The following is a 72089-nucleotide window of genomic DNA, read 5'->3' as shown; positions in this document are numbered from 1 at the left end:
GGGGATGTCTTCTATCTTCATCTCGGCGGCACGAGTGGAGCCATCCTGGAAGCCGGAAGTGCAAATGAGTTGATATCTAGCAGCGCCACAATAAATACCATACAAGCCGTACCAAATATAGGCGGAATCTCCCAACCAGATTCCGAGGGTACAGTAAAAAATAGAATGCCAAGGTACAGCGCTACACTGCCCCAGTAGGGGATTGTGTGGCTTAAGATGGTGTCCACGATCAATATAGTAAAAGATATAATCTCAAAGTCTAAAACTTTAAAATGTCTATATGTAAATGCGTATATAGAATGTATAATAAAAGTGTGTAATAAAAATGTGCATTGTAAAAGATAATATATGGTAATAACAATATTTAATTCAAAATACAATATAAAAATACAATATAAAAAACAATATAAAAACAATACATCCAAGTACACCCTGTATGCAGAGTTGCGCAACAATCTATGTTTATGTTTGAGTAAATACCCAGTCTTGTAGATCCTATTATATGTCCAGGTTGAAATATAAGGTTAGAGTTCAAATGCAAAAGTTCATTAAAGCAATTGTCCAGAAAGGCCTATTTCATCCAAAAGATACAAATGTCCTGAAAAAAAGGGGGGGTTATCGAAATGCTCCAATGTTATCTTAAAAGTCTAATATTACAAGTGAAACTGTGACTGTGAAAAAGAACATAAAAAATCATCCAATAATCATGCAAAAAATATCCAAAAGAAAATATGTCCAAAATTCATCCAAAAATCCAAAAATCAAAATAAAAATCAAAATACAAATACAAAATCGTAGTGTTGAAAATATATATATATATATATATATATATATATATATATATATATATATATATATATATATATATATGTGTGTTACTTTGAAAAATATATATATATTGATGTGAAAAAACTAATTGAGGTGTACACCTAAAAAAAAAAAAAAAAAATTAAAATGGTGTCAAAAGCGATAAATTCCTGTGTCAAAAATAGTCCTTAATGAAAAATCGTCCTAAGTAAAGGAAATAAGGTGAATCCTCTGTGTTGTAAATAATTGTCAATGGTGTAGGTGCTGATAAAATAATATTTATCTTCTCAAATGTTGTATCAATGTTTAGGAAATCCTCTTGTACCTAACACATATGAGTTCATGCTGATAACAGGTTCCAATGTCTGTGCTCAGGAAGAAGGTTCCCTTATTCACTCCAGTTACATCAATACCTGATATCTCTCAGTGCTCTGGCCGTGTTATGAATTTAAAAAGAGCAGTAGATTGTTTTCTGATAAATGTAGTTCTGCACCTGTACCATGGAAGCCGAACACATCCTGCTCGGAGCGTGGATGAATGCCCTTTTAAGGGCAATGCCCATACAAATGCCCCTTTAGGGTAGCTTAGGTTTTTTTGGAGTTAGGTTTTTTATTTTGGGGGGTTTGTTAGGTGGTGGGTTTTACTGTTGGGGGACTTTGTATTTTTTTACAGGTAAAAGAGCTGTTTAACTTTGGGCAATACCCTTTTAGGGGCTATTGGTAATTTATTATAGGCTAGTGGGTGTTTTTATTTTGGGGGGCTTTTTTATGACTATTAGATTAGGTGTAATTGTTTTTATTTTGATCATTTCGTTTATCATTTTTTGTAAGCTTAGTGTTTTTTATTTTTTGTAATTTAGTGTTTATTATGTTTTGCAAATTTAGATTTTTTAATTTTTTTTTGTAGTGTTAGGTTTTTTAAATTTGTAGTTTAGTTTTTTTAATGGTAGTTTTTTTTATTTTATTAGAATAGTTATGTAAGGTTAATTTTCTAGTTTAAACTTAGTTTTTTTTTTTATTTCACAGGTAAGTTTTTATTTATTTTAAGATAGTTATATTGTAATTTTAAATTAAAGTTAGAGGGGTGTTTTGGGGTTTATAGTTTAGTGTTTTTTGATGTGGGGGGGCTGGCGGTTTAGGGGTTAATAGGTTTATTTAGTAGCGGCGATGTGGGGGGCCGGAGGTTTAGGGGTTAATAGGTTTATTTAGTGGCGGCGATGTGGGAGGCCGGAGGATTAGGGGTTAACAACTTTATTATAGTGTCGGTGATGTTGGGGAGCGGCAGAATTGGGGTTAATAACTTTAGGTGTCAGCGATGTCGGGAGTGGCGGAATAAGGGTTAATAACTTTTATTAGTGTTAGCGATGTCGGGGGCAGCAGAATAGGGGTGTTTAGACTAGAGGTTTATGTTAGGGTGTTAGGTTTAAACGTAACTTTTTTTCCCTGTAGACATCAATGGGGCTGCGTTACAGAGAGTTTTCATTCCGCACTTCTAGCACGTCAAAGCAGCCCTTGGATTTTGTGCATTATATCGCACGCACCATATCGCACGCACAAGGAGGCTTTTCATTAACTTGTAAAGGCATTGCTATGGAGAGTGAAATAACACAACTTTTTTGCCATTAGTTTCGCACCCTGTTTAGCGCAGAACTCGTAATCTACCCGTCTGTTAGTAATATGCGCCTAAGAGTGATAGAGCTTTTAGTTCCGGCTTAATATAGTGACATGGTGACAGTGAAGTAGATACATTTCAAGTCAAAGGTGACCCCCTAAGGGATGAGCTTTGGCAATAGAAGGAACTGTCAAGATAACAGAAGGTGACAGTGAGGAAAAAATAAGACATCTAGATGAGTTTTAGACACACTATGTTTATCAGCTGACACTATGATCAGAGCATCAAGATACAGGGTGATATTTTACACATCTAAAGGTTAACGAGTTATCGTGCGAAAACATTATAGCACTCATATGAGAAAGCATCATTTAAATGGGTTGCATTCTTTTTTTTTTTTTACTTGAAATAAATGTGAATCTGAAACAGTAGAATTAGTTGTCTTGTTCCAGCTAAAGCTAATTGGTAGACATGCACATTTTTGTCACAGGTGATTGGCCCACAGATATGTCCTGCTAATTCCCATTAGCCAATAAGCATTAATAGGGTAAACATGAATATTAGTAAATAGTAAACAGCTAATATTGCTGTATACGTTTCAGTGTAAAATATAAACAAATCTCCCTTTTATTTGTTTTGTTCAGTCTTATTGTAGATATTTATAAGAATACTGATTTATGTTAAGGTAAAGTTAAAATAAAATTACATGCAATAAATAGATTAATTAGGACAAGAATACGTAATGCTGATTACACGTTCTCAATAAGGTATGAGTGGCTATCCTTCTCAACAAAATAAATTGTACTAATCAACACAAAATATAAGGTATAAAGTCAAACTTCAAATAAATGGGGCTTTAGCATCATATATGTTTGTGTAAGGGTCTGCATATAAACATGGGTACATTTATATATAAGTATATACAGTAGGAAGGTGCACTCTCACGAACAGGTTCCCAATGACAGGGTGCTGAATGTAGGGTACATTATAGAAGATAGAAGACAGCACTCACTTGTCTTAAATAATGCAATAAATGCTTTTAATTAAGTTTACTTAATTAAAAGCATGTATGTATATATATATATATATATATATATATATATATATATATATATATATTTATGTAGAGAAAATAACTCATTGTGTAAACCATTTACAAATCTAGACAAGTCAGAAGACTTGCTTTTACCCCAGAAACTCTCTGATTACACTGTTTCCAATGCAGCAAAGGATTCTGGGTGAGATATGCAAATGAGGTTCACAATGACCCACTTTTTTACTTCTAGTCTGCTTTTTAAGGCAGACTTCCCTTTATTCCATAGCATCGCCGCATTACAGAGCTTCGAAGATTAGCTAGGAGTAGTACAGTGATTCAGACCAATCCAAGGAGAGCTGTTTTGTGGTTATTGACACTCATCAGCTGGGAGTAGGTTGAATTACTGCTTGATAAAGTTGTTTTCTGGGGGAAATACAACAGCAATTTAAAATATGGGGAGGCAAAAAGTGAGTTTAAAATCCTCCACTAAATCCAAAATGTAGAGAAAATAACTCATTGTGTAAACCATTTACAAATCTAGACAAGTCAGAAGACTTGCTTTTACCCCAGAAACTCTCTGATTACACTGTTTCCAATGCAGCAAAGGATTCTGGGTGAGATATGCAAATGAGGTTCACAATTGCTTAATTTTTAATTGCTAAAGTTTAAATTGCTGTTATATATATACAGTACACTACATCCTCTCAGAAAAGGCACCTTCTATTATGATTGACAAGATCATTTTATTCATTCTAGCTATTGCTAATGTAACTTTGCAGTCCCCTGGAACATTCTGCTGTGGCAAACACAAACATTATGTTAAAGGAATGAGCAGTAGAAGAACTACTCAATAGAGGGCCCTGGTGCAAAAAATGTTTGGGGCCCCCAAAGGTAACTCAGTAGTAAGCAATAGCAATAATATAGATAGATAAAAAGTCAGACGGACGGGCGGAAGGACAGACAGACGAGTAGATAGATGGATAGATGGATGGATGGATGGATAGATAGATAGATAGATAGATAGATAGATAGATAGATAGATAGATCTGCAACCTCCACTAATAAAAGGCTCCTCTGCATTAGGGTTGTACACATTCTGCACATTTATATACCAGGCCTGATGCACCAATAGTAGTTCAGCACCTGGGGGTGAGTAGGGGAGCCATATATAAAAAGTATAGGGGGGCTGAATTGTAGCACCCAAGTTTTGGGTTGGATACAGTGGGGGAACTTATAAAAGTCCCCTAGTGTAAGAGAAAATTCTGGGCTTCCACCATATGTACTGACTTGCATCTAAAATATGTAAAAGTTGAAACATTGATTGATATTAAATTGATAACATATTTATTTATTAAATATATTGAGATTTGCAAGCTCTATGTATAAGATCATATAAGTTCATATTATTGTCCCAACAGCATCCTAAATGTCCTTTATGCTAGCTATTCAAAGTCAGCTAAAATGTATTGCTACTGCAGCTAACTATAAGCCCAAAGTAGATCTCAAACCAGATGTTTGGCGTCTGTAGCTCTTTGTGCCAACAATATGCCAAAATTTGCCTAACTTAGACCTCAAATCATATACATGGAACCCCTATTCGTATTCCATCTGTGTGACAAGAGCAGATATCAGATAATATGGATGTCAGATCATATACATGGACTCTATAAACTGTATTCCATTATTTTGTAACCAGGGCAGACATCAGGTCATATACTTGGACCCTGTAGTCTTATTATATCTATGTGATCAGAGAAGATGTCAGATCATATGCATGGACCCTGTAATCCCCTATTCTATCTTTGTGACCAAAACAGAACTCAAAACATACTCATGGACCATTTAATCTACTATTTGATCTGGGTGACTAGAACATACCTCAGATCATACACATGAACCCTGTAATCCCCAAATTCCATCTATGCAACCAAAGCAAATCTCAGATTATCTGCATTGACTCTAGAATTTGTATTCCATATTTGTGACCAGAACAGACTTTAGATCTTATGCATGGACCTTGTAATCATGATTCCATCTATGTACTCAGAGCATACATTAGATCATAAGCATATCCTGCAATCCTCTACTCCATTTATGTGACCAGAGAAGACCACAGATTATATGCATAGCCCTTGCAGCCTTCTCAAGCCAGCTTTATGCCCAAATTGGATCTTGAATCATATGCATCGGGCCAACAAGCTGTCATGGCAGATATATGCCTAAACTAGGCATCAAAGCATGTGCATTACCAGGAGGCAGAGTGGTCTGAAAGCAGAGGCAGGGTGGTTTGGGCAAGTGGCTGGGTGATTTGTTTTTTTGCAATCTGACATTTCTCAAAGAGTAGGGAAAGTGGGGTTGGGGGAAGACAAGAGCTACCAGATCCTGATAAATATGCAAAATGCTTAATGGTTGGGAACTCTATAAACTGTTATTTCAATAAAAAGCATTAATAATATTATAACTATATTTAAAGGAATATATAAATGTGAAAAGAAAATGTTTTAATATGTTAGACCATTTTATTATTGCTTGTATATAACTGTGTGTTTAACCCTCATAAAATGATTAAACACATAGTTAAAGTCAACTACACAGAAGCAATGTCCTATTGGGAGCTCACATAAAACAACTGGTTAGCCAATGGCAAGAGACAAATGTGTGTAGTCACCAATCAACTGGTAGCTCCCAATAGTATAGGATATGTACATATTATTTTTCAACAAAGGATACCTACAGAACAAAGTATTTTGGAAAATAGAAGTTAATTTGAAAAGTGTGCTAAAATTACATGCTCTATCTGAATCATACAAGTTGAATTTTGACTTTCCAATCCCTTTAATATGAAGTATTGTTTTCAGCACTGTCAGAGATTGCACTAATGGACCGAACTGGGGACCTCTGTCCACCAGACCAACCTATCTTGCACTTTTGTTTTTATTCATTCTCATAGACAGCCTGAAACATTGAAAATCATCCCAGACTCACTGGTTTATGTGTTCCCAAATCCTGCCTCAAGTTATCCAATTTCTTCCCATCGAACACCCAATGTCAAAACACAAAAACTCTTTCTCCGTGTATTGATTTTTTTTTTTTAAGAGGACATTTCTGTAATACGGTTGAAAGCCTATTGATGAATAATAGGGTTGCCAGCGGGGACAGAATAGTTAGAGTGCAGGTTTATATAAATCATCCCGACAGTCTAAGATTGTCATGGGTAGGGTAGTCTACCTGCTGTCTATTTTAAACTCCAAGAATCAGGGCAATTTACTTGTTTATAGGGGCTGCCCCATCCCTGTTTATGATGTACTCTGACTTTGCCCAACACCTCCCATGTCTGACCCCACATACAGAACTACTGTGGCCCCAACCCTCCTGCTGTGTTTCTGACAACCAAACATCAGTTGACCAGTGCCCCTTACCTTTCAGTCCCTAAAAGTGTCCAGAAAATGTAAATATGGAGTCATTTTAGTAAAAATCACACCAGCAACCAAAGGATTACTCAATTAGCATTACAATTCTCTATTCTACCAGAATAGCTATCAGAGGCTTCTAAAATAAACTTAGTGTCCACCAAGCTGGAATAGAACAAGTATTGAACCAATGACCTAAGGATTACCACATTAGCACTACAGTACTCCAATCTTCCAGCTGAGCTATCAATGCCTTTGATAGCTGAGCTGGTGTATCAGAATTGGTTCAATTCTTGCTCAAACTCAAAGTTTAACTTAGTAAAAAAAAAAAAGGTGATACTTCTATTAAAGGGACAGTAATCAACTTGTCATTTTAATGTAAAAGTTTTATTATGCATAGTATAACCACTTTAAAATATAATATAATTATTTATTTAATTTGCCCCTTTATCCTGCAATTTAAGTCTTTAAATGGTGAGTTCTCATGGCAGATCTAATTCTACCACATATCTGTCCGTAATTGGCTTCAGCAGAGATGGTAAGATTATTAAATGACTGGGGCAGCTGTGTGTACTCCAGTAGCAAGTCTTGGCTGAATCCTACAAACAGGCAAATAATTGGTGCAAAACAACATTTTCACACTCACTTAATATTTGAATTTATTGTACGACTTCAGAAACATATTTTAATTATTTACAAGGTGTTTACTAAAATCTAATTTTAAATAAATTATCATGTGAAATTAGTCCTTGCAGATTTTTTTCTGTTAATTAGCATGGTTACCGTTTTTTCATAACAAAGGCGGGGACCCTAGTGACTAGGCGTGTGCATTGGGATCATTTTGAAGCCAGAAATTTGCTTGTGAAAGTGCAACAAACTAAGATCTAATTTTGCCCAGATCTTAGTGTGTTGCACTTTTACAAAAAGGAATCTGGCTCCAGAAAGAGCCAAATAGTGCGAGCGGCCGCCTTCCTCTGCATTCGGATAATGGTGAATGATACAAACGCACATGCCTACTAGTCACCTACCATTATTATTATAATTATTATAATTTATTTGTAGAGTGCCAAAAGGTTCCACAGTGCCAACCATCTATAGCACACATCATCTTTACCCAGGATATGCCTTATATATCTATTTAGAGGCCCAATTAAGGGCTAGATTACAAATGACACACTAAAGTTAGCGTGATTTGCGATAAGCACACTAACTTGTGCACTTATTACAAGTTGAACGTTAACGGGTGCAATTGAGCACAAACATAATTTGTGCTCATCAGGTTAGCGCAACTGAATACCTAGCGTAAAGTGTAAGGGGTTAAAAGAAATGTGCACAAAACACAAGTACATTAAAATAAAGTGTTACACTCATATATACAGTTTCTGATAAAAAATATATATTCATATATATATTATTAATAAAGAAAATGTATAAGGGTTAAACGGTATATGGTATATGGCAAGGTGTAGTGACTGAAAGGAGCTATAATTAATATTTATATTTTTAAATATGTGTATGGGTGTATATATATATATATATATATATATATATATATATATATGCATATATAATTGAAACAGCGGGTGTTCCAGCACTCCAACCTTGGTAAATCTCATGTACCTGGTTGCAATCCTCAAAAGAACATACAAAACTGGTTTTGGGAATGAAGGGCACTCTCAGGATTTGTGATAATTGCGTGTCAGCAAAACTTTTTTATTATTCTTAATAACAACATTTGTTAATAGTCAATATGCATATATACGTATATACATGTGTATAAATACATATAAATACACATAGGCTAAAAGGGATATCCGAATAAATGCACCAGCAAAATTTAAAGTAAACCAAAAAAGAAGGACGAAATTCGTCAGTATTTATTTGTATTCTTTAAATTACTTTTTACCTTAATGCGCTCTGTAGAGCGGGCTAACCCGATTCTCTTCTTGCAAGGTCCCTGCCCATGCTAACTTTAGTGCAGGTCCTGGAGCTGAACAGCTAAGCCTTCTGTTAGTGCGGCAAGACGAGTATGTGGTTAGAGCGCTCTCCAGAGCGAGCTAGGGTAAGTATTGTAGCTACAGTTGAACTTGTCACCTGTAGCTTTGAAACATTTACATTACATTTGTTTAATCAAAACTAATGTAAATGTTTAACAGAAATTCAATTTTTGTTTTGTTTTAAACTAAACAAAAATCAAATAGTGCAGCCAACAAATATTTGGGGAAACAAATTTACTCAAATATCCCTGAATGAAAATTTCACCTGAAACTAAATTTTCTTCCCTGCGCATCTCTAGTGTTTTATATGTATATCAATACCATAATCGCATTTGTAACGCGTCCGTCAGTGTCGCCAGTTGTCCACGCATCCTCAAAGGAATGTTGACAGCGCCAGGCAGCCAACAGAACGTTGGCTGTGCATGCAGTTAAAATAATTTACCTGGATGCAGCGTAAGCTGCATCCCGGTGAATTCCGAAAATGGGAGGGTGGTGAAAGATCCACCCTGCAATTTTCGGAATCCACCGGGATGCAGCGAAGGCAATGGAGCATTACAAAGCGCCCGCAATAAGTATTTAAAAAAAAAAATAACCGCATGTACTAAGGGGCCGAATTATCAAGCTCCGAATGGAGCTTGATGCCCTGTGTTTCTGGCGAAACACAAGTCATGGTCGCTAACCTGTCCGCTTGCTCTGAGGAGGCGGACAGCGATCGCCAGAAATTAACCCGATCGAATATGATCGAGTTGATTGACACCCCCTGCTAGTGGCTGCGAATCTGCAGGGGGCGGCATTGCACCAGCAGTTCACAAGAACTGCTGGTGCAATGATAAATGCCGAGAGAGTATGCTGTTGGCATTTATCGATGTGGAGCAGGCATGAGCCGCAATATTGGATCATGTCAGCTCGCACAATCATAAATAGGCCCCTAAATATTAAGAAAAAAAATTAACTAACCGCCCGCACAAAGTATTAACAAAAAAATAAACTAACCGCCCGCACAAAGTATTAAAAAAAAAAACCCAACTACCTAATAAAATTACTAACCCCTTAATCCGCAAAACCAAACATCGCAGACTACCTAATACATCTATTAACCCCTAATCCGCCAACACCCCACAACGCATTAAACCTAAATGACCTATTAACTCCTACACCGCCAACCCCCACAACGCAAATAACAAATTTAATGACTAAGCCCCCTAACCTAACACCCCCTAAATAAACCCCTTAATTACAATTAAAAAAATTACTACATTACAATAGAAAATAAAAAAAATATTACATTACATTAATCTAATTACAGAAAATAAAAAAAGCTAACATTAAAAAAAAAATAAACAACACTATCCAAAATAAAAAAATTAAACTTAATCCCTAGGACAATAAAAAAGCCCCCCAAAATATAAAGAAACCTAATCTAATGCTAAACTACCAATAGCCCTTAAAAGGGCTTTTTGTAGGGCATTACCCTAAAGAAATCAGCTCTTTTACATTACAAATAGACCAAGTCCCCCCTAACAGTAAAAAACCCCAACCACCAAACCCCCCAAAATAAAAAACTAACACTAATAAACCTAAACTACCCATTGCCCCTAAAGGGGCATTTGTATGGGCATTGCTCTTAAAAGGGCATTCAGCTCTTTTTCACTGCCCTTAAAAGGGCATTCAGCTCTTTTGCAATTTGCCCCCCAAAAAAACCTAATATAAAAAACAAAACCCTCCAAAAATTAAAAAAAAAACCTAACACTAAAGCCGCAAATAGGTACTCACAGTTTCAGAAGTCCGGCGGGTCTTCCAGGCGGGTCCATCATCTTCATCCACAGCAAAGGCGGCACGGAGTGGTCTTCTCTGAAGTGGCGATCCTCTGTGGCAGTCCTCGGCGAAGGCGTGGAGGTTCCTCTTCATGCGTTTGTCCACCGCATACTGAGGATTGAATTCAAGGTACCCCATATTTATTGGGGTATCTTGAATTCCTATTGGCTGAAATTTTCAAAATCAGCCAATAGGATGAGAGCTACTAAAATCTTATTGGCTGATTTGAACAGCCAATAGGATTTTAGTAGCTCTAATCCTATTTGCTGTTTTGAAAAATTCAGCCAATAGGAATGCAAGGTACCCCAAATTGATTGCGGTACCTTGCATTCAATATTTAGTATCGGATGAGCCTCCATGCCGCCAAGGACCACGCCGCCACTGAGGACCGCCGCCACAGATGACCACCGCCGAGGATCGCTACATCTGGAAAGACCACTCCGGTCCTCTGCGCCACCTTTGCTGTGGATGAAGATAATGGACCCGCCTGGAAGAAGACCTCCACCGGACTTCTGAAACCGTGAGTACCTATTTGGGGCCTTAGTGTTAGTTTTTTTTTTTTGGGGGGGGGGGGTTTGTTTTTTTTAGATTAGGTTTTTTTTGGGCAAATTGCAAAAGATCTGAATACCATTTTAAGGGCAGAGAAAAAGAGCTGAATGCCTTTTTAAGGGCAATGCTCATACAAATGCCCCTTTGGGGGGTTTTACTGTTAGGGGGGACTATGTTTATTTTTAATGTAAAAGAGCTGATTTCTTTAGGGCAATACCCTACAAAAAGTCCTTTTAAGGGCTATTGGTAGTTTAGTATTAGATTAGGGGGGTTTATTTTGGGGGGAAATTCAGAATTCAGTAATTCGTCAGTATTTATTTGTATTCTTTAAATTACTTTTTACCTTAATGCGCTCTGTAGAGCGGGCTAACCTGATTCTCTTCTTGCAACGTCCCTGGCCATGCTAACTTTAGTGCAGGTCCTGGAGCTGAACAGCTAAGCCTTCTGTTAGTGCGGCAAGAAGAGTATGTGGTTAGAGCGCTCTCCAGAGCGAGCTAGGGTAAGTATTGTAGCTACAGTTGAACTTGTCACCTGTAGCTTTGAAACATTTACATTACATTTGTTTAATCAAAACTAATGTAAATGTTTAACAGAAATTACATTTTTGTTTTGTTTTAAACTAAACAAAAATCAAATAGTGCAGCCAACAAATATTTGGGGAAACAATTACTCAAATATCCCTGAATGAAAATTTCACCTGAAACTAAATTTTCTTCCCTGCACATCTCTAGTGTTTTATATGTATATCAATACCATAATCGCATTTGTAACGCGTCCGTCAGTGTCGCCAGTTTTCCATGCATCCTCAAAGGAATGTATATATACTGTATAAATATTTAAAAATAAAAATATTTTTTTTCTATTTCAAAACATTAGAATGTAAAATAAAATATAACTACCTTTGGCTTTTGCACAGTGTCGGGATAGCGCAGAAGCAGTAACTGTTAGTTTTTTTTTTCGAAAGCACGCTCCATTGATGTCAATGGGAAAAAGAAGTTAATGCGCTCCCGATATCAGAAGCCCTGAAGCTAGCGTGCATCAGGTTTTGCTCACACACAATTTATTTTTAATTTTACGTAATACATGCGCTTACCTGTCCGCATTAATAGTTTACTTTAGCGCACAACTTGTAATTGAATTTAAAAGTTACATTTTGCCGCCATTTTAATCTGACCCTAAATGTTCTTATGTCGCATAAATTTATCAAAAATCTCTTTTTCAGGTGTGAAAGCTTGCAAGTCTGGAAATAATAAAAGACAACAAAAAGAAACTGCCAGATATATGAGAAAGAGCCTTAAAATAGGTGATTAATGTGTCTGGAAATGTTTGAAAATCTCCACCTTTGTTTGTCACACAATAAATGACTTCTTACTAGAGTGAGAAGTATAGAATTCAAAGCTCCATAAGTGGGTGTTGTTACTAGAAAAGTGATAAGTAATTTCCTGATTAAACATTGAATTACAAACAGCTGCATATACTATTATGATTAATACGTAGCCTACAGTTACCTTTGCAATAGCTGCTGTTTCATGTCTCAAAATCAAACAAATGACACAATTTAACACTAATAAGTAATTTGACTTTATTTTGAAATACATTTATTGATGCTGTTTCAAATATTCAGATTGATATTATATTATATTAGATATTATATTGTTACATTAGATTCTTATTATTATGTGATTTTAAGGGACAGTCAAGTCAAATTAATAACAGTGCTGTTTAGCCTGGCCAGACACTAATCAGGAGTTTGAGATTTGTATATAATGGGCCAGATTATAAGTGGAGTGCAAAATATCACTTCTGTGAAAGCTATATTTGCACTCCACTTTGTAATACGAGCACACACAAATGTGCGCTGGTATTACAAGTGAGGTGCAATGTGAATGCGACCTTGTGTTTGTGTCGCACTGAAGCTTTGCACTCACGAGAGCGCACTTCAATCGGCTCCAATGAAAGCCTTGTTCTCATGCCGTCAGGCATGGCATGAGAACTAGCGCAGCAAAGGGGGTAAATCGCACAGCGATGAGCAGCAAATATAAAGATATATGAATATATATATATATATATATATATATATATATATATATATATATATATATATATATGTATATGTTAATAAGTGTATACTGTATACACACAGGGAACACACATTCCCCATAGACCGCTATGTAAAGGCTCCTTCAAATTAGGCAAATTGTGGTGGAGTATGGCTATTGTAAAATACTTGAAGTAAAAAGGATGTTAAAAGGATGTGAAACCCAAAATCTTTCTTTCATGATTCAGATAGAGCATATAATTTTAAACAGCTTTCTAATTTACTTATATTATCAATTTTTCTTCATTCTCTTGGTATCTTTTATTGAGAAGCAGGGAAGTGTGCTTAGGAGCTGGCTTAGGAGTCCAGCACTCACTTACAAACTCTCAGCTAAGATAAAAGTAAAAATATATGGGTTAGTTACTTCATCTGGCCAAATGGGACAAGCCCAGCCTGTGCACCCTTCATTTGTTCCCAGTTTGTTGGATTGAGAGCTTGCATTGTGTGGCTGTTTAGGGACCCAGGTTTTGGAAGGGACCTTGACGTTGTACCTGGGCTTGTCCCATTTGGCCAGATGCGGTAAGTTACGTAATTAAACCTTCCAATTTTGCTTTTATCTTAGCTGAGAGCTTGTAAGTGAGTGCTAGACTTTCTCTGTGTGTTGTATTAATTTATTTTGTAATTTTCCCTATGGGCCATGCACCCAGACTTGTCTGGGGTTAACTGTCTGTGACTCTGGGGACAGCACAGCTTTCTGTGAGTGCCCGTGAGCACCCAGGGCTGAGCATGTTGCAGGGTCATGGGATGTGTACCCAGTCCAGTCGGAGAGTGCAGTCCCTTTCTGTGTTTTGTATATGTATGTATGTGTGTGTGTGTATATATATATATATATATATATATATATATGTAGTCTTATATGCTGATGGCTGTCACATGATACAAGGGGCAGGGAAATGGAAGACATTTTTAAAATTTGTCAGAAAATAATCTACTGATCATTTGAAATTCTGTGAAAATGCTATTACATTATCTTTTTATTATACATGTGTTGGTTAAGCATTTTATGTGGAAATACATTTTAAGATAAATGTCACTTTAACTAAGTGAATTCTGCAATTTTAAGCAACTTTCTAAGTTATACTCCTATTATCAAATTGTCTTTGTTCTTTTTGTATCTTTATTGGAAAAGCAGGAATTTAAGCTTGCTGATTGGTGGCTACATTTCCTTAGCTTACATTCCTGCTTTTCAACTAAAGATACTAAGAGAATGGAGAAAAATGAATAATAGGAGCAAATTAGAGCATGCAATTTTAAGCAACTTTCTATCTGAATCATGAAAGGAAAAATGTGGGTTTCATATCCCTTTAATGTCACTTTAAAGAATGCCACCGGTGAAATAGAAGTACTGGCAAGCATTCTTAAATAATCTTGTCAGCCCAAAGCCCTTAAGATCATCGGGTCCTTAGTTACCAGCTTTCTGGGAGTGGTATGTTTGTCACCCCAACATTTTATTTTCCAACCACCAACACTGCTGCAAAAAGGTTAAATTCATAATCAAAGCTATGCTTCTGTGTAACTCCAATTGAGCATACAACTTCTTAACAAATAAGGAACAATTACTGGCCATTTTCTTTATATGGAGCAGAGTGGCATTATGCCTGAACTTCAACTTTGACTATGTGTTTAACCAATTTTGTAAGAAAAATACATTTAAAAGAATAAATATAAAATAATAATGCCTCGAAGAATTATTAGCTTTAAATATTTTACTGTATTAGATTATACATACACACACATACACAAACACACACACATATATATATATATATATATATATATATATATATATATATATATATATAATTAAGAGCCTTGTGCAATGATGCAGGTAATGTATGCATTTTATAAGGACTAATAATATGGTGAATTAAAATGAATTGAATACATTATTTGCCAATTATAAAGAATATACAAGGAATTTTTCTTGGTGTAAAAAAGGTGTGGAAAGGTAAAACTACTAGTAAAATGTGATGATTATAGCAGTGACAGTAATAATAATAATATTATGCACAATTCCATTTACAGCTTCACACATGAATTTATAGCTGCAGTACAAAGTTTGAAACTTTTCTTTACAGCAAGACCTAAATGCTTGTAAAGAAAAAGGGTATGGTTTGTAAAACAAAAAGCCAGCCAATCATCAACCTATGAGTCCATGAGCTAAGAACAATCCCTTCCAGGGACAGAATTCTGATTTTTCACTGAAGCTGTTTGTTCTGGGCCAGTAGTCTGTAGGTGGGGGGGATGTCACGTGACTGCTGGGGAGAGCAGGAGTTTCCCTGTGAGTTACTGAGTTGCAGTGCACAGAAGTTGTCAGACCCCAGCAGATAGGGCTTAGAGTCAGGCACCTGTACCCAGCAGCCAGGGGCATGAGTCCCACAGCAACTTAGATATATGGGGAAAGGCATCCTGAGGTTTCTTATGGGGAATCAGGGAAAAGCTTTTGACTTGTGAAGATACAAAAAAGCAGATACAAGTTAGTTTTGTTTGCCTGCAACAAGTTATGTGAGGAGTTATGATACTGCTCCCTCCCTGCTGACAGCTCTGCATGAGATTTCAGAAGTTGCTGCTAAAGACTCTCGGTGGGAGCTTCTGGTAAGTTAAGTATTTGTCTTTACTGAGCAGACTTGCAGAGTGTGTATCTAACTAGTAGAAAATATATCCATGTGTAATATAAAAGCTAAGCTTCACTCATGATACTGGCAGCTGTGTATTCTGTATGTGCCCTATACTGTGTGCAATCATAAAATACTGGGGCCAATGCTTTTAGGGCAGTATATTAAACCCAGCAGTTGATATAAGTGTGATGCCACTGTTTTCCTTTTATTCAAAAACCCTAAAAATCCATTAATAAACTAAAATATGAATAGAAGCACAGCAATTCTAGCACTGTGTATGAACAACATTTTTCACAATTTACCTTAGGGAATAAATCCTTTCTAGATAAAGGACATTATCTATACAGTATGGAAATATCTAACTGAATACTAAAATATATGTGCAACACAGTATCTGCATTACAAAATGTAATGGTAAATATTTATGTGTTTATTCCTATTCCTGAAACAAATATTGCTTCTATCATGGGGTGTTATTCCTAGTAGTTTATCTAAAATATGATGTCCCACCATTTCTTTACCCAGTGTATTTCACTGTTTCCACCAAATTATCTGGGAAACCCCAGGGTTTCCCAAATTCACTTCACCATGTGTGTTTTAAAGTGCAGAAATGCATGTGATGTATATAGAGTGTAGTTAATAATATTTCAGAGCCTGACACATCCTGGGAACCAGGGAGTCCAGCTTTTTAAATTCCTACTGGCTTCTTCATATCTGTAATATACAAACATCCTTCTCTGATGCCTAAAAAAAAGTTTATAGTTGGCTTCTCAAATTTCTGGCTGGCTCCTAAATTTCAAATCATTTTGTCCCCAGCTGTATTATTTATTATTGGTGTTTGGGTATCTCTGAGGTTATATAGAGATGACACTGGAACTGCACCAGATTTCCCTGACTGTTACTTGGATCATCCTCTTGTATTCTTGGATCAAACTGAGGCTTCTGGAGATTGGAGTCTGTCTCTGCAGTATCAGATATTATCTGACTCATGCTCCCCAGGCTAAAATATATTCTCTTCTGAATTAAAATATTCTCTCCACAAGGCTTAGTTTTCCCATCATCAGTGTATGACAGTGTTCTCCCCAGGACCTAATTAATGGGCACACCACCTGGCTCATTTAAATGACTACCTAGCTAAAATTTAAACCAATAGTAAAGGGACAGTCAACACCAGAATTTTTGTTGTTTTTAAAGATAAATAAATCCCTTAATTACCCATTCCCCAGTTTTGCATAACCAACACTGTTATAATAAGACACTATTACCTCTGTGATTATCTTGTATCTAAGCCTCTGCAAACTGCCCCCTTATTTCAGTTCTTTTGACAGACTTGCATTTTAGCCAACCAGTGTTCACTCCTCTGTAAATTCACGTGCATGAGCTCATTGTTATCTATATGAAACACATGAACTAATGCCCTCTAGTGGTCAAAATGCATTCATCTTAGAGGCAGCATTCAAGATCTAAGAAATTAGCATATGAACCTCCCAGGTTTAGCTTTCAACTAAGAATACTAAGAGAACAAAGCAAAATTGGTGATAAAAGTAAATTGGAAAGCTGTTTGAAATTACACTCTCTATTTGAATCACGAAAGTTTATTTTGGACTTCACTGTCCCTTTAAGCAAAAAAGTGATATAATTCAAGCAAAGTATTACACTACTGCCACTCAGCTACTTCATATTGCCACCCAGCTGGCAAAATGTTCTGTGGAGAACACTGGTACGGCATACCTGGATCAGACCCAGGGTTCTGACTCAAGCTTCCACAAATGAGTCATTGCTATCCTGGATCAGATTTATGTTCCCAGACAAGGTTTTTTCATACCCAGATTAGATTTGGGCTGCAGGATTTTACTTAAGGATTAGTGGGTCTAAGAACTACTTACTGGCACTTGTCAACAGCTTTCATAAATGCACTACCTTCTCTACTGAAGATAATAGTAACTGCACATGCTAGACCTTCACTTGAATACCAGAGACACAGGGGCATGCTGCTATTAGTGCAGGTGGTTATCTAGCACTTAAAGGGACAGTCAAGTCAAAATTAAACTTTTATGATTCAAATAGAGCATGCAATTTTAAACAACTTTCCAATTTACTTCTGTTATGATGTTTGCTTTGTTCTCTTGGTAACTTTTTATTGAAGAGTAAATCTAGGTAGGTTCATAAGAGCTCAGGAGTGTGCACGTGACTTTAGTACTCTATGGCAGCAGTGTTTTGCAACATTATTTGTAGCTTTGTTATACAATGTTGCAAAACACTGCTTCCATTGAGTACTAAAGACACGTGCACACTCTTATGAGCCTACCTAGTTTTACTCTGCAATAAATGATACCAAGAGAACAAAGCAAATCTGATAACATAAGTAAATTGGAAATTTGTTTAAAATAGCATGTTCTGTCTGAATCATGAAAGTTTAATTTTGACTTTACTGTGCCTTTAACAAAAACAGTAACGAAAACAAACAAACTTGATAATAGTTTACTGTTATTTTACCTCTGATTTTTTTTTTTTTTTTTTTTGCTTGAATGCCTCCTGCATGGTCCAGAATCATATCTGCCATTTGCTTCACAGTGATTGTTTGAGCAGTAAAAGAGCATATATACATATGTCCTTAATTGGACAGAACACGAGATAAGATAGACATACTCAAGAGGTTTTTCCCTGGGGTGCAAAACAATGCAAGTTCACAAAGCAGTATATCATTTTTGATATATAATATGCATATCATAAAATGTCAATATCCCTTTAATGTTGCCAACTTAAGGTTATTTGCAGCTTGCTTTCCCAGGAACAGTTAAGTTATCAGTATTATGTTCTGAAACCTGAAAAGCAACTTTGCAAGCAATACCTTAAGCAATTAAGATAAACCATTATATAGAGTTGCATATCTTTACATCTTATGTACCATTTATAATAAAGAGTTTGGTTTAACCCTCTGTCTGCCTGAGAAGACTGTAGCACAGTATGTAGACATGTATCCCTCACTGGCAGTTAAAGGGTTAATAAATATTTGTAATGAGAATTTCCACTTGAATTCATGCACTCTTGTATACTGACACATTATATTGGCATTGAATTTCCCATGTTAAGTCTTATTATTTTGCCTGTGTACCTTTCATGAAAAGCTCTATCAGTTTGTATAAAATTACTGGCTTGTGTATTTGCTAATGGAAGGTGGGAAATAGTCCCTTTCATAAGATAACGCACCTGTGCTGCATTTATTGAATGACATGTAAACATATTTATTGCTGGAAGAAATAACAGCACACAAATAATACAAAAATAAATAAATCACAGTTTTGCATTTACTAGCTGTAATCCTATTTGCATATTTGACATACCGGGGGCTACTTATCAAGCCGTCTACTTTTCTGGCTTCGCCGGTCCAATACGTCCGCCTAAGCTCGCCTACCTTCGCCGCCGCGGACCTTGAATACGTTCGCCTAAGTTATCAAATAAAGCTGTCAAAAAGCCGCGGGGCGATGAGCAGCGGACTGTGACAGTTATCACTCATCCGATCTCGCTGCCCTTCGGCTTTTTCCCAGCTTTATTGCTAGCCTGTCACTAAGCACTCACACTAAACTACACTGTTCTACCCCCTATACCGGCGCCCCCGGAGGCCCCCGCAACTAAATAAAGTTACTAACCCCTAAACCGCCGCTCCTAGACCCCGCCGCAAGTCTTATAAATGTATTAACCCCTAAACCGCCGCTCCTAGACCCCGCCGCAAGTCTTATAAATGTATTAACCCCTAAACCGCCGCTCCCGGACACCGCTGCCACCTACATTATACCTAGTAACCCCTATCCTGCCCCCCCTACACCGTCGCCCTCTATTATAAAATTATTAACCCCTATCCTGCTGATCCCGCACCTCTCCGCAACTAAATAAATAGTTTAACCCCTAAACCGCCGCTCCATGAACCCGCCGCAACCTATAATAAATTTATTAACCCCTATCCTGCCCCCCACTACGCCGCCGCCACTGTAATAAAATGATTAACCCCTAAACCTAAGTCTAACCCTAACGCCCCCCTAACTTAAATATTAATTAAATAAATCTAAATAAATTAACTCTTATTAACTAAATGAATCCTATTTAAAACTAAATACTTACCTTTAAAATAAACCCTAATATAGCTACAATATAAATAATAATTATATTCTAGCTATCTTAGGATTTATATTTATTTTACAGGTACCTTTCAATTTATTTTAACCATGTACAATAGCTATTAAATAGTTATTAACTATTTAATAGCTTACCTAGCTAAAATAAAGAGAAATGTACCTGTGAAATAAATCCTAACCTAAGTTACAATTACACCTAACACTACACTATACTTTAATAAATTATTCCTATTTAAAAATAAATACTTACCTGTAAAATAAACCCTAAGATAGCTACAATATAATTAATAATTATATTATAGCTATCTTAGGATTTATATTTATTTTACAGGTAACTTTGTATTTATTTTAGCTAGTTAGAATAGTTATTAAATAGTTATTAACTATTTAATAACTACCTAGCTAAAAGAAATACAAAATTACCTGTAAAATAAATCCTAGCTTAAGTTACAATTAAACCTAATACTACACTATCATTACATTAATTAAATAAATTAACTACAAATAACTACAATGAAATACAATTACATAAACTAACTAAAGTACAAAAAATAAAAAAAGCTAAGTTACAAAAAATAAAAAATTAAGTTACAAACATGTTAAAAATATTACTACAATTTTAAGCTACTTACACCTAATCTAAGCCCCCTAATAAAATAACAAACCCCCCCAAAATAAAAAAAATCCCTACCCTATTCTAAATTACATAAATTTCAAAGCTCTTTTACCTTACCAGCCCTTAAAAGGGCCATTTGTGGGGGCATGCCCCAAAAAGTTCAGCTCTTTTGCCTGTAAAATAAAAATACAACCCCCCCCCCCAACATTAAAACCCACCACCCACATACCCCTAATCTAACCCAAACCCCCCTTACAAAAACCTAACACTAATCCCCTGAAGATCATCCTACCTTGAGTCGTCTTCACTCAGCCGAGCCACCGATGGAACTGAAGAGGACATCCGGAGCGGAAGAAGTTAATCCTCCAAGCGGCGCTGAAGAAATCTTCCATCCGATGAAGTCATCATCCAGGCGGCGCTGAAGAAGTCTTCGATCCGGCCGATGTCATCTTCAAAGAGGCGCTGAAGAGGTCTTCTATCCGGGCGAAGTCATCTTCCAAGCCGGGTCTTCAATCTTCCTTCCGCCGACGCGGAACCACCTTCTTCACCGACGGACTACGACGAATGACGGCTCCTTTAAGGGACGTCATCCAAGATGGCGTCCCCTCAATTCCGATTGGCTGATAGGATTCTATCAGCCAATCGGAATTAAGGTAGGAAAATCTGATTGGCTGATGGAATCAGCCAATCAGATTGAGCTCGCATTCTATTGGCTGTTCCGATCAGCCAATAGAATGCGAGCTCAATCTGATTGGCTGATTGGATCAGCCAATCGGATTGAACTTGAATCTGATTGGCTGATTCCATCAGCCAATCAGATTTTCCTACCTTAATTCCGATTGGCTGATAGAATCCTATCAGCCAATCGGAATTGAGGGGACGCCATCTTGGATGACGTCCCTTAAAGGAGCCGTCATTCGTCGTAGTCCGTCGGTGAAGAAGGTGGTTCCGCGTCGGCGGAAGGAAGATTGAAGACCCGGCTTGGAAGATGACTTCGCCCGGATAGAAGACCTCTTCAGCGCCTCTTTGAAGATGACATCGGCCGGATCGAAGACTTCTTCAGCGCCGCCTGGATGATGACTTCATCGGATGGAAGATTTCTTCAGCGCCGCTTGGAGGATTAACTTCTTCCGCTCCGGATGTCCTCTTCAGTTCCATCGGTGGCTCGGCTGAGTGAAGACGACTCAAGGTAGGATGATCTTCAGGGGATTATTGTTAGGTTTTTGTAAGGGGGGTTTGGGTTAGATTAGGGGTATGTGGGTGGTGGGTTTTAATGTTGGGGGGGGGGTTGTATTTTTCTTTTACAGGCAAAAGAGCTGAACTTTTTGGGGCATGCCCCCACAAATGGCCCTTTTAAGGGCTGGTAAGGTAAAAGAGCTTTGAAATTTATGTAATTTAGAATAGGGTAGGGATTTTTTTTATTTTGGGGGGGTTTGTTATTTTATTAGGGGGCTTAGATTAGGTGTAAGTAGCTTAAAATTGTTGTAATATTTTTAACATGTTTGTAACTTAATTTTTTATTTTTTGTAACTTAGCTTTTTTTATTTTTTGTACTTTAGTTAGTTTATGTAATTGTATTTCATTGTAGTTCTTTGTAGGTAGTTTATTTAGTTAATTTAATGATAGTGTAGTATTAGGTTTAATTGTAACTTAAGTTAGGATTTATTTTACAGGTAATTTTGTATTTCTTTTAGCTAGGTAGTTATTAAATAGTTAATAACTATTTAATAACTATTCTAACTAGCTAAAATAAATACAAAGTTACCTGTAAAATAAATATAAATCCTAAGATAGCTATAATATAATTATTAATTACATTGTAGCTATCTTAGGGTTTATTTTACAGGTAAGTATTTATTTTTAAATAGGAATAATTTATTAAAGTATAGTGTAGTGTTAGGTGTAATTGTAACTTAGGTTAGGATTTATTTCACAGGTACATTTCTCTTTATTTTAGCTAGGTAAGCTATTAAATAGTTAATAACTATTTAATAGCTATTGTACATGGTTAAAATAAATTGAAAGGTACCTGTAAAATAAAAAAAAATCCTAAGATAGCTAGAATATAATTATTATTTATATTGTAGCTATATTAGGGTTTATTTTAAAGGTAAGTATTTAGTTTTAAATAGGATTCATTTAGTTAATAAGAGTTAATTTATTTAGATTTATTTAATTAATATTTAAGTTAGGGGGCGTTAGGGTTAGGGTTAGGTTTAGGGGTTAATCATTTTATTACAGTGGCGGCGGCATAGTGGGGGGCAGGATAGGGGTTAATAAATTTATTATAGGTGGCGACGGTGTAGGGGGGGCAGGATAGGGGTTAATAAATGTATTATAGGTGGCGACGGTGTAGGGGGGGCAGGATAGGGGTTAATACATTTAATATAGGTTGCGGCGGGTTCAGGGAGCGGCGGGTTAGGGGTTAATACATTTATTATAGTTGCGGTGGGCTCCGGGAGCGGCGGTTTAGGGGTTAATATGTATAGAGTAGCTTGCGGTGGGCTCCGGGAGCGGCGGTTTAGGGGGTAATAACTTTATTTAGTTGCGGCGGTGTAGGGGGGGTCAGATTAGTGGTGTTTAGACTCGGGGTACATGTTAGGGTGTTAGGTGTAGACAGCTCCCATAGGAATCAATGGGATGTCTGTCAGCAGCGAACTTGTACTTTCGCTATGGTCAGACTCCCATTGATTCCTATGGGATCCGCCGCCTCCAGGCTGGCGCTTTGAAAACCAGGTACGCTGGGCCGTAAAACTGCTGATCGTACCTGCTAGTTTTTTGATAGCTAGCAAAAGTAGTGAGAATGTGCCGCACTTGTGTGCGGAACATCTGGAGTGACGTAAGAATCGATCTGTGTCGGACTGAGTCCGGCGGATCGAAGCTGACGTCACAAAATTCTACTTTTGCCGGTCTCGAGCCTTTGATAACTAAGGCGTATCAGCCTCGCCACAAATACGCTGCGGAATACGCAGCGTATTTGAGGTTGACGGCTTGATAACTACCCCCCACCATGTCATTCTTTATTACTGTAATTATTGTATTACAATAATTGAAACAGAATCATAACACTTATTTAAAATGTTATACTTTTTGTTTAGCATTGAGTGTTATTTTGTATTTGTTATGCTTGCATTGTTTAAAATTATTTAAAGGGACATGAAACGCCAAATTTTTATTTCATGATTAAGACAGAGCATACAAATTTAAACAGCTTTTCAATTTACTTCTAATAACACATTTGCATCATTCTTGGTATCCTTTGTTGAAGGAACAGCAATGCACTACTGGGGAGCTAGTTGAACACTTTGGGTGAGCCAATAACAAGAGGCATATATATATGCAGCCACCGATCACCATCTAGCTCCCAGTATTGCATAGCTGCTCATGAGCCTACTTACATATGCTTTTAAAACAAAGAATACTAAGAGAACATAGCAAATTAAATAATAGAAATAAATTGGAAAGTTGTATAAGTGCATTTTATATCTGAATCATGAATATTTAATTTTACGTTTACTGTCCATTTAAGAGGCTAAAATTTCTTGTCAACATTAATTACATTTTGTCTCTTTGTAAACAAACTCACTAAAATCACTTTAAAGGATATGAAACCCAAAATGTTTCTTTCATAGTTCACGTAATTTTAAACAACATTCTAATTTACTTCTATTATTATCATCATCAATTGTCTTTGTTCTCTTGTTATCTTTTGTTGAAAAGCAGGGGCGTAGGCTCAGGAGCCTGCCCATTTATGGAGCACTATATGGCAGCAGTTTTGCAAGATTGTTATCCATTTGCAAAAGCACAAGACGGCAGCACAATTTCCTGCCTTGTAGAGCTCCAGATGCCTACCTAGATATCTCTTCAACACAGAATATCATGGAGCCTAAGCTAATTTGATAATAGAAGTAAATTGGAAACTTATTTTAAATTGTATGATCTGTCTGGATCTTGTATGATCTGTCTGGATCTTGTATGATCTGTCTGGATCGTGTATGATCTGTCTGGATCTTGTATGATCTGTCTGGATCGTGTATGATCTGTCTGGATCTTGTATGATCTGTCTGGATCGTGTATGATCTGTCTGGATCGTGTATGATCTGTCTGGATCTTGTATGATCTGTCTGGATCGTGTATGATCTGTCTGGATCTTGTATGATCTGTCTGGATCTTGTATGATCTGTCTGGATCACAGAATAACATTTTTGCGTTTCATATCTCTTTAAAGGGAATTACACTAGCTTCATCTGTTGTCATAACATAAGTAAATACTTTACAGTAGAGCAAGAATATTTTTTATGAATGTACAAATCTTTACATATGTTTAAACTAAACTTGATCATTTCCCCCCATATGGCACAGTGTACTTGTGTGTTTCATTAGTATAAGTGAAAACACAGAACTGCAAAAAAAAAAAAAATGAATGACTCAGGGAAAGTTCATTTTTGGCCACAGAGTTTAAAGACAAGTGTGGCAGAAATTTAGAAAATGCACTATATGTAGATATGTAGACAATGATAGATAATTATCTTGTTCAGAAAACTGTTTCTATAGTTCATGTTCATTTGCTTTTTGTCTCATTTCACAAAAAAACCCAAAACAATATAATTTGAAAATCCACAGTAACCTTATGACAATATGTAGCAAACCTTGCTGGGAACCAAAGGGTTAATAATATTAACTGATTCTAGAATTCTCTATGTCATGTAAACTGTGCAGTGAGATGGTGGCATTAGTGGTTAACCGAGATCAGGATCAAATGACCTATTGTATTGCATTTCTTTTTTAAACCCTTCATCAAAACATATTTGAAACTTCTAAAAGTGGTTGCTTTAGGGCTAGGTGTGACTTCAGAGTTACACCTTTGACATTGTCACTTTTCAAAGGCTAGCTGGGAAATGCCTGGACTGAGCAAAAAAAGCTGTTGTAATCCATGTGTCTTGTTTTTCTGACTTCATGGCTACCAATTTTACCGGATAATTGTTTTCCATCCAATTCCACCCGTATTTTATCCCCTTAATGGGCAACACTGAAGCTGCATTTGGCCAGACTGTGTTTAATGTCATTCACAGACTAATGCACTAAAACTTTATTTGGACTGTATTTGGGGATTGCAACTATTTAGCTATTGTGAGGTTGCCTCTGTTACACTTGAACAGTTTTGATACCAAGAAAGGGAAAAGCTGAGGCATTTCATCCTTTGTGCTCAAAAGTCTTTTGTTCTTTTCCCTTGTTTATTCAAGTCAGTTGCATTTCTTTTATGGAGTGTCACTCAATCGTCCCACAAGCGCTGGCATTCCATTTATATTTTAATTTACATAATCAATCTTAAAGGGACATCAAACTCATGTATTATAGATGTGTAGTATATATTGACCTTTAAATACTGCATTGCAAAAAATCTGCATACAAAAGAAAGGATGTAAACATTTTAAACTGTAATTTTGCATTGTTGGGCAGTCCAGGAACATACCATTCGAGAAGACTTTACAGTATTTCTATCTTATCTCTTCTGCTGTTACCAGTTACAGACAGAAATGAATGAGCTCCTGCACTGATCTAGCTATTGCTGCATACAATGTTGTAGAAGTGTTTTTTACTGAGCTTACTGGGTAATAGAAAAAAACTATTTTTAGAATTAAAGGGACATTGTACAGTATTATTGTACCCTTTATTGTGTTCCCAATAATCAATTTTACCTGCTAGAGTTAACAAATAGCTACTTTGACTTTATTTGTATGTAAGCAATAGACATCAGCAGAAATCAAACTCTCAGTAAGGGTGGGAGAGAGGCAGCCCAGCCAATTTGAAAGGGTGTTCCTGCAGCTGCATTGAATACAATGAACTATTAGCAGCTGTTTGCCTGAGAAAAAAAATGAAGTAAATAATGAAAGCACATTACAAAGATATTTTTTACTGTGCTTTATTAAACATGTTATGATAAATTAATTATTTAATTATGTGTCCCTTTAAGCTGAATAAGAGCCTTATTTTAGAATATTTCCCATTTATAGTTACAATATAGTAATTATGTTTACAAGGCACAATTAAGTAAGGAATTTGTTGAATATTATACTATGGAAGTAGGTCAGAAGGTACAAGAACACCTTATCAGTATATGATATATGTCTCTAAAGCTGAGACACGCTTAAAGGGACATGCACGGTCACTAAGAACATGCTCTACTGTGTTAGCACATTTTATTATTGCATTGTAACTTCCATACAAGTAGCAATGCACTACTGGGACCAATCTGAAAACACCTGACTTAACTCCAGTCACCAGCTAGCTCCCAGTAGAATTGCACTTGCACATACCTAGGTATGCTTTTCAACAAAGTATACCAAGAGAAAAAAGTTAGTTATATAATAGAAGTAAATTGAAAACTCATCACATTTTCCTTCACCTTTTAATAATGCATTCTTCTTTCTCATGTAAAAATAAATTGCTCTCTGTTGTTAGAGCATTTTATTTTAAAACAAATTCCCTTCTTTTACTATGTGTTTATCTCATTCAACGTTAGTCAAAGTTCCTGTAGCACGTAATCCAGAGTGGCACAAGAACACAACATTGTCTGTACAGTTAACCCCTTTGCAGTTGTTAAACAGATAGAAATAGAAAGGTTTTGTCTAAAAAATTAAATTCTCTAATGACATAGAGCATTTTATTTTCAGACTAGAATGTCCCTTTAAGAACATTTCACTGATCCAAAATAACTGAATGTGGATGCAATTAGAAAGTATAATTGGTTGTTAGACCTTAGAAATAAAACTTTTTTATTCACAAATTAGCAGTGATTTTCCTCCCTTGGCTACCAGTAATACACAGGACAGTTATTGTAACACCAATGGATTTCCGTAGCAAGCACAAAAACACCGGCCGACTACCGGAAACACAGAGATTAGAAATGTTTACATATCCTATGCGAATAACTGACAACACATTTATTTTTACACCTCTTACATATCAGAAACACAAGCAGTGGTGATTTAAAGGGACATGAAACCCAAACAATTCTTTCATGATTCAGATAGAGAATACAATTTTGAGACAGTTTCCAATTTACTTTTAGTATTAAATTTGTGTTGTTCTCATGTTATTCTTTGTTAAAGAGATATCTAGACAGGTAGTGTGCACATGTCTGCTGCATTACATGACAAGAGTATTACATTGTTGCAAAACTGCTGATATATAGTGCTGCAGACACGTGCACACTCCTAAACTTACCTTCCTGGTTTTCAACAAAGAATAACAAGAAAACGAAGAAAATTTGAAATGATATAATCTACCTTAATCATGCAAGAAATGTTTTGGGTTTTATGTCCCTTTAACCATTTATGCAAATAACATACCCACTCCTATTAGACCAATCATTTGTTATGCCCTGTGTGCCACTGACACATGTAACTGTCATTTTTACCTATGCCACATAGACCGTTGATTTTTTTATCCACTTGGGGCTATTAAAGGGACAGTAGAGTTACAGTTAAACTTAAGCTGATTGGATAGAGAATAACATTTTAAACAACTTTCCAATTATTAGCTCAGGAGTGTGCACGTGTCTTTAGCCATGTGTTAGCAGTGTTTGCAACATTGTTTATAACAATCTTATACATAGTTACAAACACTGCTGCCATAGACTGCTATAGACACATTTCTAAGCTCCTATCAGCCTACCTTGGTTTAGTCTTCAACAAAGGATTCCAATAGAACAAAGCAAATTTGATAATAGAAGTCAATTGGAAAGTTGTTTAAAATTGCATGCTCTATCTGAACCATGAAAGTTTAATTTCAAATTTGCTGTCTGTTTAAAACAAAGAGCAACGGAGGTTCTTTTATTATTTCTTCATTTCAAGCTTCTAACAAACAGACTTTAAGTAGAAAAACTGGAGTTTGTGGCAACCATACAGTACAGTGCTTCTATGTGACATCTTCATCTGGGACATTGCTATATAGCTCCCAGTCATAAAGTCATAATTAGACATTAGTGATTTAGAGAGAACATACAATTTTAAAAATTTTCCAAAGTACCAGTAAATGCAGTAGATTTGCATAATCAATAAATGCACGATAAAAAGACAATGCAATAGCACTTAGGGCTAGATTTATTAAAGCCCTACGGCTGCAAGTTCTCACAAGAACTTGCTCGCCGTAATTTATCAAGCAGTGGTCACCAAACCGCCACTTACCTAACCTCTTTGCCACCTCTAAGGTGGCGAAATTCAATCTCCTCGGTCTAGTCAGACCAAGGAGATTGACAGCTCCTGCCCGCACTTGATTGGCTGTGCGCGGGCAGGGGGCAGGATTGCATGCAAGTGCAAAATTGCGCTCGTGTGCAATGGCGAATACCTGCGGGTAATTTCGCCTCAGCTTTAATAAATCTAGCCCTTAGTCTGAACTTCAAATGAGTAGTAGATTTTTTTTCTAACAAATTTCAAAGTGATGTATATTTCCACTCCCCCTGTACCATGTGACAGCCATCAGCCAATCAGAAATGCATATATATATTCAGTGAATTTTTGCACATGCTCAGTAGGAGCTGGTGACTCAAAAAGTATAAATATAATAAGACTGTGCACATTTTGTTAATGGAAGCATATTTGAAAGTTGTTTAAAATTGCTGCTCTATCTGAATCATAAAAGTTTAATTTGACCTGAGTCTCTCTTTAATTTGCTAACTTCTCTTGTTATCCTTTGCTGATAAGTTTATCTAGGTATGCTCAGGAGCAGCAAATAACCTAGGTTCTAGCTGCTGATTGGTGGCTGCATACAAATATCAATTGTCATTAGCTCATCCATGTGTTCAGTTAGAAACCAGTATTGCATTGCTGCTCCTTCAACAAATGATACTAAGAGAATGAAACTAATTTGATTATTCAAGTAAACTGGAAAGTTGTTTAAAATGGTATATTCTACCTAAGTCATGAAAGAAACATGTTGTGTTTCATGTCCCTTTAAGGGAAGGGGTCCTTTTGTAAACTATACAACAATGAGAAATGTCTTTGATGTTCAGGAAGGAGTAGATCCAGTGAGTAGTGATATTAAAAAAATGGAGAATTGATCCAATGACTACAAAAATTCAACATCATTATGTTTTAAGGAAGCAAAAACCTGAGGTAATACACTTAAAGGGACAGTGTACTTTAAAATTATTTTTTTACCTAATGCGTTTCTAATGACTTGTTCTACCAGCTACAGAGTATAAAATGTATGAGGAATAGCTTCTTTACATTTATTTTGGTTTTGTTCTTTGAAATTACAACCATTTAAATGTGTTGAGCTTGCAGGAAGATCAGATCTCCTTATGTTATCACATTCTGGCTACACACACGCTTCTTTATATTATCTCTGTCTGTATACCAGAGCACAATACTTAGAGAGAACTATTGTAATTTATTCTGCTGGCTCTGTTTACACAGCTTTTCTATAGGCAATACTTAAAGGGACATGAGACACACAATTTTTTTCTTTCATAATTCAGATAGAGCTTGATATTTTAAACAACTTTCCAATTTACTTCTATTAGCTAATTTGTTTTGTTCTCTTGGTATCCTTTGTTGAAAAGGATACCTAAGTAGACTCAGGAGCTGCTGATAGGTGACTGCACATATATGCCTCATGTTATTAGCTCACCCAGTGCATTAACTAGCTCCCAGTAGGGCTTTGCTGCCTTTTCAACAAAGGATACAAAAAGAATGAAGCAAATTATATAATAGTTGTAAACTTAGAGAATGCAGTTTTAACCCTTTAAGGACACAGCTTTCAATTTGCTCAATTGTTTTATGACGGAAAAATTCCGTCATATGTCCTTAAGAGGTTAAGCAACTTTCATCTGAATTGTGAAAGAAACATTTTGGGTTTCATGTACCTTTAAGTATAAAACACAGGCAAAATCAGCTGTTTAAATGGTGATATAAAAGTAGAGGAGCTATTTGTAAACAATTAAATATGCTCCAGCAGGTAAAATGGATTATTGGGAACAAATGAAAAGGGAGAAATATTTAGGGTAAAAGCATATTTGTTTAGTAAAGAAAATATCTAAACAAGGAGGGTCAGGGTCTCAGAGAGTGTGGCAGGTTCGGTAGTAATTTGGGTTAGTGCTTAGAAAGTGTAGTTGATTCATGGAACAGGCTTCCTGTAACAGAATTTAGTAATGCTTGGAATTTGCAATAAGGCTGTCACGAGAATGAATTTAAAGGGACATTAAACACTAAATGCATTTCATATACCTACCTCTAATTATGGGTGCAATTTTGGAACCTAAGCTACACTGCAGGGGCGAGATTACATATGCGGCGTTGCACGCAAAACCCGGTGTTGCCAGTTTTTAGTCCGGTATTGCAATCACATATACGGTGCCGCATATAAATGCGGTGTGTATATTTCACCCGTCGCCCGCTAATTTTACTTCCATAAACTAACATAGAACCTTATGGCAAATCGGTATCACATATTCAGCGCAAGGATTTACGCAGCGAAAATGGAGACATTTTACTCCATTTTCACTTTGCCACACATAGGCAGGCGCAGCAAGCCTTGCGCTGAATAAATAAGTACCGTAACTCCCTGGCAGTTCTAACTAACACTTAATGCATGCGCAATATCCACCTGTCAACCGTCATCCCCCCACCACAATAACTAAATAAAATCTATTAACCCCTAATCCGCCAACCCCCACATAGCAATCTACCTAATAAATGTATTAACCCCTAATCCGCCATCCCCCCACAAGCAATAAACCTAATTAACCTATTAACCCCTAAACCGTCAACCCCCCACAATGCAACAAACTAATTTAATCACTAAGCCCCCTAACCTAACACCCCCTAAATTAACCCCAATTACATAAAATAATAAAATACTAAGTTAAAATAAAATACAAAATCCTAACAGTACTTAATATAAAAAAAACTAAGATTACATTAAAATAAAAAAGTCTAAAATTACATTAAAAAAAATGAACCAAATTATCAAAAATAAAAAAATGAAACCTAATCTAATACCCCTATGAAAATAAAAAAGGGCCTTTTGTAGGGCCCTTTTTAAATTTAGATTAGGGGTTAATAGGTTAATTAGGTTTATTGCTTTGTGGGGGGATGGCGGTTTAGGGGTTAATCACTTTATTAGGCAGTTTGCAATGTGGGGGGATGGCAGATTAGGGGTTAATACATTTATTAGTTAGATTGCGATGTGGGTGAATGGTGGATTAGGGGTTAATAGTTTAATTAGGTATATTGTGTTGTGGGGGGTTGGCGGTTTAGGGGTTAAAACTCTTATTATTAGTTGTGATGTTGGGTGATGGCGGATATAGGGGTTTTGACGTGTCAGGTTTATTTTTGGGAGGCGGGTTAGTGTTTTTTCCAGCGATTTTAACTTTTTTTTTTTTTATTATGTGCCGGCAGTTTCTAAAGTCACTGGCGACTCCAGAAATCTGTATTTACTCACATTTCTGGACATCACCAGTTTATCCGACTTACGGCAGTATATGAACTGCTGGCACGGTTTATGTGATTCCCCGATGTGCAAGGTGAAATTACGGGCGACGCGGGTTTCAGCAGTTGCACTGAAGCCTGGGCCGCATATGTAATCTCACCCCTGGTATCTGAAGGTGATTTGTTGTGCATGTGCAAACATATCAGCACTGAAATGTAGTTAAAGCTAGATTTCGACATGGCGGAACCCGTGATTAGAGAAAAGTAGGGGATAACCTCAATACGAAGGATATAAAATCATGTATTTAGTGTTTAAAGAAACAAAGTAAAAATTAAACATTCAGGATTCCAATAGACCATTCAATTTTAAACACCTTTCCAATTTACTTATATTGTTTAATTTCACTAAGAAGAGTTACACCTAGCGCCTGTTAGTTACGGACCCTTAGGCTCTTGGATGGATGACACCTAGCTGTCAAAGGGTAGTATTCTAATGGCGATAGTGTAGCCAAAAGCGCCTGCCTGACAGCGGCTGGGTCTGAGTGAGTGAACTAGTGAACAACTTTTTAAACTAGAATATTTATTAAACAATTTCTTTGATTCACAATATATACAGTGGCTTATTAAAAATAGTAGTTTAAAAACAGTGGTTTAAAAACATAAATACATGGATCCATGCATTAGCAAATTTACATAAAAATACAGTTAATATATATGAATTGTCTTGCTTATAACAATCAGAGGTTAAAAAACTCTCCAACATATGATGAAGGTATTGACAAGAGTACAAGAAATGTAACAATCACTTGTGTTTATATCGAGTTATCAACAAAACATAGGTATAATAAAAGGAGTTAGTTGGTAATATATTAAACTAGATAATGGGAAATGAATATCAAATGTATAATTTCTAACTATATGTTCATGTTTTCAATATAGTATCAGTATTCACTTTTGCAAAGGCCTTGTTACAAAGTGATTGTTAATCGTTTCCAAATCTCTGTCTTGCAACTATGTGCTTAATGTGTATGATATATAGTATTTGATATTAACTTCAGCCAGAGACCTAATCACAAAGTGTCTGAAGTGATTGTTAACAATTCTATGTGAAGTGTATCAAAACAATATTGTGAAGCTAAAAATGTGAAGCTAGAAATGTGACAAACAGTCAAATGTACAATTATGAATAAAATAAAATAATGAAATCCAATGTGAAAAATAAAAACTGGAAGAAAAATCCGATGTGAAAAAAGAGTGTGTCCAATACAAAATGCAAAAATAAGTATCCAAAGTAATAGCAAACTCCAATTGGTCTAAACAATATCCGTTAAGGTGAAATAAAGTGTCAGTTATAGCAAAAGTATCTGATGTGTTAAGGTGGAATGTCAGTTGCTAGTTGCTCCCCAAAAAATTTCAAATTATATTAAAATGGTGTGATCCAATAGGGGAGGACTGGATTATCCAAAGAACTTCCTTAATGAATATTTGCTTAGTCCTTCTGTAAAGAAAGAAAAATAATGATGTAGACCGTTATCACAGAAGGACTAAACAAACATTCATTAAGGGAGTTCTTTGGATAATCCAGTCCTCCCCTATTGGAGCACACCATTTTAATATAATTTGCAATTTTTTGGGAGCAACTAGCAACTGACATTCCACCTTAAAGGGCCAGTAAACATAGAAAATAATGTTATATAATTTTGCACATAGTGCAGAATTATATAACATTAACCCCTTAATGACCGGACCATTTTTCAATTTTCTTACCCTTAATGACAATGGCTATTTTTACATTTCTGCAGTGTTTGTGTTTAGCTGTAATTTTCCTCTTACTCATTTACTGTACCCACACATATTATATACCGTTTTTCTCGCCATTAAATGGACTTTCTAAAGATACCATTATTTTCATCATATCTTATAATTTACTATAAAAAAAATTATAAAATATGAGGAAAAAATTGAAAAAAACACACTTTTTTTTAACTTTGACCCCAAAAATCTGTTACACATCTACGACCACCAAAAAACACCCATGCTAAATAGTTTCTAAATTTTGTCCTGAGTTTAGAAATACCCAATGTTTACATGATCTTTGCTTTTTTTGCAAGTTATAGGGCAATAAATACAAGTAGCACTTTGCTATTTCCAAACCACTTTTTTTTTCAAAATTAGCGCTAGTTACATTGGAACACTGATATCTGTCCGGAATCTCTGAATATCCCTTGACATGTGTATATTTTTTTTTTAGAAGACAACCCAAAGTATTGATTTATGCCCATTTTGGTATATTTCATGCCACCATTTCACTGCCAAATGCGAGCAAATAAAAAAAAATCGTTCACTTTTTCACAAATTTTGTCACAAACTTTAGGTTTCTCACTGAAATTATTTACAAACAGTTTGTGCAATTATGGCACAAATGGTTTTAAATGCTTCTCTGGGATCCTCTTTGTTCAGAAATAGCAGACATATATGGCTTTGGCATTGCTTTTTGGTAATTAGAAGGCCACTAAATGCCGCCGTGCACCACACGTGTATTATGCCCAGCAGTGAAGGGGTTAATTAGGGAGCTTGTAGAGACCTTGAAGGGTTAATTTTAGCTTTAGTGTAGTGTAGTAGACAACCCAAAGTATTGACCTAGGCCCATTTTGGTACATTTAATGCCACCATTTCACCGCCAAATGCAAGCAAATAAAAAAAAAAAGTAAAATTTTTCACAATTTTAGGTTTTGTCACTGAAATTATTTACAAACAGCTTGTGCAATTATGTCACAAATGGTTGTAAATGCTTCTCTGGGATCTCCTTTGTTCAGAAATAGCAGACATATATGGCTTTGGCGTTGCTTTTTGGCAATTAGGAGGCCACTAAATGCTGCTGCGCACCACACTTGTATTATGCCCAGCAGTTAAGGGGTTAATTAGGTAGCTTGTAGAGAGCTTGCAGGCTTAATTTTAGCTTTATTGTAGAGATCAGCCTCCCACCTGACACATCCCACCCCCTGATCCCTCCCAAACAGCTCTCTTCCCTCCCCCACCCCACAATTGTCCCCGCCATCTTAAGTACTGGCAGAAAGTCTGCCAGTACTAAAATAAAAGGTGTTTTTTTTTTTTTTTTTTTTTAAATTATTCATCTGTGATGGACCCCTGCCTTAGCCCCCAACCTCCCTTATCCCCCCCCAAACAGCTCTCTAACCCTCCCAACCTACCTATTTGCCACCATCTTGGGTACTGGCAGCTGTCTGCCAGTACCCAGTTTTCCCCAAAAAAGTAAGGTTGGTTTTTTTTTGGTTTTTTTTCTTAAACATCGGTTTTCTGTAGTGTAGCTTCCCCCCCACCTAACCCCATCCCCCTACCCTAGCAGATCCTATTTTTTTTAAAAAAAAAAAAACGTTTTCTGCCCCCCTCTCTCTTTGATGATCATTGGTGGTAGTGGTTGCTGCGCGCACACACACATGCACTCGCGCGCGCCCGCAGGCCCCCCCCTTTGCACGCTCCCAGCATCCGGCGTGCACAAAGCACTTGAAGGAACCGGATGCCGGGGAGCGATGGGCCGATCACCCGCCTCCATTGTAAGCTCCCACCCACCAACGGCACCATCGCTACCGGTGCAGAGAGGGCCACAGAGTGGCTCTCTCTGCATCGGATGCTTTTTAAAAGGTATTGCAGGATGCCTCAATATCGAGGCATCACTGCAATACCCTGAGAGCTGCTGGAAGCGATTGCGATCGCTTCCAGCACTCTCTTAGACAACTGACGTACCAGGTACGTCCATTGTCACTAACTGAAAGTTTTTGCAGGACGTACCTGGTACGTCAGTTGTCATTAAGGGGTTATATTAGTGCTAGATTTATATAACCTAATATTGCCGGTGAATTGTTATAAAAAAAGAGGGTTTTCCAGACATGTTCTCTGTGCTCTACTGAGCGGGTCTGTTTTTTACACTCAGCACATCAGGCCAACTGTCTAGTCACAGCCCGGCCCGACTGCGCCATTACTCTCAGTGCAGCTTGCTCCTGCTCTGTCTGACAGCGGGAGCGAGCTGCACTGAGAGTAATGGAGTGCTCGGGCCAGGCTGTGACTAGACAGCTGGCCAGATGCGCTCTGTGATAAAAACAGACCCGCTCAGTAGAGCACAGAGAACGTGCCTGGAAAACTCTCTTTTTTTTATAACAATTCACCGGCAATATTAGGTATATAAATCTAGCACTAATATAATGTTATATAATTCTGCACTATGTGCAGAATTATATAACATTATTTTCTATGTTTAGTGGCCCTTTAACACATCAGATACTTTTGCTATAACTGACACTTTATTTCACCTTAACGGATATTGTTTGGACCAATTGGAGTTTGCTATTACTTTGGATACTTATTTTTGCATTTTGTATTGGACACTCTCTTTTTTTCACATCAGATTTTTCTTCCAGTTTTTATTTTTCACATTGGATTTCATTATTTTATTTTATTTATAATTGTACATCTGATTGTTTGTCACATTTCTAGCTTCACATTTTTAGCTTCACAATATTGTTTTGATACACTTCACATAGAATTGTGATTTAACAATCACTTCAGACACTTTGTGATTAGGTCTCTGGCTGAAGTTAATATCAAATACTATATATCATACACATTAAGCACATAGTTGCAAGACAGAGATTTGGAAACGATTAACAATCACTTTGTAACAAGGCCTTTGCAAAAGTGAATACCGATACTATATTGAAAACATGAACATATAGTTAGAAATTATACATTTGAGATTAATTTCCCATTATCTAGTTTAATATATTACCAACTAACTAACCCCTTTGATTATACCTGTGTTTTGTTAATAACTCACTTGTCAATACCTTCATCATATGTTGGAGAGTTTTTTAACCTCTGTTTTGAAACATTGTTATAAGCAAGACAATTCATATATATTAACTGTATTTTTATGTAAATTTGCTAATGTATGGATCCATGTATTTATGTTTTTAAACTACTGTTTTTATTAAGCCACTGTATATATTGTGAATCAAATAAATTGTTTAATAAATATTCCAGCTTAAAAAGTTGTTCACTCACTCAGACCCAGCCGCTATCAGGCAGGCGCTTTTGGCTACACTATCACCATTGTTTAATTTTACTACTTTGTTTTCGTGGTATCCTTTATTGAAAATTATAACTATTTAAGCTCAGAAGCAGCAATGTACTACTGCTGATTGGTGGCTGCACATGTGTGCCTCTTGTCATTGGCTTACCCTATGTGTTCAGCTAGCTCCCAGTAGTGCATTTCTGCTTATTCAACAAAAATTACCAAGAGAATAAAGCAAATCATATAACAGAAGTAAATTGAAAGTTTAAATAGTATGCTCTACCTTTAAAGGGACAGTAAAGTCATAATTAGACATTCATGATTTAGATAGAGAATATAATTTGAAACAACTTTCCTATTTACTTCTATTATTTAATTTATTTCCTTTTCTTGTTATCCTTTGCAGAAAGGTTTATCTAGGAAAGCTCTGGAGCAGCAAAGAACCTAGGTTCTAGCTGCTGATTGGTGGCTGGCTATATATACCAATTGTCATTGGCTCACCCATTTGTTCAGTTAGAAACCAGTAGTGTATTGCTGCTCCTTCAACAAATGATGCCAAGGACATTTGATAATAGAAGTAGAACTAGAAAGTTGATTAAAATTGTATTTTCTACCTAAATTGTGTAAAAAGTTGAGTTTCATGTTCCTTTAAGCTTACAATTCAGAATGAAACATGATTAGACTCTCTATGACTTTTCATTTTTAAGCCAGCAATATATACATTTCTTAGAATTGATATATTTCTTGTTTTCTTGTACTTATTTGTATAAGCTTTTTGCATAATAAAAGCAAACTGGAAATGTTAGCAATCATTCAGACATTTGATCATTTAAAATTTACAAAATTTCCCTATGTCACACAACATTCCATTTAAACAAAAAAAAATGAAATAGTGAAATTTTATACGTGGTTGTTTATTCTCGTAGTTATTAATAGACATTTGAATTTAGACGGATGTAAAAATACGCTGACGTTTCTATATTTGTTGCATTCACCTGAGAATGATTAACGAATGGTCCGTTAATGAAAAAACGAACAAATGAATGCATGTGGCAAAAATGTAGTTAAACTGTTCATGCAGTAAAAAACAACATTCTATTGGTGAGAGAGGTTTTAAATGTACAGTTTTACATTATTCAATAGGGATCCAGCATTGTTCTTGTAAGGTGATTGAGTTCTGCATCCACTAATAAGTATGTAAGCTCCACTTTTGTTCTTGACAATCCTGCCACATAAAAAATAAACTCTCTCTTTGTGCTGCTGCTGGCTTGTAGCAATAGCACTAGCTTATACTTTAACTTTGTTAATGAGGGCATTAATCTTAATTTTGTATTTAGATAACAGGAATTATTTGCTGCATTGCAAAATAAATGTTTTAAAAAAATTTAAAACTGTCATTTTTGTTATAAAACTATGCATTTTTCTGGAGTCCCCAAACACACCTTTTAATAAAGATGCTTGAGTTAGGGAGACATATAAACAAGTCCTTCACATATCAACCAATCAGTGTGCAACATGTAAGAGTTACAGGATTCTGCATTCCACAGCATACACTCCAGCTTCTCTGGTGGCAGTGGAAACACTATAAAGATAAATTACAGTAGATGCAGAAAAAAATAAATAATGAAAATGTATTGTAAAGGGGCTTAATTTTAGGTATATTTAATTTTTCTATTTATTGTCCCTGTGAATACATTCCCCATAGGAACACAAAAATTAACTGGATAGTAAACACCAAAATGTTGTTGTTTAAAAAGATAGATAATCCCTTTATTTACCATTCCCCAGTTTTGCAAAACCGACACTGTTATAGACATATAATTTTTACCCCTGTAATTACCTTGTATCTAAGCTTCTGCAGACTGCCTCCTTATCTCAGATCTCTTGACAGACTTGCATTTCAGGCAATTAGTGTGGACTCTCAAATAACTCCACGTGCATGAACACAATGTTATTTGTATGAAACACATGAATTAACGTCCTCTAGCAGTGAAAAACTGTTAAAAGCATTCAGATAAGAGGCGGCCTTCAAGGGCTTAGAAATTAGTAAATGAGCCTACCTAGGTTTAGCTTTCAACTAAGAATACCAAGAGAACAAAGCAAAGTTGATGATTAAAGTAAATAATAAAATGACATACCCTATATGAATCATGAAAGTTTAATTTGGACTTTACTATCCCTTTAATGAGTAAAATGCACCTGTTATAGCACTCGGTGGCAGCTAAGCTAAAGGAATCAAAACATGTAACTTTTATTTCACTATTAATATAAAAAAGTCCTACAAGGGACACAATTAAAATATCGTAAATATACTTAAAAAGTAGAAAACACGTACTGACCTATTACCAGAGTATAAAAAATCCCTGTAATTTAAAAACATTTTGCATATATATTTAGCAGTGAGTCAGTCACAGTCCATTCCGCTACAGTTGCTCCATTTCTATTAAGACACCACATCACAACATTTTCCTCACTATAAACCCTTTATTTAATCTCATTATCTCACTATTGTAGCAGTAACGATAGTAATTATTAAAACGTGGTGGTTCCGTGCGACTATATACTCTGGTATAAAATACCATATAGCCTATCAATATGAGTTGACATCTATACACAGTCCACTTTTGGAAATAGTGAACAGATTTTCGCTAACAAATTCTCATTGGTCTCATTCGATATTTAGTCATGGAGTAGGGTTGCCATATTGCCGCTTTAATGGAGGACATTTATGAAAAATAGCTGTCAGGGGCTGTTTAAAGAAATGTTTTTTGTAATGTTCCATTATAAGAACCCTGACAGATGTATTTTTCATAAGTGTCTTCAATTAAATCGGCAATATGGCAACCCTAACCCATGACTAAATATCGAATGAGACCATTTTATTTTTTGTTTGTGATGAATGATTAGTAACAAACCTTTTCTGTATGTGCACATCTATTTATTGACATCAATTTTGTCAGCAGTAAAAAAGCAAAGGTCCAACAAGTCTTCTTGTATTTCTTTAAATGTAAAGTTACTTACTTTCAGAGAATCAACATTTGAATGTAATTAAAAAATTAATTACATATTAAATATTATCTAGAAAAGCAACTTAAATAGATTTCAGAAATAGTAGACTGATATATGCTCTTAATAAATTAGTGTGTGAGTGTTATAATTCTGCAAACTATCCATAAAACTCATACAGAAGCTCTTTACAAGAAACCTATACAATTTTAAGGGCGAACTCTGTATGTGTTTCGCCTGTAACTGCACCCCAGCTCGCCTCCGGAGAAGCGCACATGTGCGCCTGAATTTATTTAAAAAATAGACGTAACTTTGTGCAGGCGGGCTGGGGCGTAATGATAAATTTCGCCTGTCGAAAAAAGCATTTACTCCCTATTTATCACAGTACATCCCTATAAATATTTACGCCGCCATGTCTTGATTATTAAAAAAGCCTTTTTTAAGTAACTATTTAGCTTCTATTTATATTATATAATGTTTCTGTGCTGTTTTTGTCATATGTTGATAATTTAAGATTGCAAAAAGAAATATATCAATATATCGATATATATAAAACTGTACCCATATGCGCCTGTGGAAGCGCAAATTTCTGGCAATAGCAGTCTCTTCTTGGTGCTGAGCCTTTGAAAAATTTGTTAAAAGAAGAAAGTACTGAATCACAAGATGTAAAAGCATGTATTATAATGGTGTTTGTCTCAGTCTGTATGGCGAAATATACAACACACAATTGAAGCCGAAATTTAAGTTCCCTATCGGTGCAAAGCAATGATAAATAAGAAACTGGGCATATTTGTAGGTCGGGCTGTTAAATTACGCCTATTACTAATGTATATTGTTGCACTCGGGAGTGCGCCTGTGCGCCTAGGCGAATGCAAGCGGAGTGCGAAGAAGTTTCTTTAAGATTTGAGCAATTATAAGCGCAGAGTGCTTTGATGAATATGATGATCAGTTCGTATGCGCTATTTTGGACGGAATTAAAGGAGAATGGCTTTGATAAATCTACCCCTAAATAGGTTTTCATATCTACTTATTCAATACCAAGTTAGGATACATATAGTTTTGACAAAGACCCCATCAGTAGAGATAGAACAAAGAGTTCATTATAGAAATAAAGCATATGGATTCTCATATCTGTAGCAGTAGCATCTTAGTCAGAAATGTGCTTCCCTATGATTTATAAGGCTAAAAAGGACACAGAACATATAAAAACATATGTTTCTTGTCAGAAGAAAAAACCCCTAGAGAATCTTTAATAGCCAAGAAAACATGCAGCCTACGAACTTCTGAGTTTTGTACAGTGTACCTCAAATTTTAAAAAGCTCTGTTTTTTTTTTAACTTAAAATCTTACATTTTAGCACTGTAAGAAATGTAGAGAATGTTAAATATGAAAGCCACAAACCTTCGGATCAAAGCTTTGCCAATAGGTCCCAAACAAAATGAAAAAAATATTTGACTTAATTTTGACTTTTTATGGGTAAAATTAAAACATGTAGAGTTTACTTTCAAAGGCTGAAAAACTTAAAAGTCTATGGCCAAAATCAGAATGAGAGTTATACACAAATCTCTTTGTACCGGAACCAATTATAACAGTTCCATATTGCTTTTTTTATTACCTTAGGGAGTTGTTTTTTTTGCAGTAGCACATACTGGGTGGTTTTAATGACCACCTACGAAGAAGCAGAAGTAAAAGTCTGTTTGAAAGTAATGCATATTTGTACCTATGTTATGTAGATAACAATGTTATCACTATTAAAGGCCTTTCTTATAGAGTAATCCTGGGTGAGTTTAGGAGCATGCACGTATTTATAGCAGTCAATGGCCTCTATTTATCAAGGTCTGTCGGACCTGATCCGACAGTGCGGATCAGGTCCGACAGACCTTGCTGAATACGGCGAGCAATACGCTTGCCGTATTCAGCATTGCACCAGCAGCTCACAAGAGCTGCTGCTGCAACGCCGCCCCCTGCAGACTCACAGCCAATAGGCCGCCAGCAGGGGGTGTCAATCAACCTGATCGTAGTCGATCGGGTTGATTTCCGGCGATGTCTGTCCGCCTGCTCAGAGCAGGCGGACAGGTTATGGAGCAGCGGTTTTTGTGACCACTGCTTCATAACTGCTGTTTCTGGCGAGCCTGCAGAAACACGGGCATCAAGCTCCATTCGGAGCTTGTTAATATGCCCCAATAACAGCAGTGTTTGTAACTATAACTGCAATAAACAATGTCGCAAAAAAAGCTGTCAGATAGCTAAAGACACATGCGCATTTCTGAGCGCACCTAGGATCTCTCTTTAACAAAGGATACCAAGAGAACTAAGTCCATTTGAAAGTTGTTTAAAAGATCATGCTCTATCTAATCAATTTAACTTTACTGTTTGTTTAACAGAACCGGAGTCCCAGTAAGGAAAATGAAACCTTTAATAATGTGTACCTGATATAATCTGCCCTACAGTATATAATACAGAGATAGCACTAGCAATCAAGATGATAAATCCCTATTGGAAGTATGTTATTAGGCAGTGATTTAACTTGTGCATGGCTGTAGAGAGGTTCATTTGCAGTGATCAGTTGCCCTGCAGCTGTTCTTCCTATAGCCACGTGCATGGTGTAAAATAAACAATCAGAAACATCATTTCACACTCTTGTGGGATTTGACTGTGATCTTGCAACAAGAAGAGTAAACGTCCTTAAAATGAGGAGGAAAAGAAAATAACTGTGCCTGTGTTTGCTAGGTATATGCTCCTTGCTAGTTCTAGGACAGACTGGATGCTTAAAGTCCCTTTATAATAGCATATGGTTACGGGCGACATTTTGGAGAAAAAAAAAATCTTCCTTTTTACACAGAAATGTTCATATTCTGTTTATATATGTGCAGTGTCTCTTTTAAGGCTTACAGTATATGGGCAATATGCCCCTTTAATGCCCCTTTAATGCTTACCTCCAGGCCTTCTGAAAACTCTTTTTTAAGGCTATTTGTGCATACTATTGGGTGCTTTTTGCTAGTTTCTGATGTCAGTCTCAGCAGTGAACACATTCCTCCATGTGAAGAACATTGGAATGTGAAATATTTAAGCATTGAGATGTGCATTGGGTTTGTGCACAATGTGCCAGTCTTGCTATGTTTTAATTCATTTTATATTGCAACGTGTATTATGGTGATATCCTGACTTTTCTGTCCCATTAAGCTTCAAATGTCAAAATTAGGCAATCAGCATTTTTAGATGACAACTAATGGTTAAATTGTAACATCCTCATATGACCCACAGGGGGTGAATGCACTGAGACAATCAAGTTCTTTTGAGCCCTTGGTATCCACTGTATCCTGGGAAATAAAGCACTCCAGAGTATCTTGAACTTGAAACAAGTGATACAGAACAACAAAACAGTTATTTGGGAGGTTCTTTCTTATCCCCAACTTTTAACTAGGTGTTTACCCAGTTTGTAAGGTTTAATTCATAGGTTCATGAAAACAATAGTCCAATAATAAAATAATATAATACATTCTTTTTTTCTTTCATGATTCAGATAGAGCATACCATTTTAAACAACTTTCCAATTTGCATCTATTATCAAATTCGCTTCATTCTCTTGGTATCCTTTGTTGAAAGAGCAGCAATGCACTACAGAGCTAGCTGAACACATCAGGTCAAGTCAATCACAAGAGGCATATGTGTGCAGCTACCAATCAGCAGATAGCTCTCAGTAGAGCATTGTGGCTGCAGAGTCTACCTAGGTATGCTTTTCAACAAAGGATACCAAGAGAACAAAGGATATTAGAAACCAGAAGTCAATTTTAACCCCGCCCCCTGCCTGTGCACAGCCAATCACACATGGACAGGGGGTGGAGAACAGGGCAGGGTAGCAGCATTCTGAACCTGCAGTCAAAGTGGAGAAATGGGCTTGATAAATCGAGTCCTATATGGCAGCAGTTTTGCAAGAATGTTTATAATGTGCAAATCACTGCTGCCATCTAGTGCTCAAAATGATTCTTTCAAAACTGCTGCCATATAGTGATTCAGATACATACAAGCTTCCTACCTAGGTATTCTTTTTAATAAATAATACCAAGAGAACAAGGTAAATTTGTTAATAGAAGTAAATTGGAAACTTCTTTTAAAATTGTATGCTTTACCTGAATTATGACACATTCTTAGTTTCATGTCCCTTTAAATAATTTATTTTTGTACTTTTATGCTCCTTTAAACCCCACATAGGAGTTGAGCACATGGTTAAATTTAAAGTCCCACTCAGAAGCTCCAATGCATTGCAGAACTTTAGCAGGATTCATCTTCCAAGTGGCATATGCACATAGCGGCTAGTCATTGGCTGTAGCCTGTTTAGGACAATCTTAAAGGGACATGAAACCCATATTTTTTCTTTCATGATTTAGAAAGAGCATGGAATTTTTAACAACTTTCTAATTTACTTATATTATCTAATTTGCTTCATTCTCTTGATATAATTTGCGGAAAAACATATCTAGATAGGCTCAGTAGCTGCTGATTGGTGGCTGAACATTGATGCCTTGTGTGATTGGCTCACCAATGTGCGTTGCTATTTCTACAACACAGGATATCTAAAGAATAAAGCAAATTAGATAACAGAAGGAAATTGGAATGTTGTTTAAAATTGTATTCTCTATCTCAATCATGAAAGAAAATTTTTGGGTTTAATGTCCCTTTAACTGCTCACAAGAATAACAATGTTGTTAACCCTTCTGGAGGCTAAAATATGTATTTATCAGGGGACATTTCTGCAACAATAATAATGTAACAAGTTAGAACAGCAAGGAGCCATTGGGGCCGATTTATCAAGTGTTGAGCGGACATGACTTGCTGTAGCGTATCATATCCGCCCGACATCGCTAAATGCATTTGTATACTCTGTCGGCATTTAACATTGCACAAGCATTTCTAGTGAAATGCTTGTGCAATGCCACCCCCTGCACATTCGCGGCCGCTAGCAGGGGGTGTCAATCATCCCGATTGTATCTAATCGTGATGATTGCTATCCGCCGCCTCAGCAGTGGTGGATAAGTTTAGGAACAGCGGTCTTAGGACCCCTGCTTCTTAACTTATGTTTCCAGCGAGCCTAATGGCTCGCACGGAAACTGCTGCATTCGCAGCTTGATAATTTGGCCCCATTGTCTCTAAAATTTGACACCTGGCTTTTAACTTTTTGACTCATTCTACAAATATTTATATACAATAATCCTTATCTGGCTTCTAAAATAGTCTGTCATTTGAAATTATTTTGTCACGCCCCCTACTTTAAAGGGCTATTATAGTCGAATAATGACATGCACTACATGTTAAACACACATTAGTGCGGGGTCGATAGTTGTAAAATTACAGATTAGAGCATGTCATTTTTAGGCTTTTATGGCTTTTAAAACACCTTTTCATTTTTTGTAAAATTGCGCTTGCCCCACACTAATCAGAGAAGCCAAAAAAAAGCAAATTCTGTAAACCTTCAAAGGTTGCAAATTAAAAAAACTGGTTTAGTCAATAAACAGTATTTTAAAACCTAGGTTACAGATTTAGTTTTTTGGACTCTCTAGGGAGCGTGGGAATGTTTAATGAAGAGCCTAATGTCCCTTTAAGAATAGCTCACATTTACATGGAGATTATAATCTTGCAGCTTCAAACTCTTGCTCATATTTTCCTTATAACCCCCTTTGCTTTAATTTTTTTCCAGAAAAGTATAAAATAAACCATTGCTAGTGTATACAATCGCAAACACAGTCTTGCGTTTTCAGGCTATTAGGAGCTGCAGAAATATACATTCTTTTGCCTATAAAAAACATTATTGTTTCTATTTTGGAAACATGACTGGGGAATTTCCATGAATTTTTGGAACACTCATATTCTCTAAAGACATATCAAAGTATGACTCATACAAGTAAGAGGGCAAATACATGCACATTCAATACCTTCTATGAGAACGTTATCCGCTGCATTTATCATAAAAGTGGAAGGAATTTTAACTTTTCGGGCACTTTGATTACACTGCAATTCAGACAGAGCTTGTGGGGTAAACCATATTGATAGTTCAAAAAGTAGTAAACTGAATTTTCCCTTTACACAGATTTATTGTTTGAAAATATTCAGAGGATTTGTAAAGTGTTGTATATAACAAAAAGTTTCTTCTGTTACAATCATTTTTTATATTTAAAAATTCTTATTTCTGTATTGAAATTTCAAAATAGCAAATACCTTGCTCAAGGGGACAATATTGACTCAAAATAGTTGGTCTCGTAGCAGTAGTTTGCTATTTAATAAAAAGGTATCATCTTGGGTTAAAAAGGCTTTTATGGCTGTAAACTATCATAGTTAGACTGTTAAAAACTTTCAAATTGTTATATAAAAAGTTTGATTAATTTTAGTAAAATGAAAAGAAAACTTTTGCAATATAAATTTGTTATTTATTTAGCACGTTTTAATAACATAATAACTGTGGCAAGTCTCGGCTACTTTGGTAACAAACAAGTGGTAAAAAGAGGAGTTTAGCTATTTAAAATCAATTGCAGCAAGCACGATGTTAAAGGAATATGAAACAGTGCTCCTTTAGTAAAAAAAAAATATGTTAAATCAAAGTAAACATAAAAAAAAACAATTTGTGTTAAAAAAGCAAACAATTTGCTTGTTTTCTTTTAAAATGTGCACTTAGAAATTTTCACTGTAGCTACTGTCAGCAGCTAGATAAGAGAGCTACTATTACATTACTTAAATTCAACTGTCACATGATTTTTGCAGCAAACATCCTCTACGCTACGGAGTATGGGCATTGTCAATAAACTGACTACATTTATTATCGGTGTGTCTCGTAGCAACACTGCAAAGGAAAAGCTGATCATTTACCTTTCTGAATAGTTAACACACAAAAAAATGATGAATAACACAAATCACATTGATTCCTATTAAGTATAACCCACTGCTTTTTTTATTACAATAATGAAACAGACTGTTTAATATCCTTTTAATGTGTTTAAGACAGATTTCACCATTGGATGATATGTTAATTTATTACAATGCTACATAAAAGTCTTGTAATTATGAGATTTTATTAACTCCAAATCACAGAGCCATTTTAGTCCACTGGGAAAAAAACGGCATTTCATAGCATGTTGCAATTATGTTAGTGCACTTATTAATTTTTTTATGAATTATTTTAATGAGTTTAAGTTTGCTAACATTGCAACAAAGAATTTCCTGTTATTTGTAGAGCTGCATAAATCTGCGCTCTACAAATAACTGCTAATAATAAATTAAATTATATATATATATATATATATATATATATATATATATATATATATATATATATATATATATATATATATATATAACATTTCACTCTTGCACTGCCCTCTGCTGGTTGCCTGTTTATTTGCAGCCATATACCGGTATATTTTACAGATATGCAGTTCTGAATAAATAATGACCTAGGATTATAAACTCCAAATGTAATTAACATACACAATTATAGAAAAAAATATAGTATGTAAAGTTATGAGATATATCTAAATATTTTTGTTGGACAGTAGCAATTAGCTAAATAATGAAATAAAATTACTGTTCATGATATATTACACCATAAAATTGTCATATCAAGAACAGGTTTAAACTATATATCTCAAAACAACTTTCACCTTTAAACTTAAAGGGACATGAAACCCCAATTTTTTCTTTCGTGATTTAGAAAGAGTATGTCATTTTAAACAACATTCTAATTTACTTCTATTATCTCATTTGCTTCATTCTCTTGATATCACTTGCTGAAAAGCATATCTAGATATGCTCAGTAGCTGCTGATTGGATGCTGCACATAGAGGCCTTGTGTGATTGGCTCACATATGTGCATTGCTATTTCTTCAACAAATGATATCTAAAGAATTGAGCAAATTAGATAATAGAAGTAAATTGGAAAGTTGTTTAAAATGACATGCCCTATCTGTATCATGAAAGTTTAATTTTGACTAAACTGCCCCTTTAAGTACATAATGTGGCTGAAGATTCTAACAGCATGCACAAAATGCTCCTATCAATGACAAGCTATTGAAAGCAGAAACCAACCTTCCAGCAGGGGTTGGGGAAAAGAGAACAATCAGCCTATTTGAAAGGGTGTTCCTGCATCTTCTTTAAATGCAATAAGCTCTTAACAGCTGCTTGTCTGAGTACACTGTCCTTTTAATCATTTATCATTTTTTACACATTACACTTTTTTTATTTTCCATGGCTCACCATTTGCTAAGGTATGACAGTTTTTTCACAGAGCGTGCACCAGTGGCATATTTAGGATTTGTGCTGCCCTAGGCACTCAAAATTTTGCTGCCCCTCACCCCCAGGTGTTTTTTAGCCTTAATATATTTTAGTGAGGGTATAGCATGGCTTTTTTTTCATGGTGTTTCTAAAGTAAATGTTCATGTTCAAGTGTGTGTATATGAGTGTGTTTATGGTGAGTGTGTGTAGTACAATGTGCATGCAGTGTGTGTATGTGTTTGTGTAGTGAGTGTGTTTGCAGTAAGACTCAAAAAATGCTGACCAAAAAAATTCTGCTGCCCTCGGCAAGTGCCTTGTTTGCCTAGGCCAAAAAGCGCCCTTTGGCGTGCACCATATAATACAATGCCTCTGATAAAAGGTGCCACTGGAGACTGATATTTCAGTAATGAAATATTACTGATATATTATAGCATGTTGAAATGTGCCAGATAAATCATCCTATGATAACATATAAAAGGGATAGGAAAGTCCAAATTAAACTTGCCAGAATCCAATGGAGCATGTCATTTTAATACACTTTTAAAGTCACTAATATTTTCTAATGTGCTTTGTTTTCTTGGTATCCATTGTTAAAAATGAATACACATGTATCCTACACTAGTGGAAGCTAGCTGGTGATTGGTGCCTGCATATGTTTGTCTCTTGTGATTGGCTGACTAAATGTGTTCAGCTAGCTGCTAGTAGTTCAATGCTGTTCCTTCATCAAAGGATAAAAAGAAAGAAGAAAAGAAAGCAAATTTGATAATAAAAGTAAATTTGAAAGTTGATAAAAATGTATGGTCGGTCCGAATTATGTAATACAAATTTGGGGTTTCCTGTCCCTTTAAATGTAAAGTGTGCTTCATAGAAATTAGCTAAATTAGCCATGCCACAATAAAGTGTGCCTAGTAACGTTTCCTACAATTACATTCGGCAGATAAATTGTATTGTATAAGTATGCAGAACCCTTTTTTTTGCTGCTTTCTAAGTGACAAAATAGTCTATATATGTGTGTATTTTCTCTGTAAGCGTTGCATTTATTTTAATCATATAGGGGTATTAAAATCAATATTATATATTATCATTGTTATTAACTTTTCTATAATGCGGGGAGGGGGGCACTCACTATTTAAAAAAATAAAAAACAATGCTTTTACTAACAAACATTTTTGAAGATAATAAAGAAATGCCATATGAGTTAGAAGTAATTATCATATGTTTATAATAGTTACTTACTGTGTTTTCTGTTAACAGTGCCCTAAACTATTTATTTTTTTTATTTTCTACAGATTTAAAATCCACAATGGGCATAAAAGGAATTAAAATATTCTGCGTTCTCTTGTTTTTCCTCTCATTTGTGGAATGTTACTATAGCACAGGCAAACCAACATGGCCAAATTTCAAAGTTCCAGTAGTCCTTCCACAATCTACATTTGGTTTGGACAAACCACAATTTGAAGCAAATCCAAGTCTAGAAGTGACATCTACATGTGGCCCAGAATGTCATAAAGATTCTCCTTTGCCAACCTACGATGAGCTGAAAGAATATATGTCTTATGAAACCTTGTATTCCAATGGGAGTCTTACTATGACCAAAGTAGGAATTTATGTTGTTGCGAACAGAGCAGAATCTCAACCAAGTGGTGGAAAAGTACGTGGGAAAAGGCAGATCTATGGACATGACAGTAGGTTTAGTATATATGGAAAAGACTTTTTGCTAAATTATCCTTTTTCCACTTCAGTAAAATTATCTACAGGTTGCACTGGGACACTGGTGGCAGAAAAGCATGTCCTAACTGCTGCTCACTGCATCCATGATGGCAAAAGTTATGTGAAAGGAGCACAGAAGCTAAGAGTGGGTTTTCTCAAACCTAAATATAAAGATGGGGGTAAAGGTCTAAACCAGACAATCTCGAGGATTCCTGAAAAGATGAAGTTCCAATGGATTCGGGTAAAAAGGACACATGTTCCAAAAGGATGGATAAAAGGGAATGCCAATGAAATTGGGATGGATTATGACTATGCTTTATTAGAACTCAAGAAACCTCATAAAAGAAAATTCATGCCAATAGGTGTAAGTCCTTCAGGACGGCAGTTACCTGGTGAAAGAATACACTTTTCTGGCTTTGATAATGATCGTCCAGGTAATCTAGTCTATCGCTTCTGTCAAGTTAAAGATGAAACATATGACCTACTTTATCAGCAGTGTGATGCCCAGCCAGGTGCTAGTGGTTCTGGAGTGTATGTCAGGATGTGGAAGAGACAAAAACAGAAATGGGAAAGGAAAATTATTGGAATATTTTCTGGCCACCAATGGGTAGACAATAATGGAGAACCACAGGATTTTAATGTAGCTGTACGCATTACTCCGCTTAAATACGCGCAGATATGTTTCTGGATCAAAGGAAACTACATTGATTGCAGGGATGGCTAACCTATTGCATTCATAAGCATTTTAGCACTTGATAGTCTAAGTGATCCATTAAAATATATAAATTATTAAGAAATTGCCAATGCTTAAAGTGGTAAACCTATTTTTTTCTGAAAATTTCTATTAAAACATTATGGACAATAAAAATAAACTTATACGACTTAATTATGCATATTATATATTTGAAGAAACTGCTAAAATATTTGACACAGATTACAGCTCAAATCTCAGGATTTTTCTTTTTTTTTCTATTGACCTTTCACAATGATTCTGGGATTCCTAACATTACTCTGTGTCAAGAAATGTCAAATATTGATCTGCAACTTGTTCCTTCCATAGAGAATTATACAATGTGTAAGTGGTGTGCAATTAAGACAGCCAGAGATTACAGGAAATTGCAGAGTTCCAAATTCCACAGTAGAGATGAAAATATTTTTTTTGTATATAATTCTAGCTTTTCATTATTGCTAGAACTGTACAACCAGCTTTCAACACCTGAAAACTGCTATTATGAAAATCTCATTACATACCAATTCCCAACCTTTATATATATTTTTCTTTTACTATTTTTTTTTTTGTTAGTGAACAAGTCAGTGAGTCTTTAATATGTTTAAAACATTTTGTTGCAATAATAAACAGGTATTAGGTGAAGGCAGACTTGTTGGAAAATATATATATATATATATATATATATATATATATATATATATATATATATATATATATATATATATATATATATATATATTTAGCATGACTTAACTATTTCCCAGCATTAATTGTTTACTTGATATTTTGGGGGAAATAAAAATATCACTTCTATCCGTTCATGTTCTATGTTGTGCTATATATTTTTAGAAATATGATCATTTTTGTGATGTTTTATTTATATGGTAAGTAAAACTCAAAATCTGCATAGCAGTATAAAATACTTTATTTGACCTTATTTTCCTATTTAAATATATCATAAAATATTTATTTTCAGATACTGGTATAATTTGTGACTACTAAATTAATACATTTGCAATTTTCTATAATTAACATTTTCTGTAGGTTAATTTGCCTATATTAAGAAATAAAGGAGATAATTACAAGGTATATCTTACTTTTATTGCAAAGCATTTTCATTTTTTTTTCTAGAATATAAATATATGTAGCACCCAAAAAGTTCCATTCATACAATTTGATAATAAAAAGTTGTACACAATTATGAAGGCTTTAAATATGCTGCACTAGAAAAGAAAATGCTCATTTATTATCCCACATATTTAAATATATTTATGAGGTGTACTGAGTGCAGGCTATTTAAACTCAAATCTGGGTAGAAGTGCAGAGACATAGAGGCTGTAGATTACAGGGACAGAAAACTAATTTGAAAATGATGTGGTAACTTCATGTTATGTAAAGATTGTCATATATCTGTCACTGACTTGTTTAATAACACAAGAATATATTAAACCAATGCTAAATATTGTTTTAAAAAATAAATTAATCACATTCTATAAATAAATAATTGGAAACAAAATACTTTATGTCAAAATTAAAGACATAGGTGCACATTTTTATTGTTATTTTTCTCATAAAAAATAGCAGTTCTTAAAAATGACGGTTATGAAACATATATGTGAAGAGAATACTTTTCCCCCATTTTCTGAATTTAAATGACCATTTGTAAATGTTGCCTGGTTTGACTTATCGAAAAAATATTTTAAACAACGTTAATTAAATTGAAATGATCCAAAAACACTATCTTTTTTTGTCTGAGTGATATGGCTTGATATTTTAAGTACCACTGTACAGACAATGATTGGCTTAAAGACAAGCAGTACACATCCTATTGGACCTGACATAAAACATTCTGAAAATGTTCCTATAATCTTGACAAAAAATACAGATCCTGATTGGTTAGAGAAAAGCAATGCATCCTTATTGGTTGTGTGCATTCTCTGACTAGTATTAAAAAAAAACTCAGTCTCAAATAGTCAGATGTTTATGCCTGAGTATGATCCTTAAATATTATCAAAGACTTATTACTATGTTATAATCCACTGATAAAAACACATTTTTTTAAAGATGTTATATATTTTGCAGACATTAAAAATAACTATATCTGAAGAAACAACTGCCTAAGTTTTGCAAATATTTCTATTTTTCAATTTGATGAAGTTGAATTTTTTTTAAAGTTTTTTTCGCACATAAGACATTAATATATATTATTGAGTGAAATTGATTCATGTTCTCTCATTTTGTTAAATCAATATTTTAGGATTGTGTAAAAACAAATATTATTTTCTCAAAAGTAAAAATCGTGCTATTTAAATTTAGGTAATTGTATTAGGTAATAATGTATTTTTAATTGTTTTAAAAAAACATTCTGCCAGAAAAGGTTATGTTGCCAGTTAAACACATTCTGACTACAAACTAAATGTTGAAAATACATTTACAAAATTTGTCTTTAAAAGGGCGTAAAAGTCCAGAATTTTATACCAGATTTATTACTAGTCCATTGCTAAGACAACTAAAATGCGCTGCATATGCTTAAGTGTTATTTTATTTGTTATTATAGAATTTTTTTTAAATATTCGTTTGTGTGTTTTTTGTTTGTCAATCTAGGGCATCTGGTGCTTTTTAAATTGTTGTGTTCTATATTTAGTTGCAGAATCTACAATGTTCTGTTTATTATTTAATAGTGTACATCCTTTACATGTTTAAATGTCTCAGTGTCTGATTCTGTGTATGTAAATAGTGGATATTTACTGATTTTACATTTTTAATACTTATTATGATAGTTGTTTAAAAACAGCACTTTGCTCATTTTAACCAATTGTTATCTTAATGTTATATAAGTAAAAATACAACTTCTTTAAATAATGCCTCTTTTGTATATTTTATTGAGCATATTTTTGTACACAATTTGCATACATTTTCATTTCATTATAATTAATTTTGTGATTGTAGCTTTCTATTTTTTTCTTCTTTATAAATATGATTGAAAATTAAATAAGATTCCCTGATTGGACACTGGATGAGTTGGTTTATTCATTTGATTATCATTATTTTAATATGGAAAACTTGTGTACAATACTACCTCCATTGTGCAACATGGCACAGTGCTTTTAAAAATGACAGTGCTTATTAAAAAAAAAAAAAAAAAGGCGTGCTAACATCTGGAGATCATATAGCACAGCCGTGCTAAGTCACTCTCCTCATATACTTATATATTTACTTATACTGTATTTAGCTATATTTATATGGATATATATATATATATATATATATATATATATATATATATATATATATATATATATATATATATATATATATATATATATATATATATATATATATATATATATATATATATATATATATATATATATACAGGGAGTGCAGAATTATTAGGCAAGTTGTATTTTTGAGGATTAATTTTATTATTGAACAACAACCATGTTCTCAATGAACCAAAAAACTCATTAATATCAAAGCTGAATAGTTTTGGAAGTAGTTTTTAGTTTGTTTTTAGTTATAGCTATTTTAGGGGGATATCTGTGTGTGCAGGTGACTATTACTGTGCATAATTATTAGGCAACTTAACAAAAAACAAATATATTCCCATTTCAATTATTTATTTTTACCAGTGAAACCAATATAACATCTCAACATTCACAAATATACATTTCTGACATTCAAAAACAAAACAAAAACAAATCAGTGACCAATATAGCCACCTTTCTTTGCAAGGACACTCAAAAGCCTGCCATCCATTGATTCTGTCAGTGTTTTGGTCTGTTCACCATCAACATTGCGTGCAGCAGCAACCACAGCCTCCCAGACACTGTTCAGAGAGGTGTACTGTTTTTCCCTCCTTGTAAATCTCACATTTGATGATGGACCACAGGTTCTCAATGGGGTTCAGATCAGGTGAACAAGGAGGCCATGTCATTAGATTTTCTTCTTTTATACCCTTTCTTGCCAGCCACGCTGTGGAGTACTTGGACGCGTGTGATGGAGCATTGTCCTGCATGAAAATCATGTTTTTCTTGAAGGATGCAGACTTCTTCCTGTACCACTGCTTGAAGAAGGTGTCTTCCAGAAACTGGCAGTAGGACTGGGAGTTGAGCTTGACTCCATCCTCAACCCGAAAAGGCCCCACAAGCTCATCTTTGATGATACCAGCCCAAACCAGTACTCCACCTCCACCTTGCTGGTGTCTGAGTCGGACTGGAGCTCTCTGCCCTTTACCAATCCAGCCACGGGCCCATCCATCTGGCCCATCAAGACTCACTCTCATTTCATCAGTCCATAAAACCTTAGAAAAATCAGTCTTGAGATATTTCTTGGCCCAGTCTTGACGTTTCAGCTTGTGTGTCTTGTTCAGTGGTGGTCGTCTTTCAGCCTTTCTTACCTTGGCCATGTCTCTGAGTATTGCACACCTTGTGCTTTTGGGCACTCCAGTGATGTTGCAGCTCTGAAATATGGCCAAACTGGTGGCAAGTGGCATCTTGGCAGCTGCACGCTTGACTTTTCTCAGTTCATGGGCAGTTATTTTGCGCCTTGGTTTTTCCACACGCTTCTTGCGACCCTGTTGACAATTTTGAATGAAACGCTTGATTGTTCGATGATCACGCTTCAGAAGCTTTGCAATTTTAAGAGTGCTGCATCCCTCTGCAAGATATCTTACTATTTTTGACTTTTCTGAGCCTGTCAAGTCCTTCTTTTGACCCATTTTGCCAAAGGAAAGGAAGTTGCCTAATAATTATGCACACCTGATATAGGGTGTTGATGTCATTAGACCACACCCCTTCTCATTACAGAGATGCACATCACCTAATATGCTTAATTGGTAGTAGGCTTTTGAGCCTATACAGCTTGGAGTAAGACAACATGCATAAAGAGGATGATGTGGTCAAAATACTCATTTGCCTAATAATTCTGCACTCACTGTATATGTATATATAAATAACATTTTTACAAAGAGAGAGCACTCACCGGGACTATCAGTTATAAAGCATATCAAGCTTTTATTAATACAGGTGACGTTTCGGGGATTCCAACCCCGTCCTCAAACCTAGGTTTGAGGACGGGGTTGGAATCCCCGAAACGTCACCTGTATTAATAAAAGCTTGATATGCTTTATAACTGATAGTCCCGGTGAGTGCTCTCTCTTTGTCAAAAATTTGAATGTTCTTTGGACGCACCCTGGGCGGCTGATATATAAAGTGAGTGCAGAGTTCACAAGAGACTATATATATATATATATATATATATATATATATATATATATATATATATATATATATATATATATATAAAGCTCAAAATTTCCACTCGCCTACTAGCCATTGGCAAGTAGAAATTGAACTGTGGCAAGTAGTGAAAGATAGCGAGTGAATGTTAAATTGAATGCTTAAAGTGATGGTAAATTCACCACAGTAAATTTTCATATTTTGAAAGAACAATTCATTTTAAGCATATTGATGTACTTATTTTTGTCCCAAACACAATTAATCTTTCTTAAGACCTCCTTTTTTGTGAGGCTCTGTTACCTGCTTCAATGCAGCCTCTGTCACACAATTTCTTATTCTTCCATTTGACAGGCAGCTCTTGCAGCCAATAGGATCTGCACCATACACCCTATGTAAGATACTAACAGCACGCTCCCATGCTGGTATCTTGAAGCCCACTCGGCTATGAAGTACAACTGCGCAAGTCCAGTTTCTGTTTTAGACAGTGAATCGATATGGTAAAGCAGATTCACTGTTTCAGCTGCACAAATAGTGTAGCAAACTGTACTTGCACAGTTGTACTTCATGGCTGAGTCAGCTTCAAGATACTAATGGTAGCAAGAAATAGGCTTACCGGATCATACCCAAATCCGTAATTATAATACAAGTAGAAAATACATCTATTCCTCAGAGAAAGACAAGCGCAACACAGCAGTCACCACGCAGGGAAGCCACAGAGGACACCTCTAATACGCGGCACTTACCTCATAACGGATTGAGGTCTCTTCTAGTAAGTGTATTACCATTGGGGTTACAATGCTGAATCCATATTGATATATTGCTGGATCCATCATGGATTTTATTGTCTATTTCTCTGAACTTTGGATTCCATTGCTACATTTATGTGAATGGATGATACATACTGAATAAGTGCTAACACCTATTTCTACTATATATATATATATATATATATATATATATATATATATATATATATATATATATATATATATATATATATATATCAAAATAACAAGAGTATTGCATTGAGCAATGATACTTTTTTTATTGGACTAACTATACATTTATAAGTTGACAAGCTTTCGGAAGAGTTCCTTCCTTTATCAAGTCTAAAGCAATACTGACCAATTCAATGGAATTTACAGATTTTATCTTAAAGGATTACTTTCCGTTATAATTTTTAAGCCAAACAACTAACATATTAAAGTTAATAAACATTAATTAAAACCTACTGACCTATATTTTCTCCAAAACGAAGTTTCATAACGTTCTAAAAGTTATATCTTTTATTTGCCGATGATGTCACGTTATCCTGCCCACTATTTTCAGCACTGCATGTTCAAAATACTTAAACCAATAAAATTGTGTTTAAAGCGCCATTTTGAAACCTAGGTATTGTAAACAGATTGGTACAGAGCAAAGGATACCCGCAGAGTGGGTTTGGAAAACAAATTTGCAGACAAGATTTCTGATATACGGTAGAGATATGTTAATGAAATGCTATTGATAAAAAGCGTATTTGGGGTAGTTAGTTAGTAACAGGCATAGAAAATATTTACTTACATTGGCCCTTTAAAACACCAAATAGCTAAGAAGACAGAAAGTGCAGGGAGAGGAGGAGGTGTCGTAAAAATCATGAAGGGGGCTTAGGTAACAGGCAGACAGTGTCCAGTGTAGGAGAACAGACAGGGGAAATATATAGCTTTACATAGAGCATATACTGACATATATGTGTGGATTCTTAACACATTATCAAAATTTTTTGTAATGTACTTTCATTTAGTCAATTACATTGTATATTCCACATTCTTTATACATGGGTACACAGGTAAGCCTATGTCCACACTTTTGTCTTTTTTTAACTTTTGTATTCCCCCTGTATATACAATTTCACATCTTTATAGATATTGATTCAATGTTGATATATAACTTTATGTCAGTATATGCTCTATGTATAGTTATATATTTCCCCTGTCTGTTCTCCTACACTGGACACTGTCTGCCTGTTACCTAAGCCCCCCTCATGATTTTTTCGACACCTCCTCCTCTCCCTGCACTTTCTGTCTTCTTAGCTATTCTGTGTTTTAAGATATAATCTGTAAATTCCATTGAATTGGTCAGTATTGCTTTAGACTTGATAAAGGAAGGAACTCTTTTCCGAAAGCTTGTAAACTTATAAATGTATAGTTAGTCCAATAAAAAAAGTATCATTGCTCAATGCAATACTCTTGTTATTTTGATATCTAAATCTCTGGACTAACACGGCTACTCCAATCAACGTATATATATATATATACACATATACAAATATTACAGGGCTTTTTTTGTTGGGGTACTCACGGGTACTGAGTACCCCCACCTCTGCCAACTCATAACAGGTAATATAAAAACAATAATAATGTTGTCCCTTTACTTTTCTCAAAGTTACTGAGCAGAATTTATCAATCAATAATCAATGAGTACCGGCACCTTTTATTTTAGTTCCGGCAGCTTTTCTTTTACAAAAAGCAATATATATATATATATATATATATATATATATATATATATATATATATATATATATATATATATATATATATATATATATATATATATATATATATATATATATATATATATATATATATATATATATATATATATATCAACAATAACTTGAGACCGCACTCTGAGGACTTAATACAAACCACCTCCGTGGTATTTTAATTCGTGTAACATTTCGGGGGGAGACCCCGAAATGTTACACGAATTAAAATACCACGGAGGTGCTTTGTATTAAGTCCTCAGAGTGCGGTCTCAAGTTATTGTTGATGTGTGTATTTATGCACCGCACCGGGGCAGAAGATTATTACTCGTGAGTGCTTGGTGACATTTGACATTTTTGGCCCAACCTGGACCTTGACAAAGGCCCAGGTTGGGCCAAAACTTTGGAACCAATAAATGTAAAAACTTTGAAGAGGAGAGGAGAGTCTTTTTTGTAAACCTATATATATATATATACACACACACACAGACACCTTTTGCTTTTTTCCCAGTCACACACCTTGCCGTATACCATATCACTTTAAAAAACTTTATATACATTTAATTAAATAATATATATATATTTTACATTTAATATGTATAAATATTAGTGAAATACTTTATTTTAATATGTTTTACATGTGTTTTATTGTACTTTTATACTAGCCCTAACACTTTATGTCTACAGTTGTGCTAAATTTTGTGCATGCAACACAACTTGTAATATGAGCTATGTTTTGTGCAGCCGCGCTATCCATGGAAATTATAGGACGCTTTTAAGAGATATTGGCCGCTCTTTATGATTGACTTTTCATACCATATTGTGTCGCTATTCTAAATCCGGGCCTGCGATATTGATAGCTCACCCTGCGCTATCTTTAGAGCTCCACTTGTATTCTGGGACATATAATGTATTAAAAACATTTTCTCTGGGTTCAGTAAAAGGGATAAAAGTACAAAGGGATTGTGCCCTTTTTAATTATACTTATTAGAAACCTCTGTATGACAAACCATAGCAAGGAATCTTAGGAGAGCATACAGGACCTCGGAATTCTGCCAATAAAATTGTCCTATATTATAAAAGGGTTAATTAAACTTTATCACCACAACATTTTTATAAATAAATAATTTGCAAATATAATTGTTGTATCAATACATTTAAAATGATTGGTATTGGTATTGTATGCATTGGTATAAAAACAACCATGTCACGCGTGTTTAAAAGGATAGTAGCAATAGGTTTGTAACCATTAGCACAAATCCATTAGCACTTCACATTGAGGGAATAAAATATATGTATATTTTTTAAATTCTTCTCCAAATTTGTACAGGTTAGAGGTTTGAAATAAAGTTGAAGAAAATTAACAAGTTTAAGAGACTATGGGGCTTCGCCGGAAACAGCAGTTATGAAGCAGCGGTCTTAATGCTGTCGGCATTCAGCGATGTCCGCCAGACTTTCATAAATCTGCCCCTATGGGGACGATTTACCAAATGGCGGGCGGACATGATTCGCTTTAGCAAATCATGTCCGCCCGACATCACTGAATGTTGACAGCATACGCTGTCGGCATTTAACATTGCACAAGCAGTTCTGGTGAACTGCTTGTGCAATGCTGCCCCCTGCAGGTAGGAGGTGTCAATAAACCTGATCGGGTTGATTGTGTCCGCAGCCTCAGAGCAGGCGGACCAGTTAAGGAGCAGCGATCTTAAGACCGCTGCTTCTTAACTGCTGTTTCTGGCGAGCCTGAAGGCTCGCACAGAAACAGGCACATCAGAGGCCTTCCGGCCCTTGATAAATCGGCCCTTATGAACCCAATTCTAAAAAACCTTCCAGCATGGAGATAAATCATCAGATTAGTTAAATGAGCACTATTTTGCAAAGTTAAAGGGACAGTTTTGTCAAAAATAAACGTTCATGATTCAGATAGAGCATGTAATTTGAAACAACTTTCCAATTTACTTTTATCATCAATTTTGCTTTGTTCTTTTGATATCCTTAGTTTAAAGCTAAACCTTAGTAGGCTAATTTCTAAGACCTTGAAGGCTGCCTCTTATCTGATTACATTTGAATTTTTTTTGCACAACTAGAGGACGATAGTTCGTGTGTGCCATATAGATAACATTGTGCTCACGCCCGTGGAGTTACTTATTAGAGGGCACTGACTGGCTAAAATGCAAGTCTGTTAAAATAACTGAAATAAGGAGGCAGCCTGCAGAGGCTTAGATGCAAGGTAATCACAGAGGTAAAAAGTATATAAATATAACAATGTTGGTTGCGCAAAACTGGGGAATGGGTAATAAAGGGATTATCTATCATTTTAAACAATAAAAATTCTGGTGTAGACTGTCCCTTTAAGTGTTACTCCTTCACATTAGTGAATGCCCCTTAAAGGGACAGCCTACTTGAAAATTATTATTCTTTAAAACATAAACAATCTTGCATTTTAGCCAATTAGTGCTGGTTCTTGGGAACCCATTATCATTCTTCACTGGAGTGAGTACAATTGTATCTATATGGCACACATGAACTAGCACTGCCTGGCTGTAGTACAAGATTGTAAAAAGCTAAAAAAAACACTGAGCTAAGGGGCAGCCTGCAGGAGCTTAGAAACAGGCAATCTTAGAGGTTATACATTATAATAATATAACAATGTTGGTTATGCAAAGCTGGGGAATAGATAGTTATTTGTTCTCTTGGTATCATTTGTGGAAAAGCAGGGACGTAAGCTCAGGAGCGTGAATGGATCTGGAGCACTATATGGCAGTAGTTTTCCAAAAATATTTCTATAGTACTTTTATTTCAATGACAGCAGTTTTTAGTGTCATTTTTATGTGAAATCTTAAAATAAATAAGAGCTAATAATCAGTGGTGTCTTATACAAGAGCTCCTAATTCCGTAAAACCGTACGTTTAGTGTAGCCTTCTCTGGGGCCTCCTCTGCCCCGTCACCACTTTCTGTCGGAGTACCGCAAGGCTCTGTCCTCAGTCCCCTTCTCTTCTCAATCTACACGTCATCACTAGGTTCCCTAATAAAGTCCCACAGTTTACAATATCATTTGTATGCCGATGACACCCAAATCTACTTCTCTGCACCAGACCTCTCCTTCCTTGCTAACCCGTGTCACTAACTGTCTTTCTCACATCTCTAACTGGATGTCCTCTCACTACCTCAAGCTAAATCTCTCCAAAACTGAGCTCCTTATTTTCCCCCCTTCTTCTAAACTCTCCACCCCCAATCTCTCTATAACTGTCGACAACTCCATCATTACCCCTACCCCGCATGCCTGATGTCTCGGGGTCACATTTGACTCAGATCTTTCTTTCACTCCTCACATTCAGTCCTTGGCTAAAGCCTGCCGCATCCACCTTAAAAACATCTCTAAAATTAGACATTTCCTTACACAAGACACAACTAAGATTTTAATCCACTCTCTCATTCTCTCCTGCCTCGATTACTGCAACTCTGTCCTCTCTGGTCTCCCCACCTACAGCCTAGCTCCTTTACAATCCATAATGAATGCCTCTGCCAGACTCATCTTCCTTACTCGTCGCTCTTCATCTGCTGCACCTCTCTGCCAATCTCTTCACTGGCTTTCTCCTGCCTCTAGGATCAAACACAAAATTCTCACTCAGACATACAAAGCCCTCAACTGCACTGCTCCCCCCTATATCTCAGACCTTGTCTCCAGATACTCTCCCTCCCGTCCCCTTCGCTCTGCTCACGACCTCCTACTCTCCTCCTCTCTTGTCACCTCATCACACTCCCGTTTACAGGACTTCTCCAGACTGGCTCCCATCTTGTGGAACTCTCTGCCTCGTTCTACAAGACTCTCTTCTAGTTTTAAAAGCTTCAATGCTCCCTAAAGACTCTACTGTTCAGGGATGCATACAACCTACACTAACCTTTCCTAATACCAGTTCCTCTCCTCCATTGCTATCCCCTGAACCCCCTTAGCATGTAAGCTTAAGAGTCCAGCTGTTTGTAGATCACCTTCTCAAGAGCTGACTACAACAGTGCAACTCTTGGCAGGGCCCTCTACCCATTTGATCCCTTTAATTGTTTTGTTGTACTCCGTCTTTGTTAATAGCGCTGCGGAATCTGTTGGCGCTCTACAATTAACCGCTAATAATAATAAAAAAATAATAATAAAATCGTGTTCAGACAAATTATGCTGTTTGCATGTGGTATTACAAGGCCCACTGTTATAGTACTTTGAACACGAAAATATTTCTTTCATTATTCAGATAGAGCATATAGTTTAAAAAAGTTTCCAATTTACTTAAATTACCAAATTTGCTTCATTCTCATGTTATTCTTTGTTGAAGAGACATCTGACTAGGTAGCGTGCACATGTTTGGAGCACTACATGACAGGAAATAGTGCTGTCATAAAATGCTCTTGCTAATGTATAAAATTGTTGTAAAACTGCTGCTATATAGTGCTGCAGACACATTCAGCAAAGGATAACAAGAAAACAAAGAAAAATTTGATAATTAAGTAACGTTTCTAAATCCGAATATAGTAATATGTCACAATAATATAAGCAGTACACTAAGCACTTGCAATAGAAAAGTGCAAATTCCTTCTCAGGATGGGGTCTCATAGGGTTAGATTCATAGACGCTACTGAGGCACCTCATTGTGAAAGAGAATTCACTGAGCATCAATTTGCTTATATTTTCTACAGATTTGCTAGTGTTCCTGCCGTGAACATCTTTAGTTGCATTAACAACATTACAAAGATGCAATGAACGTTTAGGGTTTCGGTAGCAAGAGAAAATGTAGAGTTTAAATATCACAAATCCATTCATATGGAAATAAATAAACACATAGGACTAGATTACAAGTGGAGCACTAAATATCACCGTTTTTTCTAACACCCCACACCCAACTTTAGCCCCCAAAAACTGCCTGGTGCTGTTATTTTATTAAAGAATAACAATGCTACATTTTTTTTTTAATAAAATATACACCACTGTATTTTGGGTATATTTGGGCACATTTATAAAATGAACTAGAGATCTGATCTCTGGTTAATTTTATAAGCGCTAATTCCTATTGCGACCTTGTGGTAGCATTAACTAGCCACTTGTTACGGCTGGTTATTTATTGTGCGCCAGCAAATGGCAAATTTGACCGTTTGCAGGTGTGCGATACATTAGCGCTCTACTTGTAATCTAGTCCCTTATTTTTTATATGGTAAAATTGAAACAGTATTAATGATGATGTTCATCAAATTACATTTTAAATAATTAAACAATGCAAAATATTTTTTTTTAACACAGATAATTACTATTTGTAAATAATAATATTTATAACATTGTGGTGTAATAATGTATTCAACAAATGTGTAAATATAAACAAGAGTGGTGATGCATATGCAGCCTGTAGAATGAAGATTATAATATCAGTAACGGCATTTCATTTGGGGATTTTTCAGTGTATGCCCTATTGTCATTGCCCCATGAAGTGTTCCAGATGCTTGGAATTCTTTTTCTATATTGCATGTAATCTTCCTTTTCTTAGACTAACTGATGGAATTTCAATATGCCTGAAGTCTTTGTCAGTGCGATGGAAAGAATGTTCATAGAAGATAGAGAAAGAATTTGTAGCAGTTTTTCATTTACCTTTAGTGTTAGAAATATAATTTAAAACTATACCTAGTACTTTTGCATTAGGGAAGTAGATTATATTTTGTTAAAAGAGGTATATTGTGTGTGTATGTAAGTTGTGTAGGTAGATAGATGATAGATATAGTAGATATAGATAGATGATATATAGAAGATATATAGATATAGAGATAGAGAGATGGATATAGAGATAGAGAGATAGATAGAGAGATAGATATAGTAGAAATATAATTAGAAATATAATTTATGTTAGAAATATAATTTAAAACTATACCTAGGTGGCGGAGCCAACACCGGGAGAAGTTGGTCGCAGTTTTAAGGAGCTCCTACTATATGTCCTCTAATTCCCACTTATATCCTTATATCTTTATTTTTTTTTTCTACTACTTTTTGACTTTGGTTAATGTCCCTGGTCCCCCTCTCCCTCCAGCTATCATACTTCTGACGGAGCTATAAACATCAAACCTCAGAGCAGTGACAGCGTGACTCTCATTCTGAGAGCCCCTATACCGGAGTTCACAGGGAGCTTGATCTACACCGCAATACTCTGAAGGCTTGGAGCCTGTCTCCCCCATTGTGCCTTGGACCCGTTTGTGCTTCTGGGCCATCCGCCTACCACACCCAGTAAAAGGGCAGTCTGCGGTTCCGACACTAACAGCCGCTCAGAGGCGGCGCCATCTTGGTGGTTGTCCGTGCGCCACGAGGAGACAAAGGAGACATACTCACAGTGCGGCGCTTCTCCACTAATTGACATCTAGAGCTGCCGGTGTCTAGGATAGTCAGAGGGGGATCCTCATCGGCACCTGCGGGTGTAAGGAACAAGACTCTTCTAACTTCGCTTCTAACTGTAAGTACCACGGAACTATATTTAAAATACTGCCCATATAAAGGGACTTGTCAAGTGCGCCGAATAGACCCCAGAACTCTGCCATACCTAATAGTGAAGTTTATTTACCGCACCACGCTATTTACAAAAAGCTGAAGGCAAGGTGAAGGGAGAGAGAGGGAGGTAGAGAGAGGGGAACGGAGGGAGAAGGTGACAAGGAGGAAAAGCGGAATAGAAAGTAAGAGAAGAGGAATTATAAATAACAGCCCACAAGGCTCTTACAACAACACTGGGCTAACATTTGATAAAGGACTGATTCCCTAAACGGCAATATTAACATCTGTGGCCACAAATCTGTCAAAATCTACAGCTAAGACAAAAACCAGTGCATATATCTAGTCAGCAGAAAGTTAACACAGGGGCCCTAGGGAATACAGCATCTTATTCTCAATACACTCTCCTCAGCTAACCACTTCATCTGTGCTAACAACAACAGCCCTTACCCGATTTCTTATCCTGGTCTGCTGTAGTATTTCATCACCAGAATGCACAACCTTAATATGGAGTAAGACCTCATCATAAGGCCGCAAATAAAGCAGACCATGCAACCAGTGTTTTATGCACCTTAGAATAGTTATCCCTCTTAACCTTTTGGAGATTTACTGTTTAAGGAAAAGAACCCATCCACTGTGAATCTACCCAGGGCCAAATACCAACAACTGGGTCATGTCAGACAATAGTTTCATGATCATGTCGCAGTCACAAAGGAGGAAAAATAAGCCGCAATTTCTCCCTAAAAAATCTGTGATGGATCATTTTGGTTCTCTCACATCTGACTCCCACAATATAGCTGAACCCCCAGACTCCCCTGGTTCTGATTCGGCCGAATTTCCTCTCTCTGCCCTAAAGAATATTCAGTAAAGTGCTGGAGAAATGGTGACACCCACCTTTATATTGGATTCTTTAAAGAATATGATGGATGACAATCACGCATCGTTTGCTGCAAAATTATCCGCCTCCACGGCAGAGCTTAAAAAAGAAATCTCTTTCACTAACGAACGCATTGATACGCTTGAGAGGCAGTGTGAAGATCTGGCAACAGAACAGTCTAATTGTCTAACTTACACTCAACATTTATCGGAATATATCGATTTGATTGATAATAAAATTGCAGACCTTGACGATAGATCCCGGCGCAATAACCTCAAGATCCGGGGGGTGCCGGAATCTATATCTCCCAGTGACCTCCAATCTTTTTTGAACGAGCTATTTCAATAACTTGCCCCAGTATCTTCAGACACTGAAAACCTAATAGATAGGGCTCACCGATCCTTAAGACCAAAAGGTCTTTCTGAAGAACAACCACGAGATGCCATTGTCCATCTGCATTATTTTACCTACAAAGAGAGGGTCCAGAGAGCTCACTTCCAGAAACCCCCACTGCCAGAGAAGTTTCACACTCTACAAATTTTTCCGGACCTTTCTGCCAGAACCCTTCAACAACGGAGAACATACACAGATATCACTACCACACTGAGGAAAAAGAATATACAGTACCAATGGGGCTATTCGAATAAGTTGCTGGTATTTAAGGACAATCAAACATTCACCATCCATAATGTTAATCAGGGCCTGACCCTGCTCAAAACATGGAACTTAACCACTGCTCCTGAGGAAAACCCTGGCACCACACCACAACAACCCAGGCAACTAAATGTCAAAGCGCCCGAATGGGGGTCTTCTCTACCTAAAAGATCTGACTGGGGGTCCTCTCTACCTAAAAGGCCCGGTACAACTAGTTCATAAAATATGTATTGCTGGACTCCTACAAGAAAACGGTTTTGTTTGTAAATTCTGTCTCCTTTGAGACGGAATTCCGCTGAAAGACTGATAAGTATTAATAGAGTTGTGAAGTTATGTTAATAGTTCTCAATGTACTGTTTACAAAGTTTTGTTTTATCTTGAATTTTACAGGTTCAGCTAGGTTCCCTAACCTCTAGATTACATGCACATTGCTCATTCAGACAACATGCATGCCTGCCATAGGCATTACCTAGACCTAGATTTCTGTATAATGCCGGATTAGATATTACACGGTACTATAGTAAGTGCTGGACACACATTATTACCTCTTGCACTGTAGAGAAATGTCTCACCTTATTATAGATATATAATCATTCCACAATCTCATTAAGTGCTAGTGTAAATACTTATCATACTTATATATACTCCACAAGCAATGGCGACATTTGAGGTGGGCTTATGTTGCCCTTCTGTAACTTCAAAATGTATTCTAGGTTGCTATATGGCACTTTATAAAGTGTAAAGGTTTATTTATTTCATTGAATTTATAAAACAGGTTGTATTGTGATCAAGTGGTATGTATTTTAAACTAGTGGATAAAATGTATGTCTATCAGTCAGCTAAACATTTGGTCTCTAACCCGACTAGAGTTGTTGTCTGTCTTAGCTCTTACGGGCCCACCTAGGTCCCACACCCAACGCCCACGCAAACAATATACATACCTGCCAAAGGTATTAACTAGACCCGGACACCTCTTCCATGCTGGGTTAGACGTAGCGTGACACTGTAATTAGCACTAGACACCTGCTATTCCCCCCTGCATTGATGACAAATATTCATCTCAAAATCTTACTAAGGGCTAATGTACATACATCCCATACCTGTGCACATGCCATATACTAAAGCGACGTCAGAGGTGGGCTTGTATTGTGGTTGAGTAACTTAGAAGTGTATACTAAATTGTTATATTGCACTCTATGAAATGCACAGGTTTGTTTTTGTCTTTGAACATATGAAACGGGTTGCATTATGCTCAAGTGATATGTATTCCAGACCTCTGGGTGAAATCTATGTTTTTCATTTTACTGTACATTTAGTCTTCAATTTCAATATAGTTGTTATACGCTTACGCAACTCTACTCACCCGAGTCCTAGCCTAGCCTATTTCTAAATGCGCTGACAGCCCTAGCATTGAGGAGCTTCACAGCAGGACTGATAAGTATTGGTAGAGTTGTGTAATATTGTATTAACCACAAAGCTTAGGTTTGTCTTGATTTGTATAGGCCTGCACAGGACTACTAGCTACTTTCAACTTTTCCCACAGGCATGACTCACTCAGGCACCACACACACCTTTCAGAGGTGCTACATGAGACCAGACTTCTCTAACACATTAGGATATGCCCTACATAGTGCCCTAACATACCCTGGTCACTTTCTATCACCCTTCACTATGTAGGGACACACATCACCCCCTATGGACAACTAACTACCCTAATATTGTACTTGACGCTTGAGAAAACAGGCCACATGCCTGTGCTCGTAAATTCTAAAGCACCCCTAGAGGTGGGCCCATGCTGTTGAGGTACTGTAACTTTGAACTGCATTCCACACTGTTATACTGTGTTTTACACCGTGTATCAACTTGTTTTTCTATTCTTTTTTTTTTAAATATCTGGAATGGCATGCATTGCATTTGTCTGATATGTATACTAGAATTTTGGGGTAAATTTCTGTTTCTAATTTCGGCAGTTAATCTTTACTTCCAAATAGTATGTTCTATATTTATATAACTCTACCCACCCAACCCTTAGCCCAACTCTACATACACGGCTAGCCCTGACATCTAAATCCCACTCTATACACAACATTCTCTGATTTGCCCCCCCCTCAGTCACCTATAGATTAGCACTCAGCCACTAAGGACACCTTATTCCTAATCTCCTATAAAAACACCTCCACTGTGGTTTACAGCCACAATTTTTAGCGATCAGTGGTGGGCGACCTCTTGTGGCCGCTTGCTCTCCCTCTTTTCTTCTTTCTTTACTAACTCTCATAACTCCTTTTCCACTTATTTTCCTGTGACCATTCTCCCGGACGAATATACATAATAGGCACTCTGTGCCTTTTCCATACTTACACATACCCCCCCCATTTATAACATGCTCCTCTTTTAGAGGAGACTACCAAAGCGGTTTATCTTGCCCATACCACAACCCTTCTAACCTATAACAAGACCCGCTCCTCTGATAGGACAGGCACCGACAATCTTACGCTCATTTGTTTTTGTTTTTCTCCTCTGCTTTCTTCTCTTTCTTTTCTCTCTCCTGCCTTGCTTTTCTTTCTTAGCTTTCTAATTCTCTAACACAGAATTGGTATATTTTTTTTAAAATCTCTCTCCTCCCCTTTTTCCTGTATCCCCATAAAATAGGGCGCTGTCACTTATCTCTCATAATGTTAGAGGCCTCAACACCCCTAACAAGCGAAGTAGACTTCTACACTTCCTCAATCACACAAAAACTAAAATAGCATTTTTACAGGAGACCCATTTGGGTAGAGGGCTCCCCAGTTCCCCTCAAATCCAAAAAATACCCGGTGATAGAGACTGCATCTTTCATAAACAAGTCTCAAGGGGTAGCAATATTGATACACAAGGGCATTCTTTTTGAAAAGCTGAATGTTCATGCTGACCCTCAAGGGAGATACTTGATTATAAACTGCAAACTGGAGGGCACACTATACACACTAGCATCTTATTACAGACCTAACACTAGCCAGACTCAGTCCCTCAGGAAGTTCCTACGTCTTTTAGATTCCAAAAAAATGTGTAATCTATTGCTTGCAGTCGATTTTATAATGGTTTTGGATGCCATCTTAGACAGACACTCCCCTAGAAATAGATCCTTCGACTTATCTCCACTTAAAGTCACTAAACAATTCAATACCCTTATTTCACACCACAACCTATTCGATATTTGGAGATCGCTGCACCCCTCTACTAGAGATTATTCATACTTCTCTGTAGTGCACAATTCTTATTCCCGCATCGATTTTATGTTTTGTGAACCTCGATTGTTAGACTCTATACAGTCTGCACAGATCCCGAGTTGCACCTGGTCGGACCATTCTCCCATACATATTACAATACATTTACCTACTACCAGACCCTCTTGGAGGCTGCCTGCATATTTACTTGCTGAAGTTGATAATCTTAACCTAATGAAGGAGGAAATAAAACAATTCCTATCCATTAACGATACTGGGGATGTAAATGACCACTGTTTATGAGGCTCACTCAAGGCTTACCTTAGAGGTATTTTTCTTAACAATAAAACAATACAAAACAATAAAAAGAAACGGGGTGAGACACTCGCGCAAATTCATGTAAAATTTCGATCTTTAGGTCTCCAACATAAACTCACTCTTGATCCGAAAATCTTAGCACAGTTGGAAGAAGTGAAGACACAAATTTCCAACACAGAGAACACCAAATTGCAATGGCAGATACATAAAATCAAACAATTATACTATGCAAAGGGGAATAAAGTGGATAGCCTTTTGGCCAATAAATTGAGACAAATAACAGCTGATGCCCGGATATCGTACATCAAAACTCAGAATGGGCCAGTTTGACTCCCTTCAGATATTGGTAAGGCGTTTGCTCTATATTACCAAGAACTTTACAACCTGAAAGACTCCCCTGATTGCCCTGTCTCCACGTCCACAACAATTAAGGCCTTTCTTGACCCACTTTCTCTACCAACGCTTACAGAAGATCAGAAAACCTATTTAGATTCAATGCTCACTGTACAGGAGATAACGCTGGTCATTAAATCACTGAAACATCATAAGGCCCCAGGACCGGATGGCTTCACAGCTGTTTTTTATAAACAGTTCCCTCATTGCTCCCTTACTCGCTAGAGTCTTCTCTTTGGCGGACGAACAAGGTTCACTCCCTTCGGAATTTTTAACCACCACAATTGTAGCCATCCCGAAGCCCGGGAAGGAACCTAACTCCTGTGAAAATTTTCACCCCATATCCCTTTTGAACTTAGACACAAAGCTATTTGCTAAAGTACTGGCCAATAGGCTAAATTGTATCCTCCCCTCCCTAATAGATTGGGACCAGGTGGGCTTCACACCAGGAAGAGAAGGGCCCGACAATACTAGATATCTTTTAAATATATTTCTTGAGGCGAAACGTCGGAAAATATCATGTACCACCCTGGCCTTAGACGCGGAAAAGGCCTTTGACCGCGTGAACTGGCTATACCTTTTTGAAACTCTTAACAAATTTGGTTTTCCATCCTGTTTTCTCACATGGGTAAGAGCCCTTTATTCATCCCCCTCAGCAATGGTTAGAGGCTTGGGGTTCCTGTCCCCCTCCTTTAGGATCACTAATGGCACACGACAAGGATGCCCCATGTCCCAGCTGATTTTTGCTTTAGCAATAGAACCACTGGCGGTAGCTCTTCACTCTGATGACAGCATCAAGGGAATAAATATAGCAGGGAGCACTCAAAAGATTGCTCTATTTGCTGATGACCTAACAGTATTTTTAAGTGAACCTACTCATTCTCTCCCAGCCCTACTCGACCTTTTACAAGCCTTTGGAGCAATTAGCTACTTTAAACTTAATGTAAATAAAACAGATGCTTATGCAATTAACATGCCTGATAAGGAATACTCTACCCTTAGGAGGCGGTACACTTTTAATTGGTCAAGACAGCGCCTGAATTTTTATCCACTTCTACACTCATTTCAGAAGTCCGTAGACTGCTGGAATGTCCCCAGCATCTCCTGGCTAGGCAGAGTTGCTGCTTTCAAAATGACCCTCCTTCCTAAGCTTACCTATTTGTTTCGGACAGTACCGATTCCTATACCCAAATCCCTTATTGTGAAATTCCAACTTCTTTGTAATAAATTCATTTGGAAGGACAAACACCCGAGAGTGGCTATTAGACTTCTCCAACAACCATTGCTAAATGGGGGTGTAGGCACTCCTAACTTGGCATACTATCATGGGGCTTCTAGATTGGCCCATATTCTCCCATGGAACTCTGAAACCTCTAACTGCAAATGGTGGTTGCTGGAACAAGCAACCTTACCACACCCACTCACATTATCAGACTTACTATGGATACCTAAGCATA

General features: G+C 36.2%; 1 protein-coding gene across 1 annotated transcript; it reads left to right on the top strand.

The window, feature by feature from the left end:
* The first annotated feature begins 15623 nt into the window (after positions 1-15623).
* Positions 15624-53774, top strand: PRSS23 (serine protease 23). Its single transcript, XM_053708638.1, has 2 exons — positions 15624-15918; positions 49762-53774. Exon 2 carries the CDS (start codon positions 49776-49778, stop codon positions 50904-50906), a length of 1131 nt encoding a protein of 376 aa, XP_053564613.1. The 5' UTR covers positions 15624-15918; positions 49762-49775; the 3' UTR covers positions 50907-53774.
* Positions 53775-72089: the final 18315 nt, after the last annotated feature.

The sequence above is a fragment of the Bombina bombina genome, chromosome 3, assembly GCF_027579735.1.
Source record: "Bombina bombina isolate aBomBom1 chromosome 3, aBomBom1.pri, whole genome shotgun sequence".
NCBI classification, from domain to species: domain Eukaryota; kingdom Metazoa; phylum Chordata; class Amphibia; order Anura; family Bombinatoridae; genus Bombina; species Bombina bombina.
The sequence above is the reverse complement of the archived record's forward strand: the minus strand, read 5'-3'. Positions and strand labels throughout refer to the sequence as shown.

Bases quoted from the DNA above. Each gene is read 5' to 3' on its own strand.
- PRSS23 (XM_053708638.1), top strand. From the start codon at position 49,776: ATGGGCATAAAAGGAATTAAAATATTCTGCGTTCTCTTGTTTTTCCTC.